General features: G+C 44.0%; 1 protein-coding gene across 1 annotated transcript; it reads left to right on the plus strand.

Moving 5' to 3' along the window:
* Window positions 1-967: 967 nt before the first annotated feature.
* On the plus strand, window positions 968-54,398 carry CLEC3A (C-type lectin domain family 3 member A). The gene is made up of 3 exons (XM_085637935.1): window positions 968-1,216; window positions 25,017-25,100; window positions 51,871-54,398. Exons 1-3 carry the CDS (start codon window positions 1,102-1,104, stop codon window positions 52,260-52,262), a joined length of 591 nt encoding a protein of 196 aa, XP_085494061.1. The 5' UTR covers window positions 968-1,101; the 3' UTR covers window positions 52,263-54,398.
* Window positions 54,399-72,089: the final 17,691 nt, after the last annotated feature.

Below are 72,089 nucleotides of genomic sequence, written 5' to 3' on the forward strand. Positions count from 1 at the left end.
AAATGTAAATTTCACAGCGCCTCTTTTATGTCGCTTTTTGGGTGGAAACGCCTACCCTGCTTACATTATACCTGGCGCAGGTATAAAGAGATGCAGGACGCTTAAAACAGGCGCGTCAGTTTGTAGCTAAGGAGCACAGTCACGCACTGATTGCGCCACCACTGTGCAAAAGTGATGCAGCAGTGCTCCAATGGGACTTGTAAATGAGACCCGATTTTTGGAGCCCTGGACACATTTTACGTATTTAGAAGATTCTCTGCCCATCAAGTCGATCTAAGAGGAAGCATCACAGGCTCCGGGAAGATACTGATGGTACAAGTCAGCATATGAGATAAGAGCACACTAGTGCACATGCTTAGCTAATCATCTGTCTGAAACCCAAATTAAAAAAAACTTTGCCAAAGCCGGGGTTATTGCAAAGTAGGTCAAGCAAGATCAAAACTATTGCATTTCTAACTTTTGTATATGGCTGATTCTGTTATGGGAATTCCATATTTATGGGAGACACGTATTAACATGGAGCGATCGGTAAAGTGTTTGCTCTAGAATTCTGTTACTCAAAGGTGGTCGACAAACAGCCTTCTGTGCTTGGGTCTTGCAAGTACTTATTTATAGCTGTCACATCCGTTTTTGGATGGTAATTTGCGACGAAAGCTTTCCTTTTGCAAAAAATATCTAATGCAGTATGTGTTGATGATCACCAATACTTACTCACATAAATAAAGTATAATCGGAAAAATGCAGAAGACATAGCACATCTTCTTGTGAATTGCGGGCAGTCAAGGCGAGGATAAATAAGGCATGTGTCCTGAAAGAGGAAAGGAAAGCCTGTGTAAATAAGAGATGCATGAGGTCATTAGAACAAGGGACGCCATTCATGCCCCGGCCAAACCCACATTTTAGCACATTTCACAAGTGAGGAGTGTACTCCGAGCTGTCAGAAGCCTCTCACAAAGCTGACCTTGGCCAGACCTGGTCGAGAAGAGGAAGAGTGAGGGGCTGGCTCCAGGCACGGCTACCTACCCCTGTCGTTCTGTAATCTTCATTTCACTGTTCACCAGAACAGTTTCTGTAACCTGCATTTCACTTTTCACCAGAACAATGGGACGTACAGGGCTCCTTGTGGTCCTCGTTATTTCTCTCCTGCTGGTGGATCAGTTTGAGAGTCAGTCACTACAACCCAAAAGAGGCAAAAAACGGAGATCCAAAGAAAAAGGTAATTTTTTTAATTTATTTTTACAACTTGAACATGTGGCTGTTTCTGAAGCGCAGAAAGTCTAGTCTCGTGGTATACTTTTCTCGTATAAATGGCATTTATGTGTCAGCATTTCTAACACAAGAAGTGAAACTATCCTACAGATTAGATATTATGCAATTTTGTACCCAGTAAGTCCAAGGCTGATGAAAAAATAATACGGGTCTGTTCAAGTAACATATAATATAATCAGTACATCTCTGCTACACATTACAGTGTGAGCTTGGCAAACAATGGGGTAACCCAGTATCCCTCAGAACCTGGGCAATATAATGTCAAAGAAACAGTGGTTCTGTTGGGTTGACCTCTTTGTACAAATAGCACTAATCATGCGTTATTCAAACATATGCAATTTAGTCATAGGCAACACACAAAACTGTAGAGTAGTCTGAGTTTTTTATAAATTGCGTCATTCATATATATACCCACAAGTATTTGAAAAGGCCGTCGAGATACAAAGTGATAACAATTAGTGACAAGGTGACAAGTGGTGGTCAGTGATAAAGTGCGTGATATGTACAAGGTGGTTTAAAAGGTTGAACATTTCGTGGTGGCCAGAAAACAAGTATTTATAGTCGTCAACCCTTTCAGATGAGCCGGGACATTTGCCTGCCGCCCGTAATTCTTCATACAAAGAGGTCTTTTTTCACCCAACAGAACCACTCTTTGACAACACATTACAGTGTGAGCAGAATTATTTTGATGTGCAAGTCTGCCATAGGAATAGAAAAATATGTTCCTTTTGTGGAAGGGGTCGGAAGAAGCCTTCAAGAGTTGCTTAGATGTTTATTTATGATTATTTAAAAACATTGGAGTAGTAAAGTGATCATGGCAAAATACTCTGAACTTGACTCTACATAGTCTGAGCACACAGCATACAATTGCACAAAGATAAATACAGGTGTAATAAGCGTGTGTCAGAAATTAAATCTCACTCCCAGTCAAATATGAGAGGATTTGCAATAATACATGAGACCCAAGTCATGAATGTTAAATACAGAGGGGCATAATAACAGCGGCCAGCGATAATTATCGCTGGCCGTGCTTAGCGATAATTATATTATCGCAGGCTATCTCTGGAATGTATCGCCCTGGTAGCGTGTTACTCCAGGGCGATAAAAATTCCAGAGATAGCGAGGTTATCGCCCTTTTGCAGGGAAAATCGCTGGTTTGCCAGCGATGTTCCCTGCAAAACGGCGATATCCTTGCTGATACGACCCACAGGGTCATATCAGCATAATCCACTCCCTATGTTGGGGATAGGTAAGTCTGCATTTTAGCAGACGTTAGTTTTTGGAGAAAACGTGTGCTAAAATGCTGGGGCAGCCTTCTAAATATCGCGATGTGAGCATCAGCGATATTTACAAGGTTGTCCATCTGGGGTACGCCCAGTGATGCCCACTTTGCATCTCATTAGAGATGCAAAGGGAGGCATTGGGAAAAAGGGTGCTAACATGCGATTATGCATGTTAGCACCCTCTTGTAAATAGGGTGATAGTTTTATCTCCACTTTTTTGGCTTTTTAAGCCAAAAAAGCGGAGATAAAGCCCTTGTAAATATGCCCCTGAATAGGTATTAGGACTGGCTCATAGTCTCTTTCTGTATCCTGCGATAACACGAATGCTCAGAAAGCAACGCGAGGAAAGATAGATTTGGTTTGATTAGAAATACGTGGGTAGCAGATTAGTCCCCTTAGTAAGGATAACAGGAGAAGAAACATTATTTTCTTTCACTGTTAGACAAAACACGGATGGGGCATATTAACAACAGCCAGCTATAATTATCGCTGGCCGTGCTTAGCGATAATTATATTATCGCAGGTTATCTCTGGTATTTATCGCCCTGGTAGCTCGTTATTAACAGCGCATTATTCCAGGGTGATAAAAATTCCAGAGATAGCGAGGTTATCGCCCTTTTGCAGGGAACATCGCTGGTTTTCCAGGGATGTTCCCTGCAAAAGGGCGATAACCTCTCAGCATAATCCACCCCCTATGTTAGGGATGGCTAAGTCAGGATTTTAGCAGACGGCAGGTTTTGGCGAAAACTCTAGTTTTCGCTAAAATCTAATGTGTGCTAAAATCATGTGGGCTGCCTTGTAAATATTGCGATGTAAACATCAGCGATATTTGCAAGGTAGTCCATCTTGGGTACGCCCAGTAATGCCCACTTTGCATCTCATTGGAGATGCAAAGTGAGGCGTTGGGAAAAAGGGTGCTAACATGCGATTATGCATGTTAGCAACCTCCTGTAAATAGGGCGCTGGTTTTATCTCCACTTTCTTGGCTTTGTAAGCCAAAAAAGAGGAGATAAGCCCTTGTAAATATACCCGGACGTTTTTTAAAAGCCTCATAGCATCAAGCAATTATAAACAGTGTTACCTGGCAGGACTCTAAATTGGAATACCACTGTTAAAATAATTATGTTGCAAAACACAGCGTGCCTAAATCAGAATTTGCTTTGGGTAGTGTAGGTATCCCGCTGCCGGTACTGTATTTTGGGGGTTTCCACTACTAGCACACTCCCTCTTCCTCCTGTCAGGTCCGCACCTCCTAATGCACCATTCCTGGACCACTCCCCCTCAAACACCCACACACACTTCTCACGCCCTGCTCCTCAGCACAGCTAAGCATCAGACACACATTTCCTGCGCACTTTTTTTTACAACGAAAGACTAGGGTGAATAAAATAAAAATATCAGTCATATGTTGAATTATTTTCAATATGGCTATTTTTTTAAATAATTACTTGACCGACTATAGCCTCACAGCACAACTATATCAATGCTGGGTTTTTTAGATGCCTGTTTCTAAATCTCTTGTGTAGTAAAAAAAAATAGAGTCAGTGGGATCGTCTTCCGTTTATCAATAAATGATAAAGATTTGATGCAAGTAATTATCGATATTCACTTGCACAACTTCAACTAATTCAGAACGGGTGTTTTTTATTTTATTTTTATTTAGTATTTGAGAGTATACTGAGTGCACTACTAAACAGAGAGACTAGGTTAACCAAGTGTGTGAAGACATTTACAACCGGAAACACGTAAATTACACTGACAGTAGCGATGTGGGGGTCCAGAGACAAAAAAAGGAGATTAGTTCATGGTTTGGAAGAAGATGGCGAGAAATTGTGACTTGAGACCCTTCACAAAAGACACAATAGAGAGAGCAGGTCATAAGTAAATGGCGCTGGGGTCACTTAATAGCCTAGCGGGATCCGCAGAGAAAACCTGCTTGCAGATACATTCTTTATAAAATTTCACATAGGGACTTTGACATATGTGCTATTTGATTGCCTCCAGAGTTTATGAGCTAATGTGCCATGCAGTATGAGTAATTTGGGTGAACAGCCTTCAAATTCATACAACAGGTGTTACAGAGGATGCAAGCTGGATGTGGGAGTTAATGTAGTTGCTTTTGACTTTGGAAGATGTGGTCAAATTTTCTTGGGTTGGTGATCAAGCAGTATCATTTTTTAGTACAAGCATGGTGGTGTTGAGGAGGCCCATTAGTAAGCCAACCATATGAAGTAGAGAGAGAGTCGGGAGTGGAAGTTCTTGGTGAGAGCCATTGCCTATGCTTACCAAGTAAGCTGTTCTGAGAACAGAGTTTTGGAGTTCCCATGATTCTGAAAGGAAAGGTGTATAGTAGTTTAAATGACCAGAAGTTTGGTGCAAGTTGAGAGGCAGGGCGAGAGGCGTTTCAACTTTATGCCATTGTCAAGCCTAAAATTTTTTATGGCGTGCCTCATGACAAATGAGGATCAACTGAGTAGTTTTATGTTTAAGATAAATGCCTGACTTTCATATTTGGATGGTGTAGATGTATGAACTATGGAATAAGAGAGGTCAGTGGATGACACTTGGATGGAAAAAGTGGAGTGTGTTGGTATATCTATGAAGAACAATGTACTGTGTGATAATATTGCTCCCAGAAGCTCCATGATGGATTACATAGCAATGAAATCATAAAGGACTTTCTGTGAGACACTTCAGATCAGAAGGTCTGGTGGGGGGCATGAGTTTATGTTGATACATTGCTTAGTGCTAGAGTGCTAGAAAATGAACCACATATGGTGGGCGATTTTGACTTTCAGCTGCCCAGTTATGTAGGATCAGAATTACATTAGATGTACATGACATTATTTCTTCATTTATAGAACATTCATATGTGGATTAGACCTGAAAAAGTTAGAATTTTTAAGTCAAATTCACCAAAACACGTTGACGAAATATTAGGACACTATCTACGGGCTATGGGATTCTTGATAGGATATTTTTTAAACACTATGGACGTTCAGTAATATTTGAAATAGAGGTGCACATTTAAAGAGGGATTGACTTGTCTTATAAGGATCTTCCTTGTTTTTTAGATATGTGATATATGTTCTGTAAAATATTTGCATTTTTTACACAGAATGGTTGATTAAAACACATATGCTTTTTTCTTAGCTTTCTTTGCATTCTATTTTGCCTTATTGTGTACTAAGGCTTAGGTATGTGCTAGATGTGAGATTGAATGGTGTGGAATATTATTGCTGGTAAGTTTTAACAGTTACTAAGGGGGAACACTTTAAAACTTGGTCTAATTGTGAATCAAACCACTAAATAGGAAATTCCCATAACCCATTAACCCCCCCACTCTCTCGCTCTCTCTCTCAAACCCCTAAGCAGTTTTCAGCAACATTTTCTTCAATATCAGCACTTTGACAACCGCAACCCCACTGCACTTCTTATTCATCACCAAGTACTGGTTAAACCTAAAAGCTCAGTCAATTTTTCAGTTCTTCACACTAATTACTTCACCATCTGCCACAAAGCCAGTGCCAAAGCATTTTTCTCAATACATCATCCACACCCACTCCTAACACATCACCCTCCCCATTCTCATTTGAAAAAAACATTCCACATCAGTTATTGATTCCTTAAAACCGTATATTATGGCCCTCTTTTGCCTTCCATGTTGGATCAGCTCATTCTCTGATGGCCTTGATTTTGCCCTTGAACCTGTTCTTGCCACTACTGCAATCAACATGCTCAGGGAACTTATTGCAAGACTTAATAAACAGCAGAATGCCTGTTTCAATACATAACACATTCTTTTGTTACATGGCCACTAACTCATCATCCACTCATAAATGGGGTATAGGCTGCATTTAAGACTAATTTAATGCAATTTATCCCACTGCCCACCATGTAGTGACCCATTTCCCCCTGGCCATGTTATCTAAAATATTCTGTTCAATATCGCACCCTGCCCTGCAACGTCTTGCCAGACATCTATCTCCAGAAAGAAATGTTCTCATGACTTACTCCCCAACATTATTTTCCTTCAAATTCACCAGGATCTTCATTCTCTTCTGCATTTCACATCTATTGATGATGCTCTGAAACGTTCTTTTTTGACTCAGTTTATCCTTGGTGCTAATTCACTTTGCTGCTTCCCACCCAATAGCCCTGGATCTCTCACTAAAGGATGAAAGCAGAGGGTACAAAATTAAGTCCACCCAGATTGTTATAGCCTATAGACAAATATTGGACAAACTATACTTAGACAATCTAAAATCAGACTACTTGCAAAACGTTATCAACTCAATTAAACCTAAACATCAGAAACTTAAACACACTTAACTAACCACCTCTTAGGAATCAATGCATACCTATCTTACAGTTATTACTCCTGGCAAATGAATTTGCATCATATATCTCATCTAAAGTCGCTAGTACTCAACAAACTCTTGCCACATACTTTCCCACTCATTCATCCCACAATACCTCTTGTCCCAAGACTCACTCTGCTTTGCACATGTACTTCCACACCACTTTTTTGACAGTGCTCCTCATCATAATTAAATGAGCTAATTGATAATGCACTCTGTCTAATCCTTTCAATTCATGGATCAGCAAATCTTTTGTTTTCTATTCGAAAGTCCTGCGTTTCCTTTCTTATCTCTCGAACCTATCAAACATATCAGGCACCTAACCACAGTGCTTCAAATCTGCACGTTTTGACAAGCCTGAATCTCCTTTTTAAATATTTATAAGTCACCCCTAAATAGACCATTTGACTATAAAGGCAGGGTGCATAGTATTTAAAAGTAGGACATATACAAGTTCAATGTTAGACAGGTTCTTACTGTGAAAATGCCCTCAAGTCAATTTTCACTGCAGCAGGCTTTGCTGTTCCATAGGCAAACACAGGGATGCAATGTTAAAAAGGAATCTTGTATCTCTGGAATGGTACCTGCTAGAAAATAATTAAACAACCATTGTTAATAGTTGTCAAAATGCAATTAAGCGGTGGAGTCAGATTTGGTGTTACCTTTACCCTACCTGAAGCCTCTTGAAGCTAAAACTGCATTTTGTTCTCCCACTTTGGCCAGCAAGTAATTAGGATTTAAATAAACATGAATGAGTTGTGAACTTGCTCCCAGGAGCAAAACAATACGCTGACCTGAATAGGCATAGATGACCCCCCCTGAGCCTAACAGAATATGCAAGGTAGGCTGGGTTAATCCTTTTTTACACTAAACAGTCAAATCGTGCTTGATTGTCACATCCTGCTTGGCAGGTGTGCTGAGTCTTTTCATATGACACCTGAGGCTCACTTTAAAGAAGCCTCCATTGTTAAAGGAAAATGTTAACTGACATCTTTCTGTTGTCTTCCCAGCCGATCAGGCCCATTCACAGTGAGCCTGTTTTGCCATTACAGTGTCACATCCTGTTTGATAGGTCTGTCAGTTTTACATATAACTTTTGGGGCGCACTTCAAAGGAGAGAAGCAGAATGGCAGAACATTTTGTGTGTATCCATAGTCCGGTTGCTAAAAGCTGAGCTTAGTTATATCAAACTCTTGCCTCTGAGGTTGCTTTGGGTACAAAGACTGAATCAAACTGGAGTTTGGTGTTAGATATAGGAGGACACTTGGATCACCTAGCACATTACCCTGACACTCCCCAGTGCTCTGAACTCAAGTTCAGTGTGGCCGAAGACTTAGGCCATCTTGAAAAAGCCGTAAATGTGCATGGCATGCCCTGGGAACATTTACCCCATTGGTAAGTGCATCCCCAGGGGTCGCACCCACCCACTAGCTCATGCCAGGCATAAATGTTGCACCTCTAGGCACCCATTTCAGAACACTCCTGGACCCGAGAAAGTACAGAAGAGGGTTGAAACTATTGTCCGCAACCTGAGAATAGCCCTTGAGGACTGGGCCTGCTCTCTCTTGTACCCAGCTCAAAGCAGTGACTCCAAGTGTCATAATGTTGTGTAGTTCCTATAAATCTATTTAGGGTCTGTGCGTTTAGACATTATAAACTGTGGGATTGGTGTCCGGACTGATTCAAGACACCCCCACCAGATATGTTCGCCTGTAGACCAGCTAGCTCACAGTGCCACTATGAACCCCACTTACCAAGGAGCAAATAGTTTCTGGCAACTATCGAACATGAGAAACCTGTCCCATCAAGGATCGTGGAAACAGTACAGTACTTTTTGCTCAGTTACTCAAGCTCACTTTGTCTCAGAGAGGTATATAGAATAAACAACGGGGATGTTTTCAATAAGCATTTATTGAACCAGCGTCATGTGTGCGTAAATATGTGTGCTGCAACAGCCGTAAGACAGAAACAGATATATACGGTTATAAGCACCAAAAGAATAAATAGATGGTAAAATTCTACTATAATGCTAAAACAATGAATGTATGCAGGCATATAAATACTTGACAGTAATAATGTGTACTCCTACAATGCTAACCCTAACTTTATGTACCTAGCATGAATGTAGGTGTATAGCCAAGAATCCCCCTAGGAAAGAGCCAACCCCATTACCTGATGTGAGAAAATGAAGGACCCATTCTTGGTCTCGAGTTGGACACCCCGCAAGGAGTATCTGCGTGCAGGAACCTCAACGCCTCGTGTCAGTGTGTCACCATGGAAGTCTTTCTCCTCTGCCTGGCTCAGTGAAGATATGGTGCTTGGTGCTTCTATACCCAAAAGGTTTCCTCAGGGGATCTATCTTGCTGTGCCATTTCAGCCGAGGGTGACAATAGTGATGAACATTATACAGAGTTATTATACACAAGATGGTAATCCTGCTGTGATTCTGAGAATCCTCATGCATAATAAATGAGACTAGTTTTCGGAGAAAACCACACAACATTTATGCAGCACCTAACTCGGTAAAAGGTCAGCACTAAAACCGTTATGTAGTACAATGGCAGGGTAAATGCAGGTAAAAGTTTAGGAGACTACCCAGGCATGTATTGGGGTACATTGGGAATCATAACAATAAGGCTGACATCCTGTTAAAGCTACTGGGACACAACAAGCTAAAAAAGTCTTTCCTGCAACTCTGAGCTGGCCAGTGGAAACTGGACCTGATCTGGACCCTCCTGTTGACCACTGAATGCCACCCCGTGAGTCTCTAAGTGCCTCAACTGAGGTCCTGGGAAGGCTTTAGAAGAGTACTCCTGTGGTGTAGTCAGACTTAAAGGACTAAAGTCAGAAGGTAAAATCTTTTGCCAGGATGGACCTGGTATATCGAACTTGTGCTTCATCGCAGTCAGCATCAAATTGTGCCTAAGTCCTGTTCTACTGGGACCATTGACTATCATTTGCACTTTGTGCTTCCTAGTGCTATGTCTACTTAAAACATTTTAAAAATCACATATCCCCTTATTGGATTTTTTGTCATCTTGGTGTTGTTTTGTTTACTATATTTTCCTCTATTTTTCAAATTTGCTTTGAGATTTGTAATGTTTTCCCTTTTAACTTGACTACTATTTTAATACTGCATAGGTAGCTTAAGCATCGGCTCTTAGTTAAGCCTGCCTGTGTTGTGCCATAGCTACCAGAGAATTGAGCTCAGCTTATTTTAGTGGCCTCTTGGGTACACCTTGGCAAGGATTATGGTTATTATCTGAGGTGAGTACCTAATCCCTCAGCTATTCACCCAATTTTTTACATCCTTACGTTTTTCTCTTTTCTAACTTTTTCACCCATCCTCCAGTCAGACATATTGAAGTGTTCTGAAGCTATTCATCACAGGTAGACACTATGATCTCTCATGCTGCACTGGGATCTTGTTCTTTCCTACCTTCACTACAACCATTTATTTTTTCTTCCATATACATGTCGCACCTGCCAGCCTTACGTTTGTCCTCTTTTCTAAAAATGTCAGTTATCTTTTCCTACCTGCATTTGGAATCCTTCATCGATACCAATGATAATGTCTCAAGAAGTCGTAATAGGAGACTTGGTGCAAAAAGTGTCACCCTCTGACATTCAGGGTAAGAGAGAGGTCTCCATCATGGCAGTTGCGTAAAAGGGGAAGGTGGCGTAATAGTGTTTGATAATCGACTTGCTCACAGGCTGCTTTTGTTAGTAATTTCCAGAGCAGCTGGGGAGGAAAAGCTTCTGGGGCAGGAAGAGCAGATTCAGGAGAAGATGTTCCACTCTCATAGGCGTAGTGCCTGGCAACAACATTTGTTAGGTTTTCTTGCTCTCTGTATAATTTTGACATGTTTTAGGGTCCCTGCATATTTATTTTGTTTACACTGTGGGGCAGCTTACCACATTAGGGTCATGTACCTCTTAACTTTACTTACAAGCTTGAAGTCTCCTGCTAGGCATGTTGATGAGCATTCCAGATTTACCACTCTCTGTTTCCAACTGACATCTGCACTGATCGTGTTCAGCTCTCTGTCTGACTCCATGTAGCTGGAGGACTCGTAACAGTGGCACATCATATCCTGGTGGATACTCTGATTTACTCATATTTTCACATTTGAATTTTTACTACCAGTGTACTTACCTCTCCTCCTTGCTCAAGAGTGCCTTCGATAGTCACTCTCAAGTACCGCTCTAAAGCTCTATAGGGGCTGCCTAAAGAATACTCTGTTGTTACTTCTTATACAGATTCCTCCCAGGCCCAAGGGGTTAGCTCAGTGCCCTCATTGCAAAATGCTTTGGATATTATAATAACAGGGAGAGAGCAATATTACCGTCCACTTCCAGTGCTTCTATTGTGTCCTGTTGAAGATCATGACATTTTGCGAGGCCACATTTTGCAAATAGCTCATAGGCCCTTAAGAACATCCTTTGCAGTCAAGGGCACACACAATAAACATATTTTCCTGAATCTTGGAGATGGCTCTGTAAGATAGAATTAACCAGCTCTGTGTACTCTTGAGAGTTACTTTCTCTCTCTCAAAAGGAATTATCATATCATCTGCAAATACTAGGGAAACTTTGGGGTATTGCAGCTCTGTGTGCTCTTGATAACACTGGAGTAAGCAAGCCTGAAACTTGTACTTCCTCTCCCTTCATAGGAAACATGGATCCTCCGGAAGTACTAGGGAAGATTTGTGGGGTTGTTGCCCATCACTCTAGTGGGACTGGTGTGGCATTCACAGAGAAGTTCACTGGCTATCCCTGGTATTCATCATCCTTCCTTTCACATTGTACTATCCCATTCCTCTGGATTCCTCATGGATAAAGATAAGATTACATTCATTCCATGTTATGCATGCAAAGATACATTATCCTGGGGCATGGTAATGAGATTGAGTAGTAACCTCTGGTTACAAAATCAATTCATATTTTTGCTGCAGTTTCAGGGCATATGTGGCAAAATGCAGTTAAGACAAGATGCATGTGTGTCTTCTCAGTTTAATCTCTTGTGAGATGTACACATGGCTGCAGTGCAACAGTTTGGATGCTGTTGATCTCACGTCCAAGCACCCAGGATTAAAAATATTTCTGCTGCTAACACCATTTTAAGCCCCCCTCCTCTGACTGCAAGGATAGAACTTCCCTTGCTGTCAAGGCTTTTTTAAAAGATGATCAGCACACTATGGGCCGCACTATAAGTTTGACAGATGGGTTGCTCTGCCGTCCGTATCACAGGTCAATTATATCCAATGGCACATGTAAAGCGGCAGAGGGGATGTCCGTAATGTTTGTAATGGAGTAAACCGCCAGCCAAACTCTAAATCACATCTATATTTGCTGATGCCATCAAATATAAAACTGAAAACAGCAAGACCTTCAGATTTCTTTCAGTCTGATCAGTTTTTGGGGTTACAGCTCAGTTCCAGAGCACTGATTTGGATGGGCAAGTTACTTTTAGAAAGGAGATATCATTCCAATTCCAGCAGTATCATTCCCTAGTGGCACAGGAGGGCGATACATACTCAGGAAAAGTTGATGGAGCTGGAGGAGCTCCAAGCTTGACCGCTTGCTACCCCACTGAGGGCCCATGTCTCTCTTCCTGCACTCACTTAATAGGGATAATTTCACATATTACATCACTCATGACATGGTCAATGACATCACTGATGACATCACTCACGACATCACTGATGATATCACTCATGACATCACTGATGACATCACGCAGTGACTGTGTTTCTGTACAGTTTAAATATGTTTAATATATATAGACCAAGCTGTATTGAAGAATGAGTGGGTGTATGAGTGCCTCAATGGATGATTTAGTAGGTGTGGGACTGACTCTATAAGTGAGAGATTAAACGTATATCTTACTGAATGCATGGTTAGTGACTAAACTGTGCGAATGTCTGTATCAGTCTGTCTGTTGGTGTGTAAGCGGCTGCATGGGTTGGTGAATTGCTACTTGAGTGTCTCTATAGGTTATTGATTGGTTGTCTGAGTATCTGTATGGGTGCCTCAGTGTTTGTGTGGGTGGGAGGTGTGTGACTCTGTGCATAGATGTGTAAGTGGGTGATTCACTGGGTGTATGGATTCAGAGTGCATCTGTAAAGGGCTGTATGGGTGGGTGAGCATGTGTATAGGTGTGTTGGTGAGCGAATGGATGTCTCAGTGGTACATGTGTGAGTAACTACATATGTGAAAGGCAGTATTTGTTGGAGTACATAAATGACTAAATGTGAGAGTGAGTGATTTTGAGAGTGAGTGATTATGAGAGTGGCTGCATGGATGAGTGTGTGCTTCTATCAGTGATTGTATAAGAGCGTAAGTATGTGTTAGGTGGTGTGTGTATAACTGTATAGGTGAGTAAATGGGAGTGTGAATAATTATTTGCAGGACTGACTAGGTGTGTGAGTAACTCTATGGATGAGTGGTGGTGTGTGAGTGTCTATATAGATGTATGAGTGCATATGATAGTCCTGTACTGATGAGTAACCGAAAGTATGAGTGACTGTATGGGTGAGTGAGTGGATGTGTGTGTAGACCTAAGAATCAGTGAGTGGGTATGTAGTTCTTAGTGTTGGAGTGTCTATGGTTTTGAGAATAGCAGTCTGTAATTTAGAGTGGGTGTATAAAAGGTTTAGAGTGTGAGAAGATGCATCAGATTATCAAGTGGAAGATGTAATCAGTGATGTAATCAGTGATGTCACTTGAGATGTCATCAGTGATGTCATCAGTGATGTCACTGACCATGTCATAAGTGATTTAATATGTGACGTCATCAGCAGTGCATTGCGGGGGCGCGACTTATTGTTAGCTGAACTAACTATAACGGACAAATTTCCCTGGTTTTGTATGACTGAAATGTCCAACTAACTATAACGTGCCTGAAACCTACGGTTTTTTCAGGGAATTTCAAAGGCTTTTTAAATGCGTTCAGTAGTTCCTGAGAAATGTAAAAAAAAAATATCGATATCTGAGTCGCGAACCCTCCCGAGCTCAATTCTGATTGGCTGCCAACACTCCAAACCAGGAAGTGTTGGCAGCCATCTTGTGACTTGGTAACGAGTCACAAGAAAAAGGGTGAAGCAAAGATAAAAAACACATGAAAAGGGGGCAGGTTAGAATCACCCTGACGCCCTAGGCCTGCTCAGGGGGTCCCACAAGGACGCCCAGGGCCAAAAAAAGCATTTCTTTTTAAAACGGCCGAATTCGCGCTGGAATCGCAAATTCAGCCGAGAATTTTTTTTAAAAAAAGGCACTGGCTCCCGCGGTTTGTTTTTGAAAGGCCCCGGGAGGCCCAGGTCCCTGGGGCACTCACCAATTAATTTGCAGGGGCCCCTGCAGCCCCAGGGACTGCCACCTCCCCGGGTTTATTAAATTGAATGCGTGGGTCACGTGGCCCCCCCGCAGCCCTGAGGACCGCCACCTCCCCGGGGCTTCTTTAATAAATGTGTAGGGGGTCCCAACCCCCCCACGCTGCACCATTGTAATGTGTCAGTCAGACCGCAGCAGCAGATGGAGGTTGGACTGCAACCGATGCGCCTTTGGTTGCAGTTGGACTGCCATCATAATCGTTCCCTCATGTCTATATAAGTGAGTGTTTGCATGTGTAAATGGGTTTGTGACTATGGGTTTTTGATCAAGTGTGAGTATATGTGTGGGTGTGTCAGTACCTTTGTTAATGACTCTATAGGCATGTGAGTTCATGTATGAGTATCTGTACAAGTGTTTTTGTGGCCATAGGTTAAATTAATAACATACATTTTATAACTGTACAAATACATTTTATTAACACAACACAATGGAATTTAAACTAAAGAATTAAAAAATAAACATAACTTATTTGACTACTTACTGTTAGACCTGGCCCTTTTTGCAGGTTTGTCCCCAAACCTTTTGCTTTTTGCCTCCTACTATTTTTCTGACCATGATTTTGTTGGCTATTGGACACTGGGCACTTTACCAGTGCTGATCAGTGCTAAAGTACATATGCTCTCTATGTAAATTGTGATAATGATTGGTTATCCCTAATTGGCATATTTGATTTACCGGTAAGTCCCTAGTCAAGTGCACTGAGTGTGCCAGGACCTGTTAATCTACTAGTTGGTTTGCAGCACTGGTTGTGCCACCCACATGGTTAGCCCTGTAAATGTGTCTCAGACCTGCCACTGCAGTGTCTGTGTGTGCAGTTTTGAACTTCCTGTCGACCTGGCAACTGCGGCCACTTGCCAGGCCCTAACTTTTTTCTTTTCTTACATGTAAGGCACCCCTCGGGTAGGCGAAAGGTAGTACCCTGGGCAGGGTGCATTGTGTGTGAAAGGTAGGACATGTGCTGGTGTGTTTTACATGTCCTGATAGTGAAATACTGTGTATTTTGGTTTTCATTATTGAAAGGCTGTCTGTCCCATAGGTTAACATGAGAGCTGCTTTGTAACATCTTACAAGTGTAACTTTTCATTGGGAGAAGAGAGAGAAATGGAGTTTAGGCTCTCTGAACTCAGAATTTATTAACACACCTTTTAGTAAAGGTGGTTTTCAAATTGTGTGTTTGAAAAAGCCACTTGTAGAAAGTGGGCATTTTCTTGCTTTACCATTCTGTATGCCTCTGCCTGTTTGTGTATTCACCGTCTGGTTCTGGATTGACAGGAGCTGGTGATGTGCATTTACTCAAGACTGTCACAACGGGTATTAAAGTGTGCCCTGCCTTTCCTGGGTGAGTCATAGCCCGGCTGATTAGACATTTCTGCACTTAGCGTGGTGGGAGGAGTTTTCACTAGCACCTGAATAGGTTGTGTCTCCTTTGCAGAATGCTGTCTACACTCCCTGTGGTCAAGCTGGACCAGAGAGGACAGAACTGGTTTGTACTGAGCTCAGAGACCCTAAAGGAAAGGCTACAATAAGAAATTGGGATATTTGTATTGGTCCTAAAACCCCAGGAATTTAGATCACTTCTGGAAACAAGAGGACTCTGCCAAGAAGAAGAGCAGAAGAGCTATGTGAGGAACTCTACCCTTTCTGTTGTGTGAGGGGTGGGTTGGCCTGCAGGTTCTGCTTCTGTTTGTGGGCAGAGGAAAAGGACTGACTCTTTTTGCCCTGCTGTGGTATCCTGCTTGAGAAGATCTCCAAGGGCTTGTGTGTGCTTGCCTCCTGTTGGAAGTCTCATGGAAAACAAAGACTTCAAAAGATCCTTGCTGGATCCAAAAATATACTGCCTAGAAAGAAAGCTGTGTGAGGCCCCTTGTTGTGTGTAATGCCATTTAGCCTTCAGTTACTGCTCCTGTCTGGAGCAGCAGAAGCACTGGACTGTTCTTCACCTTGTTGACAAGAGCTCTCAACATGGCCCTAATCTGATTGGTGGGCGCTGGTATCTCCACATCCATCGGTCAAGCCTGGGGTGCACTGTGAATCTGGTGCAGGGTAAGTGCCCTGTCAGGTGCTGGAGAATGTGTGTGCCTGCGCTCCAGCCTGCTGCCTGTAGCAACGTGGAGAAGTGAGTCTCCTTTCCCCGCAGTGGGGCATTGGGGTGAACACGGTCCTCCTTCCAAAAGGGAGGGCTGAGACGTATGCTGCTGGAGGGAGAAGGACCATCCTGTGGACCCTTCTCCTAGTCTGGGACAATGCTGTTGGTCATCAAGAACCCCTGAGTGCGTCCCTCCCCTACCCTCAATTGTGCTGGTTGAGTAATGCCGGGAGAAGCCTACACGGGAAGGACTAACACAGCCGGCACCTCTGATATGGTCTCCTTGAAGCCGCAGGAGAGACCGCCATCCTGCGCCTCCTTCACGGGTGGCCCGGCCCATTTTTGTGAGGCAGCCTTCCTTTTGATAGCTGTGCCACGGGGACGTGGGCTGCCTCTTTGTACTGCTCCAGATAAGGGTACCCAACGAGGTCTCTCCATTGCTTTGGGCACATTCTGGGATAAGCAGCAGCCCTGTACGATCGCGGGCTGCTGCACTCTACACACAGGGGACCCAGCAAGGTCTTCCAGTTGATTTTACCTTCGGGAGCACTCATTGCTGATAATTGTGTGGTGCGTCCTCGACGGAGGACCCCTATTTTGTTGATCGATGTTTCTGTCGACTACGGAAGTTACCAGATTAACTGTGCACAGAAGCTTCCATGCCCTACAATTGGCCAATATTACCTTATAACCCTTAATAGGTGTGCAGGTGCGTTGCCACCCATATTCGGATGGGGATATTTTATGATGTACTTTCTTATCTGATTTGCATTCTCATGCCCTGATGTTGTGATTTATGTGATGTTATGACAATTGCTTAGTTGGCAAAGTGGTTTATGGTTTACATGATGTTATGACAATAGCCTAGTTGGCAAAGTGATTTATGATTTATGTGATTGTGTTACATACAATATATGAGGTATTTTTATATACTACTGTGTAGAGTCTCTTTTGTGGTGCATTTGTTGTGTCCCTGGTGTGTGCGTTTGTGCAAATGCTTAACACATTGCCTCTGGGATAAGCCTGACTGCTCTGTCAAGTTACCAAGAAGGTGAGCAGGGGTTATCTTGGGTGTGTAACTCCCTTACCTTGACTAGAGTGGTGGGTTCTGCCTGGATTAGGTGCATACCCTAACCAACCAGAACCCCAATTTCTAACATTTACAAATACAGAAACACATCCAATCCTGAACTTCTGATTAACTACACTAGGACCCCACCCTTGCACTTGCAGTGCTGTTGTCTATTTACTTTACCTCTTCAAATTTGTTAAATTTGATGGCATGCCAATGTGGGAACAATGAGTACTGGCATTGTCATCATGGTAAGCTTAAATGCATGTTGTGAAATTTAGGAATACCAACTTGGTGTCTAACCCTGAATTGTGCAGAATATCCATGGAATGCCTTACATGCCTTTTTGAGGGAAACAAACTCTAACATTAAAGGTATCAAAATCAAGACACCAAGAGAACTGACAGATAAAGTTGTGATTTTGGCATGTTTGTGTAGTATTATATCTGCAGCAAGCAATTATCAAGAGAGACAGGTAAATATTATTCTTATGGGACAAGCTCCACGTCAAAGCATGTTAAAACCACCCACAAAAGAACATATAATCACTTCATGTACAAGAAGACATGTGACTCAGTATGTGGGCACATTAGTGACTGTATGGGTGTCTAAACTGGCATGTAAGTGGCTTCATGGATTAGTAACTGGCTTTGTTAGTCGGTGTTTAGGTGTGTAACTGTGAGTGCAAGTGACTCTATTAGTAGTGGATACATAAGTACTGGGTGAGTGGATGTATAAGTCCCTCTATCGCTGTCTGACTGGGTGTGTGGTTTTGTAAATAGGTTTGCGAGTGGCTCTATGGGTATGTGAGTGGGTGAATAACTGGGTGTATGGATGTTTAAGTGGGAGTGTAAATGAATGACTGCTGCGTACATGAATGGCTGTATAGGTGTGTGAGTGGGTGTGACAGTGACTGTCTGGGTGTGTGAATGACTATGTAAACAGACATAAAGGTGAGTAAACTGGTGAGTGAATGGTTTTATGGGTGTGTGACTGAGTGTCAGTCACTATCAGCCTATATGAGCGGTGAAGACATAAGTGCTTATGTGGGAGTGTAACTGGGTGTGTAAATTCCTGCCTGACTGTGTGAGTGGGTGCAAATTACATAATATTAAATTGCATACTATAAGCAACCACCCACATCTAATTTCGGACACATTCATGCATATTGGCTCAATAAAATAACAATATTTTCAGTACAACAATTCCTCTTCCTCCTTTTGCTGTTCAGTATATTTTTAGGTAGTGTTCTCATCTAACCTTATTTCTATTTTGCCTTTTACTGTAGTGCGTAGAAGCTACACATTTTATTTCAGTTTATTGACAATCATGTGGTCCTGTGGTGAAATGTACACAAATCCTTTTTTATACCTTGTGCCAGACTTTGTGGGGGGGAGGGATTTCCTGACCTACCCCAAAACCGATTCTGGTCAGTTCTTCTTCTCCCTGGTCTCATCGTTCATACAAATTCTCCATGGGGAAATCATTAACAGGCCCAGACAGCTGGAAACTCCTAGAAAGCCTCAGAAGCTTGGGACAGGAAATGCCATCTTTGTAAAAGTTTCAAAATGATAAACTAACATTCAACTTTTGCATTAAAAAGGATTTTAATTACAATTCATTTGAGTGTAAACAACATTCCCAAACTGAAGTTAGCACTCATTAAATTGTTAAGGAAACCCAGCATTATTAGCCTGGGGGAGGAGATAGGCCTTACAACAGAGAAAAACAACTCTAGGAGTGTTTTTCAGTGTCAGCACATGTAAAACTGAAACATACATGTCCTAATGTTTAAATACCATGCACACTGCCCTATGAGTCTCTAGGGCCTAACTTAGAAGTGGCTTATATGTATTTTTCAGAAATTGCATTTTAAAACGGCACTACAGACTGCAGTGGCAGGCAGGAGAAATGTTTAAAAAGGCTGTTTTAGTAAGTGGCACAATGGGCGCAGCTTCCCAATAAATAGATTTAATTTGCAGGCCCTGGCTACATATAGTACCGTATGCTAAGCAATTACATGTAAATTAAATATACCAATCAGATGAAAGACAAGTTTACAATGTTTTGAGAGAAGAGCACAAGAACTTTACAACTGTTTAGCAGAGAACATGTGCACTGAGTCCTCAAAGTCAACAAATCTGGCTCAGCAAAGGAAGGCAGATAAAGGCATAAAATCTGGAGCGATGATGCAGAAAGGGCTCGGTCCAACACAGATGAAATGTCTTACCTGAAATAGAATTAAAGTGAAAGCAGGAACCAAAACAAAAAGTTACTGCTCCAACATGGAGCTTTTCGTTTTTAAGATAGCTGCAGGAAACCAGAAAGCAATTTGCGCCTTTAAAGACCAAGAGATACTTGGCACAGTGTAAAATACAAACATTATGAACATACTTGCCTAAGCACTTCAATGAGGGCACAAACCACCATGGGGAGACCTTTAAGAATACCACAAACTGACTAACCCAACCAAACAACACTGTAAAGACTTGGAAGCATGTTTGATATATAAATAAAATGACACATTTAAACACAATTGTGACTCCTAACTGGCTGATAATGTTGGTCTGGTAGAGTAAAAAAGGACTACACTGGCTCCCAGTTGAACAATAAGGAAGTTTTCATCCATTGTGTTAAGAAGGCTTATCTTTCAGCCTAAACACTGCAATTGTCAAGTGCTGGAGATGAGAGGGTTAAAGATCCATTTTATTTCCAACGATTTCAGTTAATAAGTACTGGTGGGAGAAGGTCATCTGTTATGTTTACCATTTTGAAAGATCCAGCAAGACCACTAAATCTATGATTGCATTTAAATAAAGCAATCATTTTTCTGAAAGGGAAAGTGGGATGTGTTTGAAAAAAAGATTAAAAGTTTGCAAACGTTCTTAGCAGTAAGGACTGGTACTATACACTACTGCCTATTTAAAAAAAAATTCAACATTCACAAAATTGAAGGTGCCTTTTGTGACCCCTTTCCATTTGTAAACATGTTACGGTGTCAGTAGAAAATTAATTTTTTGCGACTAGATTTCAGTCACAAAACATTATTACAGTCTATAATGAATGGGCATTTGGACGAGGCATCCTAAACACACCCGTGTCAAATTCCCATTCAGTTTGGTTTTTCTAAACCCATTTATTGATTGTGAAAAGGTTTTCTGAATCAATAAATTTGCTTTGTACACTTTTAAAGTAGTTCAGTGTTTGTAAACCCTCGTATTTACTGACTCGTGGAGTTAGTTTGAAAATGCTAAAGCCCTTTGTACATCTAATGATTTATAAAAATATTGACAGGGGAACAATCTTTTCGAACTCTGTCACATTAGTGGATATGTGATGAACGCATTGTACATCTGGCCCTAAATGTTTTGAAACGGACGTTTACTCAGCACCTTTTTAGGTGCAGCAAAGCAGAGGCACAGCCCAGCTTCCGTCTGGATCCTTAGGCACTGAATTATTCCCCAAAAGAGCTTACGACCTTCCGATTGATTCATTTGTACAAAAAAAGAGTTCTGGTGCCCAAACCTTTGCTCAGGAGCCCATGACTGGTGCAATTAAATATTGCAATGCTGCATACCAAGGCTGTGCAGTCTTAAATCCACTTTATATTCACTTTTAATTCACTACCAGGAACTCCCAGACTATTTATCTTACTCTTACAGTTTCCTGCTTTTTTCTTATGTGACAGTTTTTATGTTTTTCTTTTTCTCCATCTTTCTGTTTTGTGTGTGCTCCCCTCTATTGTTTCAGTAAGCGACTGACTCGGAAGAATAAGTGCTGCTCACCAATAATTAGTTCAGATGGCCCGCACCATTATTTTTGAAGCTTTTCCGTCAGCATCTTTTCCATTAAAGTGGCAATACATTTCCAACCAAAATTTAGGCTAAAAGTCTTGAGACTAAAAGAGGAGGGCGAAGTGGACAATCTTGAGCTTACTTGCACAATCGCTAGAAATCTCAAGTAGGCATTTTACTGATGCCTTCTTGCCTTGCTGAGTATTTCTATTATTTTTCTATGGCTCAAAATTAGAGATTCACTCTTTAAAGTTGTTTGTACTAATTAGGGGTGGGCAGAGTTGGCGTAGCGCCACTACGTGGAGTTCCACGGAGTTATGGAAAAAATGTGTGGAACAGGAGCCCACGTCCTACGGACAGCCGAGGGTCCGTGTGCCCGGGACGGGGGTCCCACGTGCCCAGTCATGCTCCCAGATCCCCCTGGCCTGGCTGGGGTTTCAGGCAGCGCCTGGGGTATGGGAGTTACCGTCCTGCGGCCTGCCAAGGGTCCGTCTACCCAGGACAAGGGTTCCTTGTGCAGAGCCCCTGAGCCCTCCAAAGGGCAAGCTGGACCCCTACCGTGAAGGCTCAGGTGTACAGATGGGCATCCTTTGGTCCCGGCCATCTGATCGTGCCATTTCCCCTCAGCCATCTGGTCGTGCGCAATGGTTTCCAATGGGATGACCAGATGGCTTGTCTGCCTCCCCGATCCCAGCCAGGGCTCTAGGAGGTCAGGAACCTAGCGCCCTGGGCCCCCTCCATCACTTGGTGCGCACGGGTTACCAGAAAAAGGGGTAGCTTTCCTCCAGATTACTAGGGGTAGGGTATGCCGGAACCCCACCGGGCTGACGGTCCTCAGCCGGGGACCAGATGGGCTAGGCCCAGACAACACCTCCCCACCGTCCGGGGGCCCCCTCCTCCGGCCCGTGGCATGGCAAAGTGCCTGGGACGGTCTTCATCAGTCCTGGGCAGTCCTTCCCCAGATGTCAGAGCCACGAGAACTCCTACGGCCCTCCCCGTGCCTGAGGCCTTGCCGGGGTCTCCGAGTACCTGGGAAGCGGAGCCCGAGAGCCCTCCAAAGGGCAGGCGTGAGACCTCCCGTGAAGGCTCGGGGCAGGCAGATGGGCATCCTTCAGGCCCAGCCATGTGGTCGTCCTTTCCCCTCGGCCACTGGTCATGCGCAATGCTTTCCAATGGGGCGACCAGATGGCCGGGCTGCTCTGGAAGTCCTGATGAGGGCTCATTTGCCTTCCCGATCAGAGCCAGGGCTCCAGGAGGTTGGGTGCGTTCGTGCCTCGGGTCTCCTAAGTCTCGCACTGCGCATGGTTTACCAGAAAGGGGGGTAGCTTTCCTCCGTATTACTAGGGACAGGTTACTCCAGAACCCCTCCTCGCATAGCGGTCCTCAGCCGGCAGCCGGACGGGCCAGGACACCCCCAGCCCGGGTTCCCTCCTCGGTCCTGCAGCGTGGCCGCGTGCCCGGGACAGGGTACCGCGGGCCTGGGGAGGCTGCCCCTGTGCCTCCGGGCCCGGGAGCCCCGGCTGTGTCCAGGGGCTCAGCCGGGCTCTGGGTCAGGAGCTCCATTCCTGGGCCCCGTCCCCCGGCCTGCCGCTCTGCCAAAGCCCCGAGACGGGGTTCCGTCGTGCCCGAGGAGCCTCCACCTGATTGGCTTGGTTCTTGAGCTCCAGGGGCCCTGGAGATGGTGGCCTCCCCACCCCTGACTATGTCCTTGGTCCTGCCATGTGGTAGGGTGCCCGGGACGGGGTCCCGCAGTCCCGGGAAGTCTTCCCCTTCACCTCTTGGCCTGGGAGCCCCGGCTGGGTCCAGGGGCCCCGCTGGGCCCCAGGTCAGGTGCTCCAGCCCTAGGCCCCATCCCTGGGCCTGGCGCTCTGCCAAAGGCCCGCAATAGGGTTCAGTCGTGCCCGGGGAGCCTCCCCCTGCTTGGCTGGGTTCAGGATCTCCAGCCGGGGCCCCTGATGGCCCCGCGGAGGGTGCCCTCCCCACCCTGGGCTCCGTCCTCGGTCCTGCCGCATGGCAGGGAGCCTGGGATGGGGTCCCGCGGTCCCAGGGAGGCTTCCCCTTCAGGCCCGGGAGCCCCGACTGGGTCCAGTAGCCCCACCGGGCCCCGGGTTGGGTGCTCTAGCCCTGGGCCCTGCCCTCCGGCCTGCCACTCCGCCAAAGGCCCAGGACGGGGGTCTGTCAGTCCCGTGCAGGCCTCTCCCGCTTCGCCTGATTGTCAAGGTGTCTGCGGGCCCCGGGTCAGAGGGCCCTTCGGCTCCCCCTTGCCGCCCCCATGGCTGATGCCCAGCTGGGGCCCCGGGCCTCCAACCCCCCATGCCCCGGCACCCGCTCACTCTTTTGTTAGGGCACAGAGTGAACAGATGGCCCCCCTTTCGAGCCCCGCCATCTGGCCGCGCCTTTCCCCTCAGCCATCTGGTTGCACCTATCCCCTCGGCCATCTGGTTGCACCTATCCCCTTGGCCATCTGGTCGCACGTAATGCTTTCATGTGGGGTGAGCAGATGGCCGGGCTTCATTTGCCACCCCGATCCCAGAGAGGGCTCCAGGTGGTCGAGCACAGTTGCTCCTTGGGTCCCCTCTGTCACCTCATGTGCACAGATTACAAGAAATGTGGGTAATTTTCCTCCAGATCATAAGGGAGAGGGTCAATCAGACCTCCATGAGGTCTGGCAATTCTGAGACAGTGGAAGGCAGAACCCAGGCCTGCCCGCCGGGGCTCCCAGGGGACGGGTCCGCACCTGCCTCTAAGCTCCCACCATCCCTGCGCTGTTTTACTTTGCTTTGCCCCCACCCTCTCTGCCTGCTGTCCATGTTGCTTTCCCCCTAACCTCCATGCCTGTCGTCTGTGTTGCTTTGAACTCACCTGACTGAGTAGCCCCAGGGACCTGCAATAAAAAGAAGGTGTTATGATGCAATCACCACTGGCCATGTCATAGCACGTTTTCCACTCCTTCACCTTCCCTCTGTGTTGAATCTCTCTCTCCTCTCTACTTGTTGTCTGCCACTCCCTTTCTGACAAGAATTAAAAAAAAACATTGGCAAAGCCAATAGGTATCACCTATGTGAGAACTATTGGCTTTGTCAATATATTTTTTAGCCATGTTGTACTGCAGCAAGGACTGTGGCAATACACTTTGGTATTCAGTGGAATGTGGATTAGCAGTAAGTAACTGATGCTGTTTCCTATTCTTTTTCTGACCTTTTATGAGTGTTAACATTTCTTTAACACAGCGAATGGTGTATTTAGGTGACTGTTATTTCTAAAGGTTAAGAACAATAAGAAGAATAACATACCACACCAATATATCAGTATTCCTGTTGTAATATGAAGAGTAAACATTGCGCCAGAGCATAAAAGATTACACATTTGTCAAATCAGGGTGCTGTTCTTGGATATACAGGTTGTTCTTTATAAAAGCAATTTAAAAGGTAGGCATTTAAGGATGTTACTGTTAGTAGACAAAAGTAATTGTACCAGAACAATTTTAGTGTTAATAATAATCATAATTTTTATTATGAGGAAGGTGTATAAACCTACCCCACACAAAAAAAATCAGAGAATTTGTGCCACTGGTGACAACGTGTCCTCCTCTATGCTATCCACTGCCAAGATTCAAGTATTGTCAAGAAATTGCAAGGCAAACTGAGAGACAGAAGACACATCTTTTTTAATAAACATTTGAAGAATGCTATATCATAATTGTTTTATGTAGTCTAAAAAATCTCTTTTCATTACTATGTGTTATCATTGTCTTTTTAGAAAAAGATGCTGATTTGAAGACTCAGATCGATAAACTCTGGCGAGAAGTCAATTCCTTGAAAGAAATGCAGGCACTACAGACAGGTAAACTTTTATGCCCAACTAATTGTTGTCACTGAAAAAATGCATATATCAATCCTAATACGGTAAAATATATAATATTTTAATAACAGTGCTTTAAGTACAATGTAATATTAGTGATTGGCCAGACAATGAGAAATATCAATCATTCAGCTCCATAACATTAAAAGAACTGCAGAAAGTATTTTATAATAATGAATGTAGTCTGATAACTGTGCAAACAAATGTTCTTAATGTTCTTTAGTTTCTTATTACAAACACGTTCCTTTTTAAAAACTAAATGATTTCACCTCACACAGAATCATTCATATTTTCTCAGACCACTGTGAATAGGGGTGTGTGGGAAAAACACACCCTCAAATATATATTTCACAGCACAACACTCTCCTCTTGATCATTGAATCAATTTTATATATTTGCACAGTTATGAAACTCACTGGTGGTCGCCATAAGCTTGTTACAGTTAGGATTGTGTTTCCATACCAAATGCATTTTTTGGTTTGTGTATATCTTTGGTGCCATTTGACAAATCTTCACAAAACTTCCTGGAAATTTTTGGGATGATATTTCAAGTGGGGACCCAAGAAAAAGGGTGAAGGGTCCCAAAATGTGTGTTCCACGTTCAATTTTCTATAGGAAATTTAGACACTGTAAGGAAAGGCCTCTTTTTGCATGTTCACCCCCAAATTTATGGACTGATGCTGCTGGTTTGTTCACTCTGAGATTGCACCAAGGCCTGCTACCCAGACCTCAGTGCCAGTGTTCTAACCCTATCCAAAAGATATGTTGAATTGAATACACCCAACTGGCAATTGATGCCTTACTTATAAGTCACTAGTATATGGTACCCATGGCATGGAAGGCAGAATGTTCACACAGGGCTGCAACACTGTTTGTGCCACACTGAGTGTGACAATGGATAAAATGGATCCCAACCTGTCACTGCAGACTGGAAGGGCAGAGTTTACTCTGCTAGTTTGACTTTGCCGTTACAACTAATAGCAAAGCCTCCACTTCCCTTAATGATATATGTAAGTCTCCCCTAAAGAAGGCCCATGAAGCCCTATTGCAGGGAGCTGTTATAACCTATTATTAGGTAGAACATACATTACTCATATGGCTTGACAGCAACACTTCTCAATTGTTGTTTTTCTGTGGAAAGGTTAGTAGCCCCATTGGCTAACACAGGGTTACCGGCTGCCATTCCAGCTTGGCTAATCTCTGAATGGAACTACCTAACTGGGTCATGTAAGCTATCAGCTTAATCGGCATTAAACCCGACCTGATGCCCAGGTAGAATGTAATGTCACCATTAAAGTAGCAACTTTTAGAAAGTTGCCACTATGTATTCCAGCTATTCAAGTGCCTCACAAACGCCCTGTCACACAGACAGCTTTGTGCCTGCCTAGGGAGACCTGTGAATGAATCCCAGGCCCAGTCACAAAGGCAGTTGCCACAGAGTGAGGTTTGACCTCCTCTCCTAGGATGGCCAAAAGGAAAGCCGCCTCTGAATGGTCAACAGCAACAACCGCCCTAAGCAGGATGCCTTTTGTTCCTGTAGACAAACAGGAGGCAGAGCCAGAGAGGGAAAGCGCATCCCCAAACCAGTTGTTCGGTGAGCATGCAGACCCCTTGTTGCCACACCTCTAGGGTGGGCTCCTGTACTCCTGACGAGCAAGGAAGGGTTGTGCCATTTTGAAAGGGGCAAGAAATAATGGGGGACTATGGGACAGCCAGGTGCAACACATTACAGGAAACACGTCACTTGGAAGGAGGGAAACCAGTAGCCCAATGGCTAGTGACTGCATGGTCACCACGTAACTCTTTCCTGTGATAAAGGTGCCACTACTGGCACTCTACCCCTCAGATTGCACAGGAATCGGAGAGAGGACTGAAGAAGGCCTGCCATGCTGCCCTTGAATGTATTAATTTTAGTCTTGTAGAGCACACTGTCACTCACAATTGAGCATTCTGGCACTGAAGAATAAATCCCACTGGTCCCAGCTGCGTAGGGACTAAGAGGAAAGAAACAGAGAAGAGATTGGGAGAAAGATTAGATAAGGGAATAACAGAGTATGTTGGGGGCCATGAAAAGCCAGGTATTCAAGTGCTTTCTGATTAAGGTTTCAGATTGTATGAAACGCAGAAGGCTTGGGAGTTTGTTCCATGCCTTGGTTCCTATTACCGTGAAGGTTTTTCCGCCTCAGGTTTTGAATCTAAAGAGAGGGGGATTCAGGATGTTAGCATGAGGGGATCTCAACATCCTTTGAGTTGTATGGTGAGTGAGTCTGATGGTCATGTATTTTGGTCCGCTAAACTTGAATGCTCTAAAGACCAGTAAGAGGAGATTGAAAAGGATCCTTTTATGGATCAGAAGCCAGTGTAATGTTTTTAGGGCTGCGGAGCAGAGCTCCCTCTGGGGACTTTTAGCACAAGTGTAGCCATGGCATCTTGCACCATCTGAAGCTTATGGAGTATTAGTTTGGAAGATCCTCCCTAGAGACTATTATTGTAGTTGAGTCTAGAAGTGATGAGAACAAAGGTGACTGTTTTCCTGGCCACTAGTGAAAGATAGTCAAAGAGTTTTCTTAAGGATTATTTAGATTAAAACACTTTCCTGCCACTGCCAGAGCATGTGGGTGGAATGAGAGAGTAGTGTCGAATTTTACTCTTAAGCTTATTTCAGCTTCTACTGTGGCAGGTCAATCAATCAATCAATCAGGGGAATTGTAAGCACGCTACTCACCCGTGAGGGTCTCAAGGGGCTGAGGGGGGGGGTCTGCAGATCTGTTTAGTCGAAGATCCAGGTCTTGAGGGTCTTCCTGAAGGTGTTCAGAGAGCGGCGCGTCTGATGTCTACCAGTAGCTCGTTCCAGGTCTTGGCTGCAAAGTGAGAGAAGGATCTTCTGCCTGCTCTGGCTCTGTGGATGCGCGGGGTCTCGGCCAGTGTGAGGTTGGAAGATCGAAGGTTTCTTTTGGGTACATGGAAGTTGATTCTGTTGTTGAGGTATTCGGGTCCGTTGTTGTGTAGGCTTTTGTAGGCATGGATGAGGATCTTGAAGGTGACTTTTTTCTCCACGGGTAGCCAGTGGAGTCTTCGTAGGTGTTGGCTGATGTGTTCGTGCCGGGGGATGCCAAGGACGAGTCTGGCAGCGGTGTTCTGTATTGTCTGGAGTTTGCGGAGTAGGGACTTGTTGATGCCGGCGTAGAGTGCATTTCCATAGTGCAGTCTACTGTTGATGAGTGCGTGGGTGATTGTGTTACTTGACTCATTGACTCAGGGGAGATCCATTTGAAGGTCTTGAGGAGGGTGCGGAGGGTGTTGAAGCAGCTGGAGGTGACTGCGTTGACCTGTCGGTTCATGGTGAGCCGAGTACAATGCCGAGGATTTTGGTGTGGTCTGAGGGGGTAGATGGGCTTCTGAGGGCGGTTGGCCACCAGGTGCTGTCCCATGCAGAAGGGGTGGTTCCGAGGACTTCCTTCTTCTGGGTGTTGAGCTTCAGGCAGCTGCTGGTCATCCAGACTGCAAAGTCTTGCATTCCTTTCTGGAAGTTGAGTTTGGCGGTGGTGGGGTCTTTGGTGAGGTGGCGGGGGCACCGAATTTGGCCACCATTGACTGTTGTTGCATTTTAGATGGTTCAACTGCATCTACAGGATAACTTTAATGTGACAATTTTGGAAGTTTAGTTGCAAGCCAAAGGAGGTTCAGCTGTGTATCGTCTGCATGCAATGTAGTAGCAATCCCAAATGAGGATGTCAGGGAGATTTTGGGGTAATGCATATATTGAATACTGCAGGGCTAAGAGATGAGCACTGCAGAACTCCCTATGCCACTGACCTTTCTGTAGATGAGAAAGGTCCTAATGCAACTACTTGTCTTCTGTGGGTCAGAAAGATTTGATCCAGGACAGGGTTTTATGGGAAATGCTGCGTCCTTGATCTGTTGAAGGAGTATGGAGTGAGAGATGGTATCAAATGCGGCAGAGAGTAATATCAGCACCGCATTTTATGCCGTGTCAAGACTCATTTTAATAGTTTGGGAAACTTCCAGTAGGGATGATTCTGTGAAGTGTTAGGGTCAAAATCCAAATGGTCAGGGGTTGAGTGAGTTTGAATTTTCCAAAAAGGAAATTAGTTGGCCATTGACAAATATTTCAAGCATTTTGGGTCGAAGATTCAACGGTGTGGTGGGAAATGCAAGGAATTTTTTTGCAGGGATTTCATGAATCTAGCTTCCAGTCTGGAGGGACTTCAGACATTGATAGTGATGTAACAATAATTTTTTCAATTATAGGGTTGGAGGTACCAATGGACTTAAGGAGAATGGCCTGTGGATCAGGGTCATTTGGACCACCAGATTTACAGAAGAGAATGGCCTGGCATGATTGTGAGAGTGAGATCTACTGAAAAACTGACTGCGTTCCAGCTCTAGACTTTGATGTGTTGTCTACTGTAACACTTGACACACCACAGAGAGAGGCTGCATTGTCTGAAAGGCCTGCACCTGCTGCACTGTGGCTAGCAAAGTTTGTACTGTGCCTGCAGCTCCTAGCTAGGGGAAAAATTGATGCCCAGCTCAATCCTACAGCAGTGACTCCAAGGTTCAGTCAGCTAATCCTTTTGAAACAGCTCCAGGGACACAAGAGCTGAAGAAGCCCAAACCAACAAGTTGGTGACCAGCGTATAGGTTTTGCCACTACCATTCCCCGGGTGCGCTAAAAGACAAATCTGAGATAGCCACCGGTATAAGCCGCACACGGGAGTGCTATCAGAGTCCAGATTAATCATAGCCCTCACCTACGGATTGCAATTCAGCCTTAATGAATGGAGACCAGTATATCAGCATCGGCTGGCCGCTTACATCAACAGGGTCTTTGGGGGACCCTGATTTCTGTGCCTAAAGTCGCCTCATATCACCCATGGATCAAGGGATCACCACAAAGACACCCCTGTAGACCACACCACATCTGGAGCATCCGTTGCCTGTATCCTCAGCAAGGACCACTCCATTAATCTATGGTGGTCATACTGTAAAGTTTGGAAATAGCCTTAAAACTGCTATGGTGGCCAGGTAACTGTCCGAAGTATCCTCTGTGGCCTCCAAGTCTTTTCCCTGCTGGATTTGGTCACCCAACCTGAGCTGGATCACATTGGATTTACTGGGAGAATGGTCTCCTGTATAATGAGCCTAAGGTTGCTAAACCTAGGTCAGCCCATGTGCTGGTAGTACCCCAGTGCATCAGAGCCTTCTTACTGGGTCTGGCTCATGATGTGCCTTTGGCAGGGTATTTGGGGCAAGACAAGACCATTGATAGGCTGGTCACCCACTTTTACTTGCCCCAAATGCACAAGCACTCTGACACGCATTGTAGGTCTCGCCAGACTTGCCAGGCAAGTGGCAAGAGTGGAAGGAAGTGCAAGGCTCCTCTCCAACCTTTCCCTGTAGTCAGCACCCCGTTTGGGAGGGTGGGTATTGACATTGTGGAGCCTCTGGATCCAAAAACAGCCATGGGCAACAGGTTCATCCTGGTCTTGGTGAACCATGCCACCCAGTACCAGGAAGCCATCCCTCTCCGGACTGTGATGGCCCCTGTGGTGAGTCTAGTGTTGATGGGGATTTTTCCCATGTGGGTTTCCCCAGAGAGGTGGTGTCTGATCGGGATACCAACTTCATATCCAAGTATATGAAGTGCCTGTGGCAGGAGTGCGGTGTTGCCTACAAGTTCACCACTCTTTACCACCCCCAAGGTAATGGGCTGCTTGAAAGATTCAACTGGCCCCTGAAGTGCATGATTATGGATCTTGGTGAACCCATGAGGCGTAAGTGGGACGTCCTCTTGCCATGCCTGTTCTGGCTTATAGGGAGGTACCGCAGAAGTCCTTAGGGTTCAGTCCTTTTGAACTCATGTATGGGCATCTTGTAAGAGGACCTCTGAGTCTGGTCAAAGAAGGCTGGGAGAAAGCTCCCAGTAAACCTCCCCAGGATGTATATAGCTACATGCTGGCCTTCAGGAACCAGACTAAGTGCTTCAGGCAACTTGCTCAGGTGAATCTGGAAGCCAGCCAGGAAGAGATGAACCAGTGGTTTGATCAGAATGCCACGCTGATCAAGTTTCAGCCTGGTCAAAAAGTGTGGGTCACACCCCCAGTGGAGCCTTATGCGCTCCAGGACAAGTGGACTGGGCCATTTAAGGTGGTGAAGTGCAAGAGTAAAGTCACCTACCTGGTAAACTTGCAGTCTCCAAGGAACCCTTTGTGGGTCCTGCACTTGGAGAGGTCCCTGGGCATGCTTACGGCGAGAGATGCTGGGATGGAGGAGAAGAATGAGCCTTTTCCTGAACTCCTGTCTGCTAAGGAACATGAAGGTCAGTGGGCAGTGTAACTCTCTCTCCTGCCCTGACTCCTGAACAGCAGAGTGACTGCAGCCAACGGTTGGGACAGTTTCCTGTTCTGTTCTCCCTGACTCCGGGTGTCACTCAGTAGTGTGTCCATGATGTGGACACTGGGGACAGTCCTCCTGTGAAGCACAAAATTTACAGAGTGACTGACAGAGTCAAAACTTGCATCAAGGAGGAGGTCTCCAAGATGTTAGTGCTAGGCGTGATTGAGTCCTCAAACAGCCCTTGGGCCAGCCCAGAAGTCTTGGTCCCATAGGCTACCGCACCTTGTCCCATGCCAGAACTCCGATTCTATGTAGACTACAGAGGACTCAATTCAGCCACCAGGACTGATGCACACCCCATCCCCAGAGCTGATGAGGTCATAGATCGGTTGGGAGCTGCCTTGTACCTCAGTACTTATGACCTAACGTCTGGGAACTTGCAGATTGCCTTGACTGATGGGGCCAAGGAGAGGTTTTCATTTTCAACCCCAGAGGAACAGTACCAATTCCAGGTGATTCCCTTTCGGTTGAAGAATACCCCTGCTACTTTTCAGAGGTTGGTCAACCAGGTGGGCCTGAAACGGGAGGATTTCAGTGCTGCCTACCTGGATGACATAGCAGTGTTCAGCGCCACTTGGGAGGAACATCTGCACCACCTCTGGGAAGTGTTGAAGGCTCTGCAGAGGGCAAGCCTCATGATCAAGGCAAGCAAGTGCCTGATCGGGCAGGGTTTAGTGGTGTACTTAGGACACCACATAGGAGGCAGCCAGGTGGTGCCCCTATAGCCTAAGATTGACACCAATCTGACTTGGGAACCCCCCATGACCCAGACAGAGGTGAGACCCTTTTTAGGACTCACCGATTGTTACAGGAGATTTGTCAAGGGTTATGGCTCCATTGTTGCCCCCTTGACGGAGATGACTTCCAGGAAACTGCCCAGGATGGTGAACTGGACTGACGCCTGCCAAAAAGCATTTTGATGCCCTGAAATCTGCCATGTGCACGGTGCCTGTACTCAAGGCACCCAACTTCTCATAGAAGTTTGTGGTACAGACAGATGCTTCAGAGCATGGTGTGGGGGCCGTGCTCTCAAAGCTAAATGCTAGGGCCTAGAGCAACCCGTAGCCTTGCTTGGTAGGAGGTTACTTACACAGGAACAGAGGTGCGATTGAGGGTGAGGCTTTTGCTGTGGTCTGGGCACTGAAGAAGCTGATGCCTACTTGTTTGAGACTCTCTTCTGGGTTCAGACCGACCACAGGCCCCTCAGATGGTTGATGCAGATGAGGGGTGAGAACCCAAAGTTGTTGAGGTGGTCCATTTCCCTACAGGGGATGGACTTCACAGTGGAACACCTCCCTGGTACAGAGCATGTCAATGATGATGGTTTGTTCAGGAGGGTGCGTAGTTCTCCGCACATTTCAGCTGGAGGGGACAAGTGTTAGACCTGGCATCATTGGCATGGGTTTCCACTGTATTTTTGCCTTTGCCTCCTGTGTTTTTTCTGTGTGTTGGACTTCGTTTTGCTGGTCTAGATGCTTTGGGCACTTTGCCACTGCTGTTCAGTGCCAAAGTGCAAGTGCTCCCTGTGTAAATTATTGTTATGGATTGGTGATTCCATGATTGGTATATTTGATTTACTAGTCAGTCCCTAGTACAGTGCACTGTGTGTGCCCAGGGCCTATAAATCAAATGCTGCTACTGGGCCTGCAACACTGATTGAGCCACTGTAACAAATGTAATTTTTAAATGTCTTGCTTGCGCCTATCAGATAATACAGCTCTCACACGATGGCTCAACACAAACGAGGTGAAGTAAAAACTTTAACACAAAACAAACAGCACCTTTAGAAAAGGGTTTTAGCTTACAAAATGCAAGGACTCTCTCTTTTTGGCTTGGGGTTTTATTTAACAATGCTCCCTAACAGAAAGCTTTCCCAGATGCCAAATGCAGAAGGTTCAAATATACAAAGAGATATATGTAAGCAATAATAACACACTTGGTAAATACAGCAGTTAAATGCATGAATAATACTCATGAATAAACAAGCAGAAAATAATATGAGATAAGACTCAAGCAAATATACTGGACATCCTGCAAGAGATCAGAAAGCTATATATACATCAAATGAGTACTTTGGAGGTGCACCTTGACTCACTCACACATCACAAAGAAAACACACACTCACTCACACATCAAATGATCACAGCCACTGGCTCACATCACAATGGCAATAACCAAAACTCAATTCATCACCTGGTGCAAACACACTGCATCTACATCTTAGCCCACTTCTGGCCGGGGGAATTCACAGCCGGGGTTCAGAGCTTAGCAACCAGGGTCCCACACTCCGAGATAGACGCGTCCACCCTCGCTCAGATTCCAAAACTCCCAGTTTCTGAGTCTGCAACTCTCGGCTTTAAGCACATTTGAAGGTTCGAGAAAGACCTCCCCCCGGGTCAGATGAATTTTACCAGAACTGGCCAGGTCCCAAGCAAGCATTCCCATGGCAGGAAGGAGCTCTCACATAGTATTATGCCCAGCATTCACAACCACTGTCTATTTCTTACATACCTCATTTGGATTGTATTACATATAATACGTATGATGTAGCACGATTTTAAAAATCATAATGCACGACACTAAAAAGCTTAAAATGCACTTTGCACAATTAGACACAGCAAAAAAAAAGTGTAGTAAAAGCACCTTCAAAGCGTGCTTTCAAATGTAAGATGCATACATATAAATGAGTTACACTAATAAGATTTCTGTATGAAAATGTTGTTTTTTAACGTTTATTGATGTAATTATTCTATTAATAAAGTGGCCTAGTGTTTCTAATGCTTTCTGTACTGTTGTCAGTGACTAATTCCTTGAGTGCCCTTCAATTTGAAAAACTTTCTTCAGAAATGTGTTGGGAAGGCAAAAAATCTAAAGATCCTGCAAAATCCAAAGCAAGTTTTACCCAAACATTATCAGGCATGGGAAACTTATGCAAATGAGTTTCATGTGTTTTCCAATGCTCATCCGAAAGCAAAAATATTGTACAGAAATCAATCTATTTAATAAGTTGTGCATCCATGGATGGCCACCAATACAATTCTTAAAAGTGCAATTAACACCTAGATTACCCTCATGAACTACTTTGATAAATGTCTCACATATAGATGTTGGGGGAATACACCTATCATTTTGCATTAGCACTTCACCAACAACTCACAATTCCTGGGAAACCTGAGCAGATGGTTTCAAACCAACTTCCTAATTCCTTTCCTTAGGCCAGCCAACCTTTATAAAATGCAACACTTTCTGGAGAATTTCTTTACACTGTACGGCATCCAACCAATCCCATGGTGTAACCAAATCACTCCCTTTCCAATAGATCCTCACCATTGCAACAACACATTCCACATCCTTGTGCACATCCGACCTTTTATCCATGTCCAAGGGCATTCTTGACAAACAATCAGCTCTTACATTCTTGTAACCTGGAACATTCCTGATATCAAAGGTGTATTTTTGGAGACATGATAGTAACCTTACAAGGCGAGCTGATGCTTTGCCTGTTCCGTTTCCATTCAGCATGTACACCAGAGGTTTATGATCTGTGAAAATATCAAACTTCACACCTCACAAAAAGGTTTTGAATTTCTCCACCGCCCACGTACAAGCTAACATCTCCCTTTCAATTATACTGTAATTTGTTTCTGGCAATCTCAACAACTTGAAGCGAAAGCCACAGTAATTTCTTTGTCATTCATCCACTAGGACACAACAGCACCCAGCCCAATTTGATAACATCAACTGTTAGGAAATATTTCTTCCCAGATATAAATGGTGTCAATGCAGGTGCCAAAAAATTCATTCTTTCACCTTTGCAAATCCTTCATTCACCTCATTGTTCCAGACAAATTTTGCCCCATCTTGAGGAGGCATCTTAATGGTTGGGCAATAAAAGCATACCCATCAATAAAGCGGGAATAATATTCATTCAACCCAAGAAATTTCCGAAAAGCATCCTTGTTTTGGGTGGGGATGCATCCTTGATAGCATGGACATGTGAAAATGTTAGTTTTATACCCTCAGAAGTAATTCTGTGACTAAGGTAATCAACCTCTCTAGTCAATAATTTACACTTAACAGATCTTATTATAATGGTAACCTCTTTAAAGACAGACAAAACTTTCTCTAAAATGTAATTGTAGTCCAGAATGCTCTCTGAAAAAATGAAAACGTCATCTTGGAAGGCTTGTCCACCATCAATACCAACCAAAATCAATTTCAGGAACACGCTGGCAGCCGAGGCTAAACCAAGTGACATTCTCAGAAATTTTAAAGCACCAAAAGGCGTAATAAAAGGAGTTCATTCTTGTGACTTGGTGTCAAGAGGAATTTGGTGTTACACTGATCTCAAGTCAAGAAGTGTAACAAATGTTGCCTGAGCCAAAGTGGCTAGTAACTCATCAATTTTTGGTAATGGATGACAATCTTCGAATGTGTTCTTATTCAGTGTGTGCAAATCCGCACATAAAAGTATCTCGCCTAGTTTTTTTCCTCACAATTACAATGAGATTAACTCATTCTGCTGAGTTGGTCTCCGGAATGATTCCTTAAGTGACCAAATTTTGTAACAACACCTTGAGATCCTCTCTCACACTCAAGGGAACTGGTCTTACCTTGTGTGTCACAAGTTCTACACCTTATTTAATCCTGGTGCTGTGTTGAACCCTTTTGATGACATAAATATTGTCCTGCAAAACCTATGGATATTTTTTGAGAATTACATGAACCCCTTCTTCAGTACTATTCTCAATTAATGAAATAGGCATTGGTGCTGCCACAACCAGTGTATCTGAACCCCGTACCAGAATCAGACCCAGCTTTGCCAAGTCCTGCCAACCTACTATATTAATTCCTTTCCTCGCCATGTAGATTTTGGTAGTAACTTTCTTGTGGAGACATGAAAATAAGTCAACAGAATACCCCAGCATACCAATGTCTTGTTCCTTGAATGCTTTGGAATTAACATCAAGTACTTTCAACAACAAATTTGTCCCCCATAGGTGAAAAAAAACTGTATCCATCAAAATCGTGATAAAAGCACCAGAATCAGCCATCATGTTGAGTGAAACATCATCCACCAACACATCATACAATGGCCCTTTCACTTTTAGTGTACTATCAGGTTCCAACTCAACTGTGAGAACCACTTTTGAAAGACCATCCACCAATTCCTCTACACCCAGACTAACACTGTTCACTCCGATTTGTTTTGTTCCACTCCTGCAACCACTCTGAAAGTGACCTAACTTTCTACACTTGTTACAGCATTTGCCAATGGTTGGACAACTATCATTATTTCCTAAGTATGCTTTGGATCCACACCGGTAGCAAGCAGGATGATTTTCCCCTAGTGTAAAGCCCAATTTCCTATCTTTTACAAGAGCAACCCCCACAGTTTCAACATCTGGTAAACCATTTATAGATGTATTTAGCTGTACAGAACGTTCTTAAGAAATAGGTGTGCTTGAAATTAATGAGCTATTACTTTAGTGATATCCACTACTTACAACAGAGTAGGATCTCTGCAACTAAAAAGACAATCCTGAATTGACACAAACTCTTCGAAACTTTTATCTGCCACTTGTTTCCTCTCAAAGAAGTTGAATCCCTCTCACAACACACTCAGTTCTTCCAAGAATTTCTTGGTAAGTCTAGCCACAGATTTGATATATTCATCCCAGCACCCAAACTGATCAGGCGGGGAATCCATTTTGGAAAGGTTGGTAAAAATGTGTTGTCCTTCCTGGCCCAAATAACTGAAAGGTAAAGACACTTTCTGCACAGGAACAAATTTGGTGGCATCCACAGCTACCACATAGTTTTCAAAACAACGCAACCAACTTCTCCACCTCAAGGTAGGCTTACCAAGTTTTTGTAGAAAAGATGGAATTTGAATCAATTACTTATTAGATGCCATTGAGAATTAATAATAAATTACAACAATACCAGTAAGTTCCCAGGAATAGTGCAGCGATGTAAGCAAATAACAGAAGATGCAGATAAATGCAGGTTGTTCACAGATAACAAAGTACCACTGCAGAAAATGATACCAGTATCTTTTCAGAATTCTTGCAGCAATGTAAGCAGAACACGGCTAGATGATGACGATAAATGACTATTATCCATGAATAAACCTCAGTATTGAACATTTAAGTAATCACAAGGTGTGCCCATCACCAAAAGTGCACGCTGAGCTCCAAGGGACTGAAAAAGCAATGTAGCCACCACGTTGCAGGCGTGTTGCGATGTGTGATTTTGCAGGCGATTGGGCTTGCAATCCTTGTTCAATCTAAAATGTCTGCGCGATCTAGTAGAGTGTAAGAAATGTGATGACGCCAACCACATGATGCCTTTGTGCTACCAGTATCTCAGCAACTTTGTCACCGTGTGCAGCATACACGGTCCCCGCACGAGCCAGCACCATGTGCAGTCCAATGTGCTCAGACCATCCACTCCTCTAAATTGCTCCAGGCTATTCGTCCTCGTCTTTACAGCAGAACAACTCAGACCAGCACACCTTTGTTGAGCCGAGAACCAAGCTGAAGCCCAAACTGGATACCACACAGAAGAATGCATGGCGAAATCCCAGTATCTGAAATAGCCAGAGCATCGATGGGCTCCCCAAAGAGACCTGCTCATTGACATATGCAAAGAAGAGTCCAACAGCTTCACAATGATTCCAGGCTGTCTTTATTTCTGCGCTCCCATGCTTACTTTTCTGCCATTTCATTTGCCATTTGAAAATTGCCCTTGCAAATCTTCTAACAGTAGATTAAGGCTACCAAAAAATGCCTGCCAATGTGTTATGAACTGGATGCATGCGCTGTGATGCCACGACACATGAGCATACTCTGACCGTCTTGGAATGCTTTTTCTTTTGGAAAGTTTAAAGTAGCTGCCTCTTTCTGTTCATGCCTTGATGCACAAACGGCCATCTTGGAATGGGTTTTTCTTATAAAGACAGAACATTCCAAGATTGCTGCCTGTGCACCAAGATGTAATGGCCCCAGGTCATGTTTTTTAAAAATGTTTTTCATTGCTTGTTACTAACAAGCATTGTAAAAAAAACCAGTATCTTTAAAGTCACATTTTAAAGACACGACATTCTGCCTTTGCCAATGCTTGTTACGAGCGCGCCACTCCATACTACCAGACAGACACTGCAGAGATTTGTGTTGGTGGATCCTGTGACGCTAGACCCCAGAGGGCAGCAACATAGGCAATCGCCTATGAAAACAATAAATCGAAACGGCCTTGCAAGAAGATCTGTGAACGTTTATTTATATATTAAAAGTCAAATCTAAAACTAACTATTTGTAAAGAAATATCTATATTTTTAATTGAGACACTTAAATAACTACCACCTCATGAAGAATTGTCTCTCAGCTTCACTGCATTTTCCCATGGGTGGTTACAAAAACATGGGCATGTGTCTCTGATAAAACAAGTAGCTCAATAAACTAGCAACAAAATATGGTTTAACTTGTTCCCTTCCGCCCAGAAATGCTAGAGATTCACGACCATCATCACGAAAAGTCGAATATGGAATTTTCCCATGTCCTGAATACGCTATCATCCAATTTGTCCTGTTTATTTTATTCATGATGCAAATCCAAACTTATATTATCTTATTTTTGCTGCGTGGAAAATAAACTCGATTGAAATACTAAAGATATTGCTTATTGCTTTTGAGACTTCCGACGGATGAAATGGAAATAAAATAACACGTTAATTAAAGAAATCTCAACATACAAATGAGCTATATTTTCACAGTGGGAGAATGAAAATCTTGTATCCAAACTCGTGTGCCCTGCGTGTGTTTTCTTCACATCCGGGTCCCTCGTGCACGGGTTCCTTTACTTTGGCTCCCAGTGAAGGTGAGCATGAATATGCCCTCAGTTCTAGTCAGTATCTGGCCGAGGTCCATCACACCACCTACTTCCCAGAGACTGTGACAGCCCACCTCACAGTGGAGACACACAGTTCACCTCACTGGAGGACCTCCAAGCTAAGTATAAGGAGCACTATGCAAGGCAATGAAAGCATAAAGATAGCTTTTGATGACACTTTGAGTGGGACACATCGTAAATAGCCTTCAGAGTCAAAAGAAACCATTTTTAAACATTACAACATGGCATATGTAAAGAATAACTAAAAAAACTCAGGTCGGTGGATATGCGGTCCCACATTAGCAACTTGGGCACAACATAATTCCTGCTTGTGCGCAACCATACTGGGTGCACCCCAACGCCTATCTGGGCTGTGCGCCCAATTTACAAAACCAAATCTCTTACTACTACGCATATGCGTAGCTGCAAAGTTTTCAGTTTGCTTAAGTGTGACATTATCATTGTTTTGGTATGAGTATTTGTGTGACATTTCAAGCCCTTGATGTGTGACACTATTTGAAGTAGAACAAAGCAGTGATCTCTCTAGACATAATAAGGTGAAAGAATAAGTTATTGTCGACCTGTATTATGTAGCTTGGACACATCCACGCCCTAAATAAGGTCATTGTAATGGCACTTCTACACCTCCCATACACAGTCATACAAAACTATACACAACATACATTAAAGTTCAACACAGGCTCTCTGTAAACATAAACCCATGCTTATTGCATTATCAGCACTGACTGCCTTTTGTGGAGATTACAGGATCCAGAGCTAAATAAAACAAGCATTTTCAATGCAATAGGTCTCGCATTTGCGAGAATTTAAGCTATTGGCATTGTAAATGACAATGCCTTTAATTTATCTGTTTTGATAATCAACACATAAATAAAAGACATTGTCATTTACAATGCCAATAGCTCAAACTCTTTTAAATGTGAGACCTACTGCATTTCAAAGAAGCGGCTGCCATTGTCCGGGCTGTTTTGAAATTGAAAGCGCGTTGCAGGAAAGCATGTCATGCCTGCAGTAGGTGAAACTCATTAAAGAAAATAGTGCTTACAGACTAAATAAGACATACCATGTAACAACCGAAGTAAAAGGGCCAGTCCTCATGGGAGGTTACAAATGAATACAATGTGGGACTAAGGAGGGACTAACAAGCCTATTAACAAATCAGAAGCCAGTATTTACGAAGGACAATGACACAAGCCAATGACAACTATGGGCGGAGAGTGGGTGGGACTTTAAGTCCATACTTTAATACAGCATGCCTCGCAGAGCAGCGCATGCGCTGCCCAGGCTCGACCTAAAAATGAAACTGGGCCTTGGTGGTCAAGGTAGGACTGAAGGGTTGGGCAGTGAGGCTACTACAAAGCTATTATCATTTGCCATCTGTTGTTTTATAGCAAATAAGAGACCTTATACTGAAGCTGCTTTCAGGTAAGTGTTCATGCATCACGAGTCAAATATTTAATAAAGACCGCACCAAACTCAAGGTGAAACCTTCTATCTTTTAATGGTAGACTTGCTGGGAAATGTAGCGCTTATAACTGTGTGGATATAGCTCGCTTTTCTAATAACATTTTCATTCATATATTCACACCACATGGAAAAACACGGGCAGGACCAGCTATAGGGCGGTGCGATCGGTGCTGATACACCTGGCACTGAGCTCTAGTGGAATCGGTTACTTGTAGTTCATAAATTACAATCCTAATATAGCACTGTGACCAATGACCTATCATCAAAGAGCTGCATGCAAACTTTGTGGCATAGGTTCATTGTCATTTGGGGTGGTCAAAGGTCGCAGATGCAACCTCTATCTTGCTCCCTGCTACTCTTGGCCCTTCCTTTGTGACCCTGCCATCAGAGGAGGCAAACATTTTGCCCGCCTCTGTGGTCAGGTTTCGCAAAGGAAGTGAACCTGCTGCTAAATGTACAGACAATAGTTCTTCCGAGGTACAAAACAAGACAGGAAATTTGCTACTCCATGTTTCTGAACATGTGAAGTCCTTGATATTGACGGGTATCCTGATGGTGCACAGAAGGGTGGGTGCAGTGAAAGACTGCACTCATTCACATGAGCACATTAAGGGCCCCATCAAATGTGCAGCGTGCCTGTGTGCAGATACAAACAGAAAGGGCTCTGCTACACTGTCATTACTTGAGTAGATTCACCCCCTAGCCTTTTTTGCAAATGAGGGTAAGGTTCCCCTGAAGTGAGTGACAATCTGTGGTTGCACACATTCACGGTGGGGTTGACACGTACATACAGAATATTCTGAGAGGGGTACGGATGGCATTACCTTCTATTTGGTGCGCAATTAGGACCTCATTACTAGATTCCTTTTGCTTTAATTGGGCCAGTTACATTGTTTAATGGACCCATTGGAATTATGAGATCCTCACCAATTGTAAGGATCTCCTTACTTTCACTCAGAGATACAGCTGTAGCTGCAAAATCCATTTGAAAGTCTGCAGGAAAATGATGAGTTACCGGGGAATTTGGACCCAGAATTACTGATTCTCCCGTTATCCTCTCTTCTCAGATGTTTACCAACATTTGAAGCCCTGTTATTTCTGCACTCCCAGAGTTAACAGGACTGGCAGTATTGTTACCATTTGAAATTAACAGCCCCTTAACCTAGGCACTCATTATGAGGTGCATGGAGGTTTTTAGGATATTTTTTACCATACAGTCTACAATAATAAAGAGTGTGTGCACAGAAGCGCCTACGTGAATTAATGAGAACCCACTTGATATTACATGGATGCAAACTCTGTACTCACTAAATCCATATTACAGAAGGCACCCCACTAACTGTGCATCATTTTGGAATACAAGTTTTTTCTCATGATCTTAAAAATGAGCAATTTGCTCAGGGGAAATGTTGGTAAGCGTATTGTAAGGCTTAACAGTGCAACATTAGCAATGAAGTCAATTGCTTGGGGCGATCTCTTTAAAAACTGTTTTAGTGTTCTGCCATAATGTTGAAGTTATAATATCTATTCACACTTATATTGAGTCTAGAATATTGACTACCAACCTATTGACAAGGTAAATAGATGTGGAGTTAAGAACAGTAAATCAGACAGTATGTTGGTTGTCTATACTGTGGAGACAACATATGTGCAGGTCGATATTATAGATGTTCATAGTGTGACAAACAATTATTTTCCTAATATCTTTCTGTCTTAATATCCCTGACTCTATCTTGATGTCTTGATGTAGTCCTATCACAATATTTCTTATAAATATGTATGTTTAAATACTTGTTTCATTATCTTCTTTTAGATAATGCAATGTATTAAATTTTTGACATTGATTCATCACAGTGGGCAAGGAAGGGCTATGTGTTTGTGCTAGCGTTTGTTGTATTTACTCATTCATATCACATTAGTTTGGTCCATTGATTGATTCAATACAATTGAACCAGGGGCTAAAGGTATACAATGGGAGCAACACATGAAAGATGATTTACCCAGAGCATTGGTCTAATGGAGGTGGGTCTCTAAGCTTTGACTGTACTACTAGACGTTTCCCTCAAGGCAGACAAGCATAGGTAACATATTCCATAGGATTGACCATGATAGTGCAGGGACCTCCACTCAAACACTTTGGGGCAGTTTTATCATCATTTGGTGCAACTCAACTCAGCAAGGTAACGTGCTGGGTTGTGCTGCACTGAATCAAATGACGAGAGCAGAAATGCCGCATAAATACTAAGATATGAAGCAGTCCTGCTACTTCCTGCGCTGGTGCACTTTCGGCAGCCAAGCACCAATGGAGGCAACCTTACGCCATGGTGCAAGGGTGCCTGTGTTACAGGCAGGATTGTTTATGTGCAGGAAAAATCAATCCTTAGAGGCATTTTCTTCTTTCAGTGTGTGCTGCAGAATGCAGCACATGTAAAAAGAGAAAATAACAAGGAGAAATAAACATATTTCTCCTCACTACGCCTCACCTGACGAGGCATGGCATTTTGATGCATTCCTAGGTTTACTAGTCTTAAAAAATCTGGGAATGGGCCAAAAACCATGGGTGGGTACATGGGAACACACATGCTACACTCATGAAAAGCCTTCCCCTTGCAGAGTATCACAAGGCAGTGACATGCACTGCCTTGTGTTACTCCAGATTTACTAAGCCACTCAGCGCCACTTCAGGTGGCTCTACGTGGCATTATCAATTGGCTTAAGGGATTGCATTGCCTTTAGTTGAACAATCTGGGATTGATAGCGTGGCAAGAGTCTAAATGTAATCTCCAGTACAAGTTCAACCTTTTTCTTACAAGAATGGACTGCATCTCCCCTCTGTATTTTCTTCTTCTCATGGGCAACAGATCTTTGCCACCATATATGAATGGAAACCAGCTCAAATCAAATCAATTATTGGCATAAATTACATTTAAGTTCAGTCAATGATATGAGGTTTCGGAAAGTTTGAACATTTTATTTTCATTCAGAGATTAGTAAATTCTTTATTTGTCTTTTTATTCAATTAGAAAATCAAATAAATCTGGTTACTGATTTCATAGACAAAATATGGTTAAAGTCATCAATATAGCAATACATCAGTGTGCTCCATAAAAGTAATTAGTACCTATTCTATCTAAAAGGAACCTAACCTATTAGAACCCATAAAGAGTTCTTTGAAAAGAGCCAAATTGAAGTCTAAAGTAAGTTGAACTCCCCAGAAAGAGCAGTTCTTGAAACTCAGCCGAGTCTCATCTCTCCAACAGCATCAGTATGCAGTCACTTTAGCAACTGCACATGTAAATCTCAATTAGGCAAATTAGAGAAACAGACACAGCAGTCCTTGTACCTGTCAGAGCAAAGTGAAGAAATTGTCACCTGCAAAGTGTCAGGCAACAGCAGTCACCGTCAGCAGTAGCTCACAGCCAGTGGGAAAGAGCGGCGCAAAAGGAATGAGTAAGAGCAAACGGGTGCTAGCTAGCTAGAACCACGCACTAATATAAACGGCATACAAACATGTTATTACAATGTTGTAGCTCCGAAAAAGTTCTCCTCTAATGAGAAGGAATCCTCCATATGTAAGCGGCCTTCGTCTTCCTTTCCCACAGCAAACATGTGAAGCTCACGATCCAGTATCAGAAATTTGTCCTACCATGTTAGCATTTATACAACTGGGACAAGCTAGCCTTGGTTCCCAGGGAAGGACATTGCAGTGTTCAGTCTATCATTCATTAAATGTTTCACTGAGGAACAATGAACTATGCTAAATACAGAAGTATTTATTTGCAGATCTCCTGTTAAGCAATGGAAGTCAACCTCTTATAAGCATAGGTTTATTGTTAAAAACAAATGATCTATTTAATACTATATGGACCCATAACAAAAAAGGAAGTTCAATTCAAGTTTATCGAGAATATGTCACTGAAGAAAGTAATACATTTTTATAAACTCAGCACATTCTACATTCTACACTTATAACAGTATCTAAACGAGTCACTTTTAAGGTCAAGCTATTGAATACTCTTGTGCAAAGTTCACCATTTTCCTGTAAGCATCTGTAATATAGTAAAAGAAAAAGGCCTAGCTGAGGCCTAGCAGTAGGAATGTCAGCTTAGTGCATTCTGCACCATTTTCTACCTGACATCTTTAAATGCATTTTCGTTTTGGAACCTAAGACTAATTACCATCATTATTGATTAATTTTATTGCAAATGTTCTGCTTTATCAGTATTTTGTAATGCAAAATAAGAGACATTTCTGGGACGCTGCTGCTAATTACACAAGGGAGAGCAGTGACATACTTTCTTCCAAGTATAAGATAAAACTTGATATGGGGTAATTTTGTTTGCATTGTTGTCAAGTCAACAAGGATCACACAGGATTTAAAACATGTAAGCCATGCTCCCCGTGAAACACATTACTGAATATTTTCAAAACAGATCCTAGTGTAGCACTTCTGTACAATAACTGAAACCATTTACCATATTATAGAATTAGACAGCGCAGAAATGGTTGAAGTATTTTATCAACGCATTTGAAGTGACATTTGGTGTATCCATCATCTGGAAAAATAGTCATATTTTTTACTTGTATGGGCAATTCATTCTTCCTCCACCAGAGGTTTATATATTTTATTTACTATTGCGTGTTTTTTTTGCACAAGCATGGGCCAAGGGTATTAAACTTTACTACAAAAGTATTACAGTTTGTAACAAAAGAAAATCAGAATTAGAAACAAGAAGACAGTTGTGTTGCTCAAAATGATGGCCACCCCTGCAGAATGTGAAGAGGGGACCCTGAGTTTCCCACATCTCACAGATATTAATTGGCCTTTTGCTGATTGGCGGACCTCTGAAAGGAGGGGGAGGGCCCTGAAGGGCTAGGGGCCCCCAGCTCAGCAGGGGCTGCGGGGGTTGTGCTATGTTCCTGCAAGGGGCAATCTTTCCATACAATCAAAGCAAACCAATGAGAAAAGGAGATATGGCTTGGAACATAATAACTAAAGTGTCTCTGGAAGAGGAGTGTTTTGAGTTATCTTTTTAGGTTTTGCCTGTGCAGCACTGTGCTTGTGAAATCTATTGTTTTTAATATAAACTTAAAAGGGACTTACATGCCGCCCCCTCTGTTTCTTGGCTTTGCATATTTTCCTGCATTTACCAATGCGTGTTCCTCATCTGCTTCTCTTATCAGTTTCCCGTAGCAAAAATTCTGTTAACATCCACCTTGCTGGAACTATTTTTTCGTAAAGTTTTGCCTCTTTTTGCTTGGGTGATACTTTAAATTAAGTTAGCAGATTTAGATCGTGCGCTTTATCTCTTGGAAAGATGAAATCATTCGCACTGAATTGCAGGATATTGCGCCACTGAGACTTGAACTTGGATTCTCAGCTCTCGAATCAGCAGCTGTGGCTGCTGCGCCACATCCTCCTCACTCCTGTGATGCTTGCCCTGCATTGTTGTGTCCCTTTTGAAGCAAACTGCCACCACCTACTAATCATCGGCCGGTGGGCAGTGGCGTAGCTAGGGGGGGCGGTGGGGGCGGTCCGCCCCAGGCAGCACTATTTTGGGGGCGGACAAAGGCATTCAGATAAGGCTCGGCATGCTTTCGTGGACGGTCAGAGAAGGAATAGGACTCGGGCAATGTCCTCTTCTTTTTTGTGCTGGCAGCTGTCCCCCCCTCTCTTCTTATTATTCCCTCTCTTTCTGTCTTGCTCCTCACTTACTGAAAACCGTAACTTGAAGAAACGGTTCACAACCTCTTTCCTTCTTTCATTTAGTTGCTTCCCTGTGAAATGGATCCAAAAAAGAAAAACACTCTTGCGGGAAATGCCCTTTTTCTGACATTTTTCTATTCCAAAGTGCAGCGGGATGGAGAGAAATAGAAGGTTTTTAATATTAAAAACAAATACATAACTAAATACAGCAAGACAGAGTGGTTGCAAAGTGGCCAGATTGGTTTTATTCACATCCAAACACATCAGCCTCACTTTACAGACTTTGCAGTGAAGCGCTACTTTTGTTTTCTCGTCTTTCTTTGTACAGCATTGTTGTCCCCAGGTGGGGAAGTGCACCATTCCTGGAGGTACTGCAATACCTGGTTGATGGGTGGACTGGAAAACAAAATGCGTACCATGGCTCTATTTATGGATGTGGTCTTTTTAAACCATACTGCTTACGTTTATTAAGGATATAAGCAATGGACATTGAAACGGTTCCCTTCAGGGCCCTGTAGTCATGTCCTTAACTTTTCAGGTAAAACCACTCGCTGATTTCTGAATAGTGAGTGAGAGATCGTTAAGGTAACCATGTTGTTTCTGCTTACATTTCACATGCTTTACTTAATCTTGCATTCCCTATGAGTGTTTGCTTTAACTTTTTTTTTTAGGCAGCATATTACTCTTATCAAGTGCATAATTTGAATTGAGCCACATCCAAGTGTTTATAGCGGGCACAATTAGGTTGTAGCTGAAGGCAGTGAGAGTTTCTCTCAGTGGGGCAGTATGGTGTTCAGTGGGGGAGAGGATGTGGCACTATGGCCAGAGCTGTCGAATTTGGAACTGGGGAACTGGGTTCAGCCTTCATGACCAGTCCACCAGACCACTCTACTGAGGGAGCATATTCCCATGCTAGACCTTACAAGGCCCCACTAGACCTTAGAAGGCTTGATGTCTTAGCACAAGCAGGTGTACCCTAGTGGTGTCAATTGTGAGTTAACCTTGAAGGCCTGTCCACCACAATCCATACTGAAGTTCATCTCCAGTCTTGCGGGCAGGCCTACGAAACAGCACACCCAAGAGCAACAGTGATCCAGCCACTGTGACTCTGTCACTGAGGTCACATGAACCTTGAGCAGGTTAGGGCGGTGCGAATCGTGTGACCGCACTGGGTTCCTATTTCGGGTGGGTACGTAGTGTTTGTAAGTATATTATGGTTTTAAAAAAACTTGCTGCCTCCTTCCTGGCCTCCAGCAATTTTCAGAAACAATAAAAATGTCATGATAACTTCGGTGATTAATGTTCTTCCTAGAGAGAGATCCGAGTTTTGTCTAGTGGAAGGGTTGACTCCTGGAAAGGTAGCACAGAGGGTTAATGTGCCTGCTGCAAAGAACATGTACCATGCAGATCACAAAGTGCACTGCTTTAATGGGGGAACCATGATGAATGGTCATTTAATGTCAGCTGTAGATGATGGATCCCTGAACAGTGTCATGTATGTGCATGTTTGCATTGTACTGAGGGGATTACCAGGTAATTGTTCACACAGCTCTCTGATGGATGTCACATGGGGTTTTTCTGAGTCCCCAGATAGATCATGCAGTCTGTGTGTTCTCTTTTGTACTGCCAGTCACTGCCAGTCACCGGTGTATTCAACTGTGTAGCCTTGGACCGTGTCATGTATCTGCATGTAACTTGCATGATCGAGGTAACTATTAGCGGCGATACTACATGTCTCTCTGTCCTCTTTCAAGTGCTTGCCATCCTTTTCCCCCAGCAAACCCACCCCCCCAGGGGCGGCAATCTGAGGGATAGCCCCGGGCGCCACAAGCTCTAGCTACGCCTCTGCCGGTGGGTGTTCCTTCCGGGGCAGAGAGGACAGCCTTCTTTCTGTTTTGTTGCAAAGGCTACTCCAGACATTTATTGACATTTTGGAAAGGTAACATGACATGTCACACTGGCTGAGAAATTAGTTTAATGAAACTAGTACGCTTTCCTTCTCAAAATACAGCACACCGGTGTTCTTTCTCGTATCCGTCTGATGCTGGGCTGAGAACGAGTTTAAGGAAACCCTAACGATCCGCTTACGAATCTTCCTCAGTGTGTTCATCTTTGTTACCTGTTTCCCAGCTTTCAGAGAGGGTATGTCAAGCACAGGTCAAAGGTCTAAGTCAGTGACATGCAGAAAACAGTTGCGTTTTTCTGTGCAGCTCCATTGAACAGTTTACATTGGTTATTTTTAGATACACAAAGTTGTGGCTGGACCAGGTTGTCTCAAAATGGGCATGTGCCATTTTTCAGTTGCTTTTCTCCTCCTTTATACCGCCTCATGTTCTGTTGAGGCTGTTCTCTTCATGTATCATGAGTATGAGAGCATGGGAGAAACGTCATGCCTTTTCAATGCTTGTTGAATGTAGCAGCACCAGTAGTCGTGTAGGAAGAGGAGCGGGAGTGTTCCAGTTCCTTGTTGGGCTGTCGGAGATGGCTGCCTTCTTCTGCCTAGCTTCCCAGTGTCTCAAGGTAAAGTGCACCAAGTCTGTCTGACGGGTAGGATAGAACATGTCAATTTTATTCTTAACACTACATTATCTATCTTGGCTAGCATGTTCTGAAACAAACGCAATGCTATATGTCATGATTTTTGTTAAAACATCTCTAGTTTACCAATCAATAAAACTGACTTGCACTGTGCATGTTATAATATATATACATTTTTTTAATTATGGGAATTTGTACAATGCAACTACCTTTAACCTATGTCATAGTGACTTCAGCGACCTCAATGATAGCTTTTGGAACACAGGGAGACGCCAGAGTTGCCTATTTTCGAACAGGGGAATCAGGTTCGAGTCATGGCGTTGGCTCGACATCCTGTGATTCTGGGCAAATCCTTTAGTGGCAGATTCTTTAACCTTTGACACAATGCAATGCTGCAAGGGAAGTTGCTGTGCTGTATTCCATGAAAGGGAGAATGCAGAAATGTGTCATATTAGTACTAAGATGTGGCAGAGTTCTGCTGTCTCATAGCACTGACACGCTACTTTCTGCCTAGCGCCAAAGCAGGCACCCCTGCACCACAACACAAGGGGGCCTGTGTTGTGGTCAGAATAGTATTTGTGCAGGAATGGATACCCTTCTGCACAAAAACTATTCCTAGAGGCGTATTCGTCTTGCAGAATGCAGCACACATACAATTCATGTGAAGAAATTAGAACAAGAGATATTTCTCCTCATTACACCAGCCTCTGGTAGACGCGCCATTTTGGCACACACACTTGCATCAAATACATGGGTTGACGCACTGGAACTCACATGCTCCGCACATGAAACACCGCCCTGATGCAAGGTAACTCAAGGACGTGTCTACAGGCGCTGTTTTACAAAATGGACCATGTCCAGAGGAAGGGTTATTCCTTCAGTGCAGATTTTTCGCTCCGAGTTTCAGTCTGGCAGTTCATTTATGACCAGTAGTTGATGCCTCCCTTTTACCACTACTGGTTGGCTCCCCTGCACCAGTGTTTGTATAAACAGTAAGCCCAGGAGAGCAAAGTCTGTGTTTTTTTGTATCCTGCTGCAGGTGCTGCTGCGGTCCTGGTTTATTGAATACTAAGACTGTATAGATTTCAGCTTATGCTTATTTTTTCGACCACCACACACTTCTTGTCTTTTAATATCCCACTTGCTAGCTTTCACTTCCTCTTCCTCTCTCCCATTTTTAGGTTGAGCATTCGCGACCTCTTGTATATACTTTATTATATATACTTATATGTGTATGTACTTTGTGGGCTCTGGAGATCAGCCCTATGACTTGTCTGCTTCCGCTTAGGGACTTTTTTTCTGGTAAACTGCCTCTATTTAACTGTTTGATAGAAAAAGACCAGCAGAGGTCCGTAAAATGCTAGAATCACTTTAGCATTCTCCAGATTCCAGTCCATAGAAATTGTCTTCCACGAGCACCTGCAGACAATAATATTTTTTTCAAACCTTGTATTTTCAGTGATATGACCACCAAAGGCCCTACTTTTTATATTAAAAAAAGAGCTTTGGGCTATACCATTTCCCGCTAAAAGGCAATATTTCTCTCCATGTGTTCCCATACCTGGCATGTCACGCAGTTTGGTGCTTATATTCCCTCCATGTTAAAGAACAGTAGATGTTTCAGCACCCAGGCTAATGTGCTGCATAGCTAAATACATATAAGGTCCCAAAGGCGAGACCGATTGCATTGCAAATGCTTGTTTTCATTTCTACCTGTTGCTCTGACTCTAAGTTTAAGCATGAAAAATAGGCCATGGGCCCCAAAAATATGTGCTGGTACAGACCACTTGCATCCATCACCACAGTTTAAGCACTGTACTGCATTGCTCTGCACCCATGCCTCTGAGGTGAGTAAATTGGCATGTACCATCCTTAAACAGATGCATTACATCAATAAATGAGTTTGGGATAGGAATGTATTTCTGAACTCATCTTTAATGTTCTTCATGGGCGGTGGAGTACTGGATCTACAGTGCAGGCAGCAGTGGGGGGTGTGGGGGCGGTCTGCCCTGGCAGTATGAGTTTTGGGGGTCACGCTACCCCCGCTCTTAATTGCGGGGCAGCACACGCATGAATCGCCAGCACCCCTCACCCGCTCTTACATGCGGCTGCAGGGTGGCAAATGGAGGGACTGCCATGGGCGGCCAAAGGTCTAGCTATGCCGCTGGCAAGCAGGGGACATTTTTGTCCATTTACTGGAAAGCACCTCCCACTGCTGGAGTACTGATGTAGTTCAAGAAAGCTGTAGCGGAGTGGAAAGTGTGGTATGTTCAAGATTTTATCGCGTCCCGTCGTGAATAAGAAATGCAATGAGTTCTAACTCTGCCAATCCCCCTGGTATCCTTTAATCACATATTTCGCAGGGGGGCTGATGAGTGTGTGTAGAATAATGTGCATGAACAAAGCACATTTTGCGCGTGGGGTACATTTCTTTGATAAGTAGTCCCTCTGGAAAAAAATGTTTTACCTGCTCTAAACTACTATACATGATGACATCTAGTTGTGGGATCAGATAGTCTTTCTCTTTGTAAGACTGCATGGTGTTTAAAAAAAAAAATACCAAAAATATTTTTTTTCTGGCTAACAAACGACATTCAAACACTCAAGGAAAAAACTGTATTTTGGACACTAAAATACCGAACCATAGTAGTAACTTTGTATTGCTGTTTCTGTTTATTAATGTGTCAACGTTTGTTTTGTGCCATTACAGTCTGCCTGAGAGGCACCAAGATCCACAAAAGGTGCTACCTGTCGTTTGATGAGGCGAAGCACTTCCACGAAGCTAATGAAGACTGCATTGCGAAGGGAGGAACGCTGGCAACTCCCAGGAACATTGATGAAAACAATGCTGTGCGCGACTATGGGAAGAAAAGCCTTCCAGGAGAAAACGAGTTCTGGCTGGGAATCACCGATATGGTCACGGAAGGGAAATTTGTGGACGTCAATGGGATCGCCATCAATTACTTCAACTGGAATCGAGCCCAGCCCAATGGAGGCAAACGTGAAAATTGTGCTATGCTTAATCTGTCTGCCCAGGGCAAGTGGCAGGATGAAGTCTGCCGCAACTTAAAAAAATATATTTGTGAATTTATCATTCCCTAAGTAGTGCACTTGCATGCTGAAATTGGGACTTGTGAAAGATCTTTAGGGACGTGGATGTGATAAGCCTATCCTTTGTTTGCTGCACCCTTATTATGCCCAAATGCAAAACACAATTTGAATACTAGGGGGCATATTTATCAATCTTTCACGCAGTGCTATGCAGCAAGCCACTTTGCTGCCCTCCACTGCATGGGAGGGAAAGGGCAGGAATGTGCCGATGTTCACATTATACGGCACCTTCCTGTCCTTTCCCAGTGCTGGCGCACTTTTGGCTGCCTAGCGCCAACACTGACAGCCATGCATCATGTTGCAAGGGTGCCTCATTGGAAGCAGCATTGTTTTTGTGCAGGAAGGAACGCCTTCTTTCACAAAAACAATCCTGAGAGGCATTTTCTCCTCTTTGTATGTGTGTTGCAGAATGCAACACAAATAGAAAGAGGAAAAAATGTGAAGAAATAAAGATAATTCTCCTTGTTACACCTCACCTGGGGAGGTGTGGCATTTGGAACCATTTCTAGGTCTACGATTAATGATAAATTTGGGAGTATGCCAAAATCCACAGGTGGTTGTGTGGGAACACCCACCCTCCACCCATGGAACCCCTCCCTGCTGCAGAGTAACGCATGGCTTGATAAATCTCAAATCGATTTTGCGTCACCATTGGACCCCTTTGCATGGCGCAAGGGTGATGCAAAATCTCGATAAATATACCCCTACATGGCGGACTTTTGGATATGATGCACTGCCTCACAGTGCACTGTGGCAAATCTTAAGTCTGTGCAGCAGGACCAGACTGGGATAGTGTCATATCACCGCCAATGTTTGGTTTCTAGTGTAGGTGCGAACCAGTGCTGGCACTGCAAACAGTGCAAAGTAAAAAATAGACTGGCTGTTTGAAGCCTTTCGTCCATCTTTCACTGTGTAGACAGCAACCTGGCCTGCATTTCCAAGCTAGGTAAGATCCTACTGCAGGCAGGGGAGTGAGTGACTGCCCTGGCTTGCATGGGGATGCCTAGAGTACTCTTGAGTGTGAGGTGCCAATGCCCCACCTATATATGCTGCACAGTCAGTGCGCCTCCTGCCAGAATCTTTGCCTCTGCACTCACGTCTGTAATATGACACAAAGGCAAAGGATTCCCTCATTTGAATGGTACCACACCATCTTGCACACAAGGAAACACATCCGTGAAATTGTATCAATGCACATTTACAGCCTACATGATCTATATTACAGACGTGGCCCAGGTGAGCAAAAAGCAGATGCAAAGCCCCCTTGCATCCTCAGGGCACTTTCTATAAAATGACCCAAGGGCTACAATTTTGGACATTTTATTATGACAAGGGCTTCTAGTTCTCAGTTTTAATGATTCTCACACATAAATAGATATGGAAAACAATGTGTTTCTGGTCTTTATTTATTTTAAAAACAGAAATGCCCAGATTAGAAGTCATCATTTGAGCCACTGATCATGCTGCTAGTCATGAATGACACACAGATACCCACACTTCTGCAGGACAACTGAAGAAAGAATTCAATAATTTGTATTAGATTTCCTTAAATATCTGCAGATATGCACGTGTTTGTGCTAAGACTCTATTTACATATAGGGGTACTGTTATGTTATACATGACTGCTTATAGTGTTATATTCCAACAAGCGTCCACGTGTGAGGGTGCATTTATGCAATGAGTACATATGAAAATATACTAGTTGCAACTTTATTATGTCTCAGGGCAAACAAAAAACATGGAAAAATACCAATAATATGATCAAAAGAAATTATGAATGAATATAGATGGGAATGTTTAAAAAGAAATACTATAAAACTATAAAACTGGGAGTCCTAGTTATGATACATAAGGATCTGCAGCAGGCAGCACTCTGCTTAGAAACTGGAATCAAGCCAAACATTGAAATTTGGTGGCTAGTAAGAAAAATACAGTTGTTTATATGGTTAGCTCCATCATTTATGAAACCTGGCTAATTAAGATCTCCTCTTTTTTTAAATGTCAACAAATTTATATTTTCAAGACCCTCTTTTTACCATCCTAATCAATCATTAATACTGGTGTTGTATGCCCTCAAGCCATTGATATCAAAACGATGGGTCCGACTAAAATAAATACTATTCAACATAATACTTATTTACTGAAACAAGTGTGTTCATAGCTCTCCATCAATGAACAAAATGGTTCCTAAGAATGTATGTTCACATGAATGTAAATCAAATGGTTGATGGTGACTGATGTGCAAATACTTAACCAATTTATACATTTATTAAAAAGTTAGGATAAAATCATACACATCCGGAGGTAAATTAAAATTGTTGAATTCTGTGGAAGGATTATTATTACACAGGGATATTTTTTCGAACCCTGACAATATATGAGATGGATTGGGTCTCTGTACGAAAACAAAATGTGGAATTTTCTAAAGTTTCATTTTGAAGTCAATAGAAATTATGGCTTTCATTTTTTGTGTATACTATGAACCAGATTCACAGTAAGCATATATGGTACACAGGCATTTAGGAGTATTTGAAATAGTTTTACAGGGGTAATGTATTACACATTCAGAAATGCCTTTGTGAATCAGCCACAAAATATTCCCTATTTAGTAAAAGTGCAAAGAGTGTACAGGTATTTCTTGTGCTCACTGAGCATGAATATTATCATTTTATTCCCATTTTGAAGGTTTATAAGGCAACTTCACTGAGATATTTAGAATATGTGAAGTACTGCACATACTCATAAATACCTTTATGAAACGGTCCTTTAGTGTTTAGCGATAGTAATCTGCACAGTGACACATTCAACACTTACACTCTCCATTAAATGAAGAATCTGCCAATGAAACTATATCAGATTCTGATACAGTCAAATATCATAAAAATAAATTAATAGGGCCTCAGGTAGAGTTGGGCCCAGTGTTGATACAGTGCAGTTTTCTATACATACAGTTTTTAGTGTAGTCGTTAAACAAATTGTTATCTTGCTCCTATAACGAAATGTAAAATGTGAAAGCACATTTTGAAATCAACATCAGGATATCAGTGAACGACTTTTGAAGAGCTGAGGCCTACCCACAACCAGGCCAATTTAAGAAAATACATTTAGTTAACATCTAGTTAATCACTATAAACTAGTGATCATAAATTTAGTTATACAAAATGTAGCTCCTCTACAAGTGTACGGCCACATAATAACACATGAATTAATATATTGCTAGTCTAAATAATAATGTATAAAGCTACACTGTCTCAGTCGGCCCTCTGATGGCTAGAACAGCCATCACACAAGACATTTAAACAACCCATGACTGAATAAGTACTGTTTAATCCATTGCTGTTTATGCTTAGCGTTCTCTATTTCCCTCCACTCATCATAAATCTCACACTGTTCATCCTTCAACTCTGTTTTTCCCCCTTTCTGCCAGGATCGTTACTCTGTTAATGTTTTCTTCATTTACATAATTCCAAATTCTTTCACTCTAGCAACTAAGCAAATCACACAAACACCAGTAATCCAGATGGGCATCTGTATATCAACTAGAAGTCCACCACCAGTGCAACTAATCCAAGTACCTATAGCAGAAAATCCCTTCCTCCGAGTCACTTCCCATGCACCAACCTTTTCCACCTTGTTCAATTCCTTCAACACCCCCGTGATATTCCTCACATATTTCTTAATCGCCTTACTCTTGTTGAAGATGTAGGTACATTACTGTTGAACTTTCAGCATCGTACAGACAGCCCTCTTTTGTGAGTAAAATATCTAAAGCCAGCCTATTCTGCAAACCATTTTCATGACGGCTATCAATTCAATATCAATAGCTTGCAAAGACATGTACAAGAGACCACCCGGCACATGCTCACATATAAAACATAAACATAATTTGAAAGTCATTGGTTAACCTTTTCTTTTTATTTCTTTGTGATCCTTTGTTTAATTGTGATCACTATAGCCACAAAAGCCAACACGTGTTTCGTCAGTCAATAGGAACTGTCCCACAACTTCCTCAGGGCTATATATCCTGAAGTAATCCTTAAAGTCGGTTGTATTTTCGTGCCACTATTATTATGGTAGTTTAATTCAATCCACGTATCTTTCTTAGTCTAAAGTGGTCAGTCTCCTGTTGGTAGTTTGTAATGGGTGAGTACATTTCCAGTTTTGGATCTCTTCAGTTACGGAGTAAATTTCAGCCTTATAACCGTTTCAGATACATTGAATCTCTTCTGTTTTGGGTTGCAGCGAGTATGCCATATACCTCACGTGTGGAGCGGCTTGAGTTAGAAATTTCCATTCATAGGTTCAGTTCACTTGTAGTGACACTGATCAGAAAAATCAATATTCAAGCAATCTTAACTGTGGAAGCCTTTTTCACTATGGTTCTGCAGTCGCTGTCCATGAACCACTCAATTCATAAAAGACCCAATCTAGTTCACCTTTAGCAAAATACATCTACTCAGGAGCTGAGTATCTTTGCATATGAATCCTTGTTCTCTTTGATCTTCTGACTACTGCAGTTGTTCCTCGCTGTTACTCTGTTCACTTGGTTCAGTTTCTTCAGTGACAGTCTGTGGAATGCGTTCTTTGGATACACTTACCCTCATTTTCTCATGGTTCCTTGGCCACACTTCTCTTTCATGGTTTTTACCGGTCACACTGCTCTGTCCTTGATTTTGAGGAAATTGTTAATTCTGAGGATCTTGTTGACATTGAGAAATGAGGGTTCACTCTACTCCCCCCTCTCCTTCTTTGGGGCAATCAGAAGCTGACTCCGCAAAGCAATGGCTGTGGTCTAAGGGTGGGCGTAGTTCGCGAAGTAGCACTTCGCGAAGCTACGCAAAGTGAAGTTCGCACTACGCGAGCTACGCGTAGCACTTCGCGAACTACGAAGTAACATGTTCGCACTGTGCAAGATGTTGTTTTCAATGATTGCACAGTGTGGACAAGCAACCGGCACTGTGCAATCATTGAAAATGGCATCTTGCACAGTGCGAGCTGTAGTTTTCTGCTGCTCGAGTAGATTTTTACTCGAGCTGCAGCTTTCTCAACGCGAACTGGTAGTTTCTCATCGCGAGCGGTCGCGAGCATACGCGACCCCTCGCAATGAGAAACCTGACCTTCTCGCGTTGGGAATCTCGCCGGGAGGTTTATTTTCCATGCTCGCGATCGCGAACAAGGAAAAAGTCTCGCCAGGATGTCATTTTGCTTGCTCGCGGTCGCCAACTTGACGTTGAGGACCGCGAGCAAGCAAAAAATGACCGCAGCACTACGCAACACTACGCTACGCGTGTTCGCACTGTGCTACGTGCAGTTCGCGTAGCGCGAAGTAGCGCGAACTTCGCAAACTACGCGAGCGTAGCGTAGTGCTTCGCCCAGGCCTACTGTGGTCACCACTTCTTCACCACTGTGTCTTACTCATTCACTGTGGGAGGCATGCGTCAAGTTAGGCAGACCACCACATTTGACTGCAGAGTTGTTGACCAGAATGTCATGGAATGATAAATGCCAAAGAAATTCCAGGCACAACTTTTTGAGTTGATTTTTAACCATGACCCAGTCTCCAGAACTAAGGTGAAGGCATTGCTCTTGGTTCAGAAGGGCAGTTGCTGCCTCATCCTGGTGAGAGACAGAACACGCCACATCAGTCAGTCCCTTGCAGTAGTCAAGAACCATATCATCTGAAATATTTACAACAGCATTAGCAGGCACAACATGCAGCCTCATGGCTTTACCCACATGACAATCCTGTCTTCCAATCGGGGTACTTCGGAAACATAGACATCAGAGGTAAAGCATCAGGCCACTTAAGGGATGCAGATGCACAAACTTTGGCAAAACAAGATTTAAGCATGCCATTAATCTGCTCAATGATCCCTGATGCTTGAGGCCAGTAACTACAATGTGGTTTCTGCTCTACGTCTAAGGCTACACACAGCATTTTCAGGACCTCATTGTTAAAATGTGTTCCACTGCAGACTGAAGAGAAACCAGCAATCCAAAACATGAAATTAATTTGCACAGCAATAGTTTGGATATAGTGAGACTGTCCTTCCTCCTGCTCGGGTACGCCTCCACAAAAAGGAAGAAGATGTCCACCATAACTAAAATGTATTGAATCCTATTACAAACTGTCATCTCAATTATTAAAATGATCTCCAGATCTCCCTGTATGACTTAGTGTCACTGCTGTCCTCCTTCCCACATTTACCTATTTGCACAGATTAACATTTCATTAGTCTAACTGCAATATACATTGATAATAATTCTTTAAAATATAAATAGTGGTCTGTGGCTCCACTCAGGAGTTTTACTTTCTCACCTCATGATGTTGTCTATTTGGTGCATCATTGTACCTTCTAGGGAATACTTCCATAGTGCATGATGGGCTATTTCTCATCTGAAAAATACACCCAGTCAAGCTGCTCGTCATTCTATCTAAAAAGCAATATTTTGGGCTACTTTCCACAAATTAGAAATCCAGTAGTACAGGCTTTAATGTGATAAACATCCTTTGTCATATAAACAGCAGTTGTAAATTCCTTTGTCAAGATGCGTTGACATGAAAACCAAACTTATTGACTTCTCCATGCTTGCTAACACTGTACCCTTTACGAGGTGAGCACACATAGTTTTTCTTTGGTTGGATTCTGTGAACAAATTTACCATCAGGTGTTAGCTGGTGGTAAATTAGGGTGCATACATACACCATTTGCACTGGCAAAGCCTCATTTTTTAACCAAGTACTAAATTGATCATAAAATCTTTGCAAGCACCTAGCACAATTGGGCACACAGCAAGAACGGTGTAAGAAATTGGGTTGCTGGTTGAGATGGTAAGACCCTATTCAAACAGAAACCGCAATTGTTGTCAGGGTGAAGTGACAAGCACACCCTAAATGAACCTGTTAGCTCGGCACAGACCAGTCAGGCTTAACTTAGAAGCGATGTGCAAAGTATTTGTGCAACACTTCAAACCATAACAAAATGAAAACACACCACAAAAGGATCCAACACCGGGTTTAAAAAATAGATTAAGCTTTCAGAAATAAAACAAGACCAAAATGACAAAACTTCAGTCAGAACTGAAGATATGCAATTTTAAAGCTCTCAATGAAAATAGAACAAAAAAGCACTAAGAGCCAACTCTGGATATCTGATTGTGTCAGACCGGGACAAAGTCACACGTTGAGGCCAACTGCGATGGAGCGCGGACTGGATACAGGGACTTAGTTAAGTCCACTGAACAAGAGTACCTTAAATCCTAGTTGTGGGGTCCTGTGTCGAGGATGCGCTGCACAGCCGAGGCGATGCATCGGTTCCAAGAAGCTACAAAGTTGCAATGCAAGATCCTGCATCGTCATTGAGGATTTCATCAATGAGGGCTTGTGAGGATTCATAACTCAATCGAGACAATGCATTAGTTTGGAGGACCTTGAAGGCTGCTATGCGAGAACCTGCGTCATTGTAGAGGCTGCCTTCAATTAGAGATTTGGGATATGAGGGCCTGCATCAGGGAAGCTTCGCACAGTGGCTGTTCCGATTCAGTCTGAGTGCTCGATGCAGAGTCCTTGTACTGAGATACTCCTTACAGCAGTCTGTTCTGCTCAGGATTGCACTGCGCAGCAGATGGGATGCATTGGTTTAGCTGGATCCATGGATGGGCTGACAGACTGGATGGGCCCACTTCCCAGGGTCAAGGAGTGGCAGGGTAGGATTCACTTTCGGCAGAGTCCAGGTGCTGTCTTCAAGGTTGTTGGAGCCTTGTGTCTTTGATGCTCTAGTCAGAAGGCCAGTCAACTAGACATTGGAGTCATTCTGTGTTCCCTGGTTCTACAGATGCAGGCCCAGTGCTTCTCACCCAGGCAAGAGGGCAGCAGGTCAGCAGGGCAACTGTCCTTCAGATCATCAATCCAGCAGAGTGGCAGTCTTGTCAGCAGCACAGCAGTCCTTCTTCCTAGCAGAGTATCCACAAGTTCAGAAGTGTACTGAAGAGTTGGTGTCTGAGGTCCAATATTCATACTTGGGCATTCCTTTGAAGTGGGAGAAGCTTTTTGAGGTTTCCCTTTGAAGTGCACTAGCTCCAGACTGACTACATGAGGTATGCAACCCTTTATGAGAAGATAGCTCACTCAAGTGTAAGTATGGCTGCACTCAGCTCCTTCCTCCCATCCTGCCAGTGATGGCGCATCCAGGCATATCTAACCTCTCTATTATATTTGGCTGTCTAAGAGGAGTACACAAAGCCCAACTGTCAGCTACACCCAGTCATGTTACACTGAGACAGGCTACAGGTACTAAATGGCTAAGGCAGGAAAATGGCAACTTTCTAAAAGTGAACAATAAGATCCCAGATAAATATCTGAAAATACCACGTGCACTAGCAAAGTGTCACACAAAAGTGTACAAAATTTTGTAAGAAAGTTCATCAAAATTATCAAATAATCATAAATCAATCACAGTCATCAATACTGTTTTCACGGAATCACATTTAGAAAAACAAATCTTCAAGTTGTGAAGTAAATGATGATCTGCTTTATTCTTGATAGTCGCAGTAAATGTTCAGTTAAAGAACCAAATAATGTTGCTTATATTCAGCTTGTGGAATTTACAGTCTTCAAAACTCCCAATGCATTTCGGGCTTTTAACATAAGCCCTTCGTCAGGGGAATCTGCAATATATAAATGAACTATGTATAATAACCTGTATCCAGCAACGTATAATAAAGCATCAAAAGGTCTCACAAGAGTGCGGATAGGTCAGGTCACCCAGTTAAATCAATGTATCACCCAGAAAGATTTGTGAATTACATAAAAAAGAAAACCAAAACAATAACCAACAGTAAGGAAAGAATGAGAGAAATAATCAAGATGTGAAATAAATGCCCAAATATATGTCCCGATCGTGACGAAAATCACCAAAGAATGAAAGCCGATGTCTCAACATACTGGTTATATAATCAAAAAATGCCATAGATGAATTAATGGATTGCGGCTAAACATACCTCTATGCGCTGGAGTGAGCATAATCAGAGCGCGAAGATAAACCAGCGTGTGCTTGTATAGAAGTAAATGAAGTCACACTGCTACCAAAGGTGTGTAGTCCTATGTCAAAAAGAGGGACAATAAATGAGAGTCTAAAAATATGTAAGGTGTAGCAAAATTAACCTGCCCATAAGCACGAGCGGAGCTTACCGGGGGTGGAATTATCTCTGAATTAACCAAAAAATCGTAGTACTGCAATACGAAGTCTGAAAAAAATAATGAAATCCTACATGAGCATAATGTCCATAAGTATTCAAAAGACGAACAATCTCCTTAAAAATAACACTTACTGGATGCGCTGTGGATTCAGACTCAAAGCAGCTACGATGCGGAACGTCAGTTGCAATAACTTGGCTCGCGCGTCTCGTGTGTTTATGAAAACGTGATAGCGACCGAGCATAAACATAGAAATGGGACAATGGTAACAAAGAGCAGTGTCAAAATCCCGCCATAGTTAAATGTTGACCGTGTAACGAATGTGTATTAGAAACTGAGGATCCCCAAGGTGAGTGAGTGATAAAAACTGACAAAATAGTGGAAAAGAAAGAAGTACATAAAACAAAAATATAATCAAAGGATCCACCATAATACCTGTAGAGTGCAAAGGGATGAAAAAAATAAATAACAAAAAGATATGAAAAAAGGGGTGATGAGCATCATAATTCTGTAAGATTAGCTGACTACATACAGAAATGTAACCTAATCTACTACATACAACAACCCTGTCCAAATAGGGCAGCAAATGCACAAAGAAAACAGAATAATAGCAATGAATCACAAATATGACTTAAAGAAAACAAGAAAGTTCAAATTTGTCGTTCAGCCCCTTCGGAGAAAGTGATTGCATGAACCAAATCCAATAGGACTCACGCTGAGACAAAATTTTAGACATATCTCTGTCTGAGTGAGACTCAACCATTTCCAAAACGCAAAACCTGAGTTGAGCAAAAGAATGATTCTTTTCCGACCAATGTTGCGCTAATGGAGAGCTTACAGTCTTAGTTCGTATTCTACTCTTGTGTTCGGTGATTCGGGTTCTAAGAACCCTCTCAGTTTTCCCCACATAATGCAAATCACAAGGACACTTAATCATATAAATAACATGATGGCTGTTACAATTTGCATTAAAATTCAAGAAAATATTCTTGCCAGTCCAGGGATGTGATACATCTCTGCCTGCAATCACATTATTACAACAAGAGCAATTCATACATTTAGACATTCCTTTAAAGGGGACTTTTGCATTAACTACAACTTTCTAAAAGTGGCATTTTCAACATTGTAATGTTACATCTGACTTTACCATAAGAGTGGATTTTCAATTACAATTCCAAAGACACCAAATATGATCTGGTTACCTGTTCCCATTTGGAAGTTAGAGCTTATTAGATGTAAAAAGGTAACTCTAATGTTATCCTATGGTAGATACAGGTCTCACAGTAGAGAAAAACAAATGCAAGATATTTTCATTACAAGGACATGTTAAAATTATTGGTACAGGTCCAGTTTTTAAATACACTGCACTGTCTGGCCTATCCAGGGCCTACTGTAGGGTTGTGTTATATGTATTAAACATTAAGATGTGGGCCTGGCAAGTGGTTTCTTTTACTAGGTTCAAATGGCAAGTTAAATTTGCACACACAGGCTGCAACGGCAGGCCTGAGGCATATTTAAAGGGCTACTTAGGAGGGTGGAACAATATGTGCTGCAGGCCTACTAGTAGCATTGAACTTAGAGGCCCTGGGTACAGGCAGTGCTGCTTTACTAGGGGCTTACAAGAAAATTAGAAACACCAACTGGGAATAACTCAAAGTTACCATGTTTTAAGGAGTGCACACATGCACCTTAGCAGTGTTTAACATTGATAAAGTGTACAGAATCCTACGGCCAGCAAAAAGTAGCTGAGCAACAATAGGAGGTGTGAAGGGAAAAGGTGTGGGTGAAGACCACCCTAAGGCTGAAAGGTCTAACAGACGTTTCTTCTGCCTGATCTGCCACAAAAATATAAATAAGCACCAAAATATAAGTGTGCTGCTTTCTGCTATCTCACACAATGAGTATTTATTACCTGGTCTGTCCCAAAAGTTTGATCTTGCAAATCAATATGACTGTAGCTTTAATACATGTATGAGAGGTAATACACATATATTGTAATAAAATCAATATATTCAATTAGCATTATTGAGGAGTATGCTTAACAATTTGCAACATTTGCCCAAGTTGTGTATGTTCCAGCCAAGCCAGAATAGTGTGGAATGAGCTGAACTTTCATGGTATAGTGCTGGGTGTCATCATAGGACGTCATCCATCGAGTGTCACTCCAATATATTTAGAAACATGGTTTAGTGAATCCTCTTGCATGTGCCAAAATATTCATTCAACTTTGAAGCCTGCCACATGGGGCACATTGAAACCCGGTGCTATATTTATGGTGGAGTGGAAGGAAAAATATTGAGCATTCTTAAAGCCTGGACAAGAAGAGCTTATGAAAGTTCTTTTTCTCGAAGCAGGAAGTCCAAACTTTGGTTCAACCTTGTGCCAACTAGAGTTACAAATACCATATCTTCCAGTCAGAAAACAAGAACTGAGATTTCTGAAAGGATTTCTCTGTTGTGAAATGGGAGAATGTAACTGCTTATTCTGCGGGGGGAAATCATGTAAATTAAATATAAGTATTTGCCTTTAAAATGGAGAGCTGTGGACTAGCTCAGTGATTTAGTTTTGAGGTACACCGGCTGTTTTCAGGCTCAATCGCTTCCTGCTTTTCAAAAGCTCCCAGTGGACAGGTAACAGCTTTCAGGACAAAATGAAGCTGTCCCTGCCAAGAACAAGCACCATAATTGTGCTGCTGCTCCAAGTGGAGCTCCTGTCTCATTGAGGCAATGATATTTTAATCAGTGTACTGAGGCTCATCTGACATTGCTCCAATGCTGTGTACATGTAGCAGCCCATCTTATCCAAGAACTTCAAAAATGCATCATTATTAAATAAGTCCTCAAGCAATTCCACTAGCTCCTTCCTCTGCCTACCCATATTAGTTTTAAGACAATCTGATTAATCTACAAGGCAATCAACATTGGCGCTCCAGTGTTCGTGCAAACAAGATCAAAAACCTTGGTGATCACACAAGAGATGCACCAGCAGCATTGTCAAGCTGGAATCAATTCAAATCAATTCAGCTTTATTTCAGCTCAAAAGCCCATGAAAGCACATAACAAACATTATTCAATATAAATCATAAATAGTTAAAAGCATAAATATGATTAAAATCCAGTTTATTGCAGTTGTGAAGAGTTCTAAGTACAGTAGATTTTAAATAATCAAAAGACTATTAGTTGATAGGCACAATATAGTTACGGATGAGGAAAATTGAAGAAAAGTTAAGCATTAAGATCCAGAACTAAGCATATCAATCAATCAATTAATCATGGCATTTGTAAAGCACACTAAATACCCGCGAGGGTCTCAAGGCGCTAGGGGGGGAGCTGCTACTGTTCGAAGAGCCAGGTCTTGAGGAGTTTTCTGAAGGTCAGAAGGTCTTCGGTCTGCCACAGGCGAATGGGGAGGGTGTTCCATGTCTTGGCGGCGAGGTGGGAGAATGATCTGCCGCCGGTGGTCACTCTTTGGATGCGGGGGATGGTGGCGAGGGTGCGGTCTGCGGAGCAGTGCTGGGGGGTGGGGGTGTAGAGGCTGAGTCAGCTGTTGAGGTACGTTGGTCCGGTCTTGTTTGCGTGGGTGAGGAGTTTGAAGGTTATCCTCTTGTTGACAGGGAGCCAGTGCAGGTTTCTCAGGTGGGGTGTGATGTGGCTGCGGCGAGGGATGCCGAAGATCAGGCGTGCGGAGGCGTTCTGGATGCGTTGAAGCCGTTTTAGGAGTTTGGCCGGGGTTCCTGCATAGAGTGCGTTTCCGTAATCCAGTCTACTGCTGACGAGGTCCTGGGTGACTGTCCTTCTTGTTTCGGTGGGGATCCACTCGAAGATCCTGCGAAGCATGCAGAGGGTGTTGAAGCGGGAGGAGAAGACGGCGTTGACCTGCTTCGTCATGAAGAGGGTGGAGTCAAGGATGACCCCTAGGTTGCGTGCGTGGTCGGTGGGTGTTGGGGGTGTTCCTAGTGCAGTCGGCTACCATGAGTAGTCCCAGGCCGAGAGGGTGGATCCAAGGATGAGGACCTCTGTCTTGTCCGAGTTCAGCTTCATTCGGCTGTTCCTCATCCAGTCGGCGACGGCCTTCATTCCTTCGTGGAGGTTGGTTTTGGCGGTGTGGGGGTCCTTGGTGAGGGAGAGGATCAATTGGGTGTCGTCGGCATAGGAGATGATGTTGAGGTTGTGCTGCCGTGTGATGTGGGTGAGTGGTGCCATGTAGACATTGAACAACATTGGGCTGAGGGATGAGCCTTGGGGTACGCTGCAGACGATCTCGTTGGCTTTGGAGCAGAAGGGGGAGGCGGACGCTCTGTGTTCTGCCAGAGAGGAAGGAGGAGGTCCAGTCCAGGGCCTTTTCTTGGATTCCAGCGTTGTAGAGGAGTGTTCGTAGTGTGCGGTGGCAGACCGCGTCAAAGGCGGCTGACAGGTCCAGGAGGATGAGGACCGCAGTTTCTCCGTTGTCTAGCAGGGTCCTGATGTCATCAGTGGCGGCGATGAGGGCAGTTTCAGTGCTGTGGTTGCTGTGGAACCCGGACTGGGATGGGTCCAGGATGCTGTTCTCCTCGAGGAAGCTGGTCAGTTGTTTGTTGACGGCCTTTTCGATGATCTTCACTGGGAACGGGAGCAGGGAGATGGGTCGGAAGTTCTTGAGGTCCTTGGGGTCCGCCTTGGGTTTTTTGAGTAAGGTGTTGATCTCTGCTTGCTTCCAGCTCTCCGGGAAGGTCACTGTCTCGAAGGAGATGTTGATGGTTTTCCAGAGATGGGGTGCGATGATGCTGCTGGCTTTGTTGAAGATGTGGTGTGGGCAGGGGTCTTCCAGGGATCTGGAGTGGACGGTGTTCATGATCTTGATGATGTCGTTGTCGTTGATGTTGGTCCAGGCGATCAGGCGGTTGATGCGGGTGGTGGTCGTGGGAGCGGGGGTCTCAGTGGTTGCCGGGGTGGTGACGGCGTTGAAGCTGTCGTGGATGTCTGCGATCTTGCAATGGAAGAAGGTGGCCAGCTAGTCGCACAGGTCTTGTGAAGGTGGGATGTCGTTGGTGTTGGAGCTGGGGTTGGAGAGTTCCTTCATGATGTTGAAGAGTTCTTTGCTGTTGTGTGCGTTGTGGTCCAGGCGTTCTTTGAAGGAGGTCTCTTTGGCGGATCTGATGAGGTGGTGGTGTCTGTGGGTGGCGTTCTTGTGGGCTGTAGCTTTCCGGTGTTTGTTCACGGATCCAGTTTTTTTCGAGTTTTCGGCTGGTTCGCTTAGAGGCCTGGAGGTCTTCGGTGAACCAGCTGGCTTTCTTGCTAGTGTGGGTGTTGGAGGGCTTCTTGAGCCGGGCAAGGGTGTTGGCGCAGTCTTTGATCCACTGTTTGAGGTTGCGAGCGGCGGTGTCGGGGTTGGTCGGATCTGCGGGTGGGCTCCGGGAGAGGGTGGTGGAAAGCTGGTCTTCGGTGACTTTGCTCCAGCAGCGGCGTGGCATCTGTTGGCTGCGGTGGTGCGTGGTGGGTTTTCGGAAGGTGAAGTGGATGCAGCGGTGATAGGTCCAGTGGAGCTCGGTGGTGTGGTTGAAGGAGACGCGGGAGCTTGCAGAAAAGATGGGGTCAAGCGTGTGGCCGGCGGAGTTGGTGGGTGTAGTGACGAGTTGTCTGAGTCCGAGGATGGCGAGGTTGTCGATCAGGGTGGAGGAGTTGGTTTTGTTGTTGTTCTCGAGGTGGAAGTTGAGGTCCCTGAGGAGGATGTAGTCCGTTGAGGTGAGGGCGTGTGTGCTGACGAGATTGGTGATGGAGTCGCTGAACTGTGCTTGTGGTCCGGGGGGTCTGTAGATGAGGGTTCCTCTGAGGGTAGTGTTGGGATCGGTGTGGATCTGGAAGTGCAGGTGTTCGACGGTGCTGGGGGTGTTGTTGGTGTTGGTTGAGACTTTGAGAGAGTACCTGTGGACAATGGCGATTCCTCCTCCTACTCCATTGGTGCAGTCCCTGCAGGTGATCTTATAGCCTTCCGGGATGGCTATGGCGATGTCGGGTGCCAGGGAGGGGATCAGTCAGGTCTCCGTCAGGAAGGCAACGTCTGGGGTGTTGGAGTCCAGTAGGTCCCAGAGATCCACGGCGTGGTTGCGTGCGGAGCGGGTGTTGAGAAGGATGCATCTGAGGTGGTTGGGTTCTTTGGTAGGTGTTTTTTTTTTTGCAGAGTTTTATATAGTGCGAACTTGACCCGAATCCAATCAGGTATTAGCGCGCTTTACATAGCACCAGTTACGTTACATTAGGACGCACATTCATTTTTTTGTTAGGCACGGGGAGATTAAGTGATTTGCCCAGAATCACAGGCTGTTCAGCGTCATTACCGAGATTAGAACCCAGTTCCTCAGGTCCGAGGCCAAGTGCCCTAGCCGTTAGGCCAACTCCTCTCCTGAGTTGGCGGGCCGGATGCTGGTGAAGCTGCAGTTCCGGCAGGAGAAGGGTCCTTGGGTGCGCTTCGGGGCGGCCAGGCAGCAGGTGCGTGATCGTCCAGCATTGAGTGCGTGGAGGGTGCTGGAGTCGTACCAGAGGCGGGTGTTGTGGCGTTCATGGGGGCCCTGGCGCTGGGCGCGGTCCAGGCGGGGACAGGCACAGACGGGCTTGCCTTAGGTGCGCCAGCGGTGCGCCCCTACACGTGGCCGCCCAGCGGCTGCCATATATGGGGAGGTGTGATGGAGGAGCAGCTGGGAGGCGGGAGGTGGGAGGAAAGGGCAGCGAATGGACAGTCAGGGGGACGGGGCCGCAGTGGACGCAGTGGCAGGAACGGGAGTGGTGGACGGCACGGAGGGCAAGGGCACAGAATCACGGGGGTCACAGAAGGAAAAAAGGGCATGGATTACGGGGGTCACAGAAGGAGAAAACAGGCACAGATCACGGGAGTCACAGAAGGAGAAAATGGGCACAGATCACGGGGGTCACAGAAGGAAGAAAGGGCATGGATTACGGGGGTCACAGAAGGAGAAAACGGGCACAAATCACGGGGGTCACAGAAGGAAAAAGGGCACGGATTACGGGGGTCACAGAGGGAGAAAACGGGCACAGATCACGGGGGTCATAGAAGGAGAAAACGGGCACAGATCATGGGGGTCACAGAAGGAGAAAACGGGCACAGATCACGGGGGTCATAGAAGGGAAAAAGGGCACAGATCACGGGGGTGACGATGGGAACAGAAGGAAAGAGGGTACAGTAGGAAATACAGGCACAGGGGGAAGACAGACAACAACAGTCACAGACTGCAAAAGAGAGACAGCAACAAAAAAAAGAGATATGGGCAGTATGATGAACAATAGAACAGACCTCAACTCCCTTGGCAGCAGCAGCTGGGGCATGGACAGTACGCACAGGCAGTGCTCTGCAGAGGGGGAGCGACCTACCTAACAAGGTCAAGAGCTGCCATATATGGGGAGGTGGGAGGGAGATGCAGCTGGGAGGCGGGAGGTAGGGGCAGCGAATGGACAGTCAGGGGGGGAGGGGCCGCAGGGCACGCAGCAGCGGGAATGGGAGCGGTGGACTGCACGGAGGGCAAGGGCACAGAATCACAGGGGTCACAGAAAGAAAAAAGGGCACGGATTACGGGGGTCACAGAAGGAGAAAACGGGCACAGATCACGGGGTCACAGAAGGAGAAAATGGGCACAGATCACGGGGGTCACAGAAGGGAAAAAGGGCATGGATTACGGGGGTCACAGAAGGAGAAAACGGGTACAGATCACGGGGTTACAGAAGGAGAAAACGGGCACAGATCACGGGGGTCACAGAAGGGAAAAAGGGCAGAGATCACGGGGGTGACGATGGGAACAGAAGGAAAGAGGGTACAGGAGGAAATACAGGCACAGGGGGAAGACAGCCAACAGCATTCACAGACAGCAAAAGAGAGATAGGAAAATAGAAAGCGATACGGGCAGTATAATGAACAATGGAACAGACCTCAACTACCTCGGCAGCTGGGGCAAGGACAGGACGCACAGGCGGTGCTGTGCGGAGGGGGAGCGACCTACCTAACAAGGTCACGGGTCGTATATGCGATGTAGTGTATCGCATCACTACATCTGCCATGGGTAGGTTCCCAGGTAAAACGCAGAGCTTTCCCCTAACTCTACACATAGCCAATAGATAGCATGCTAGTGCAAAAATTAATGGCTTACTGGTCAGTTCTTGGTATCCTTATGGCAACTTTATATTCTCTAGTGCCTAGGGATTGGCACAGCAGTTATTTCTAGCATCTTCTGCTGCTCTCATATGCCGGGCTAAAAAACAATACATGATCTAAAGTGTACTTTGGAGCATCACATGCCGGGCACCACTTCTCATCTACACAGGACACTTTACCCATCTAGCTGCAAAAGACCGTGGGAGGAAGGGTCCCACAGTGTAACTGCAAGAACAAGTACCTGGCCATAGGAGGTTCAATCTCATCCATTCATTTTTCTCTGCTGCAAACTTCCTCAGCTGCAAGAAATGAATTTATTCGGTGAACCTCTACTTACCTGGGAGTTTACTGCAATATCTAATTACTGCCAATAACCTTTTTAATGGTGTTCTTGGAGATCCCTGCTGACTCATTTGGGGTACTCCACAGAGTTGCAAACCCAATTTTCCGTAGGAGGAATCTCACATACCTGATCCAAGGAATTGTTCTAGAGCCTGAGAATCTAAGGATCTCTACTAGGCCTTCCCAGTACTGTTGGGGCTCCAGAGTAGTCCAGAGCCTTTTCCAGGATGGGAAACAACCTTTACAACACATCATTTACAACGCATGCGTTTACAACGCAAGCCGTTACAACAATGCTTACTTACATTGCATGCCATTACAATGTAAGTCGGTACAACGACTTGCAGTAGGGGGCTGAAGGTGTTGGATTTGTTGGATTGCACCATCTCTGATATATGCCAGTCACCCTTAAGGAAGGCCAAGGAGGCAGGGTGCCTTATCAAAGTTATGGACATGAAAGTATAAGCATTTATGACCCTATAGGGTCCTTTACCATTAAAGGACACTATAAGTGAAAGATGGTCTATAGGATAACATGGGCTGGCACCCAGGCAAACCCAAGTTTGGCAGCTACATATGGTACAGCCTAAATAAGACATGCTTGGCATCAAAGAACTTTCCTTCTCATCCCTGACACAAATCTTGTGTCGAGTATGATGTGGCATGCACCCCAGTGGGTACCTTAGAGGTTGTCCACCTGATTGCCCTGGCCTCTCTGTGCTCTGACCCGCAAGTCAGCGCTTCCTGCACTTGCTGCTGCCAAGACAAGATTCTGACCTCCTGCCAGGAAGTGTGATCACTCCTAGGAGTCAAGAAAAAAGACCTGGGCAGAAAGGAGGTCACTTCTCCTCTCCCCCATGCAGGGTAGCGAAGTGACACTTCAAGGCAGTGAGCTTCAAAGGCTGCATCTCATCTAATATGTATCAGGGGTGACTCCCAGAAGAGGAAGCAGCCCTCCTCTGGCCCCAGGCACATTGGCCCCCAGTCAGGTGGAAAATTAGATAATCAAGGAGGTGCACATCCCCAGAAAGTTACCCAAATTTCCAGAGTGGACTGCCCAGTCTGTACTCTAAAATAAGATTTCTGCCACTTTTAAAAGTGGCAGAATAGAAAGTTCTGGGTAGAAAAGGTGACCCACAACCCCGGATATGATCACCTCAGGGGTGGACTAGCTGTAGGGACTAGCAGCCCATTGGCTAACTTCTCCCACACCCTAACTTCCCTGAATATGGGATTTAAGGGACACTGCTGACACCAGAACCTCAATTCTGAACAACCTGCATCAGAGAGAACAGAAGAAGAGACTTGTGTCTGCGACAATAAGACTTTCACTGAGCAAAATAGGTATACTCTGATTCAGACATCACAATAGTTGGGGCACTCAGGTCAGGGGTACACATCCATCACCATGAGAAGGACTTTTCAATCCCATTGTGTAGTTTCCGAATTTACATTCAGGTGGCAATGTTAAGTGCATCCTCATAAGATGCAAAGGATTTTGTCAAGCCATGGTAAAGTTCTGAGTGCATCAACGTTATTTCCTTACCTAGAATGAACACAGCACACATGAATTCAGAGTGTTATGCTCAGCAGGTGCTTAAACCCTAAATAGTTAGTGTTTGCAAAAGATTATGTCAGTGCCTCCTCACCAAAGACAACTGATTTGCCTGCATTCTGGGCATAACATTCACATTATAAAAACAACAGAAGAGTGAAGCCAAAAACAATGGCTAGCCATGGTTCCCTGCCAGGATCCATGGTGTGAGGGTATCCCACGCATCATGCAAGCCCAGTCGTTCTCCATCTGCTATTTTTCTTGCGAATTCCTAATTCAGATGCCACTAACCACACAACCACGTGTGTTTATATTAATAGTCAAGTTCACTTTGTCATTATTGCGCAAATTAACTTTACTATATCGGCATAGTTTGCCGTACTTTCTAGATGCAGCCAGGATATATGAGTTTAAAATATTTACTTGCACATACAGTTAAGCACAAGGCACCATAGGATACTAAACTACCACTTATGGTTGTATATCGAAGAGCAAACAATTGCGGCATGAAGATTTTGGCTTGCACTACAATTTATTTAAATAGTTGATTATATGTAATCTGTTTGTTGGAAAAGGTGTCTCTATATGT

Source organism: Triturus cristatus, chromosome 12, assembly GCF_964204655.1.
Source record: "Triturus cristatus chromosome 12, aTriCri1.1, whole genome shotgun sequence".
In the NCBI taxonomy this organism is placed as follows: Eukaryota; Metazoa; Chordata; class Amphibia; order Caudata; family Salamandridae; genus Triturus; species Triturus cristatus.

Excerpts from the sequence above, each read along its gene's own strand:
- CLEC3A (XM_085637935.1), top strand. The coding sequence starts at position 1,102 with ATGGGACGTACAGGGCTCCTTGTGGTCCTCGTTATTTCTCTCCTGCTG. Across the intron at positions 1,217-25,016 it reads ACGGAGATCCAAAGAAAAAG|AAAAAGATGCTGATTTGAAG; the intron begins GTAATTTTTTTA and ends TTGTCTTTTTAG. Across the intron at positions 25,101-51,870 it reads AATGCAGGCACTACAGACAG|TCTGCCTGAGAGGCACCAAG; the intron begins GTAAACTTTTAT and ends GTGCCATTACAG.